Source organism: Chenopodium album, chromosome 10, assembly GCF_948465745.1.
Source record: "Chenopodium album chromosome 10, dcCheAlbu1.1, whole genome shotgun sequence".
In the NCBI taxonomy this organism is placed as follows: Eukaryota; Viridiplantae; Streptophyta; class Magnoliopsida; order Caryophyllales; family Amaranthaceae; genus Chenopodium; species Chenopodium album.
In genome coordinates this window covers 9023392-9084339 of record NC_137843.1, presented here as the reverse complement: position 1 = coordinate 9084339, position 60948 = coordinate 9023392, and the positions used below count along the sequence as shown (strand labels likewise).

At 32.9% G+C, this 60948-nt stretch overlaps 2 protein-coding genes across 2 annotated transcripts; one reads left to right on the top strand and one right to left on the bottom strand.

Annotated features, from left to right (window-relative positions):
- Positions 1-15049: 15049 nt before the first annotated feature.
- LOC145564738 (protein FAR1-RELATED SEQUENCE 5-like) lies at positions 15050-15490 on the bottom strand. The gene has a single exon (XM_081624954.1). It carries the CDS (start codon positions 15488-15490, stop codon positions 15050-15052), a length of 441 nt encoding a protein of 146 aa, XP_081481080.1.
- A 2597-nt stretch (positions 15491-18087) lies between these two features.
- On the top strand, positions 18088-33146 carry LOC145562165 (uncharacterized). The gene is made up of 14 exons (XM_081622356.1): positions 18088-18472; positions 19705-19781; positions 19926-20084; positions 20200-20413; positions 27328-27414; positions 27503-27642; positions 27941-28021; positions 29052-29116; positions 29386-29558; positions 30157-30287; positions 30420-30507; positions 31475-31688; positions 32026-32132; positions 32313-33146. Exons 1-14 carry the CDS (start codon positions 18305-18307, stop codon positions 32823-32825), a joined length of 2217 nt encoding a protein of 738 aa, XP_081478482.1. The 5' UTR covers positions 18088-18304; the 3' UTR covers positions 32826-33146.
- The last annotated feature ends 27802 nt before the right edge of the window (positions 33147-60948 follow it).

Here is a 60948-nt window from a genome sequence, read left to right as displayed (position 1 = left end):
TTATATTTGAAAAAAAAACAAGTAATATTACAACTCCATATTAGTATATTTTCATTTATACAATCACAACAAAAACCCAATTCTAAGAATCAAAAGATTGTAATTCAACATAATTAGTACTCTGTATCAAATCAATAATAAAATATGCTTTACCCTAACAAAATAAAAATTAATTTACTAATTGAATTGTAAAACACAAAACCCACATTAAACTGGGTAAACATATTGCATCCCTAACATAACAAATATACTCCATTCATGTAGCAACCTTGTAACTTTCTTTCAGATCTAAGCATGAATAATGCAAGCAAAGTGGGCTCAAGAAGTCAAAATCGAAGCAAGTGAGCCACCGCACCGCGCCTAGGTTGCGAGTAAGCCGACACAAGATGGAGATGAATTCGAACACCAATGATGGAAGCACATGTAAACAAAGGGGAAAGATGGGAAATTAGGGAGGAGGAGAGATTGAAGGGAGAGGGACTATGCAAATTGTAGAGAGCAAAAATAGGGGATGACGGCTGAATGAAGAGAGAGAATGGAAGTTTTAAAACATAAACCATGTTACCCTTATAACCTAATAAAAGTACTGAAAGCTTTTTATTTATTTTATAAAAAAAATAATAAAAAAAAAACTTATACACGGGTCAGCGGGTACCCGCCGTTTATAAAATTCGGCCCATGATCCGACTCGATGACCCGATTTTTTATCGAGTCGGGTACCCGACCCGCTAATTTTTAAAAATTTTAAAAAATACCAGGCAAAATTAAGTAGGGTCAGCGGGTTATCGGGTCGGGTATTTTTGAACACCCCTAGTATTGGTACCTCAACAGAAACTTGAAACAGAGGTTTCAGGAGCATCCAGACCACCCAAGTAGCTATCAAATGAGTCCCATCATCATATGGAAATCAAACAAGTAGATGCATTTATGGAATAAGGGACTGAATGCATCTAATATAGAACATACATATTCATAAGTAGGGACTCAAATGGAAAGGTAATTCAATTCCACATCAACTACAACATGCCATGATGCTAATATAGGGAACTTTTAAGGTTTTCACCAACAACAAATAAGTGACATCATAGACATCACAGTCCAAGAGACAAGCATTCCAACCAACAACATCCAACAAAAAAAGAATTCGAACACCACACAACCAACAAAATCCACCAAGTTAGAATTCAACCAACAAAAGCCAACAACAACAGAATTCCATCACCAAAAAACCAACAACATCCAACAAAAACAGAATTCAACCAACAAAATCCAAAAATAATAGAATTCCAACACCACAGAACCAACAGAATCCAACAACATAAGAATTCAAACACTATACAATCAACTAAAACCACCAAATCAGAATTCAACCAACTAAATCCAACAATAACAGAATTCCAACACCACAGAACCAACAAAATCCAACAAAACAAGAAGTCAACATACAAAATCCAACAACAACATATTTCCAACAACACATAACCAACATAATCCAACAAACCAAAATTTAACCTAGATTTTAAAAGAAAATACGTGTTTCAGAGATAATAAAAAAAAGTTAGGGTTTTAGAATTTACGCTGCACTTTCAGTTAGGAGGAGGGTTGAACTGAGGGTAGTAGATCTGCAGATAAGCCTCAATCACCTCACGGCGAGACATCCCGTTCGGGAGGCCAGATCTAAAGTGTATAACGCCAGGGGAAGGATGTCTTCGCGTTCAGGGACTCAGAAAGCTGACCCACTTCAGCAACGTCCAGATCTATTGGGTTAGACTCCCCAGTCTCAGATCCAGCAACAGAAACCTCAACCACAATATCTGGAGCAGCAGGAGCATCACCAGGACCAGCCACAGCCACAGCCAAAGGTTCAGGACTCACCTCAGCAGAAACCACCAACGCTTGTTCAGTGGGTGGTTCATCATCGGCCTTAGCCTCAGGGACAATCTCCTGAGGCTTATCTTCCTTATCGCTGTTGTAATCAGCAAGCTTAGCACCAAGAATCCTCCTCTTAGCAATGATAGAAGCACGACGAACGGGTTTCATGTTACCCGTTCCTCGCTGCGGCTTGTAGGTGGTTCTTTCAGATCTCCTCTTAGATCCGCTTGAACCAAGTGATTCATGGCAATAAAGGTCGGTTTTTTTTTTTTGTCATTTGGGGTTGTCATTGTGGGACTCCAAGTAAGAAAACACAGAATTAAAGAAGGGAGAAAGGTGAGAAACCAGAAACAGAGGAGAGAGAGAGAGAGGGGAGGAGGAGGAGGAGGAGGAGGAGGAGAATCGGCAAAAAGGGAGGAGTGAGAGAAGATGAACTAGGGTTTGGAGGGGGGGATTTGTTTTGGAGAATTCTCCAGAATTAATGAACTCAACCATATTCATCAGATGAATTGAATGGGAGCATTCAATTTTGTTGGTTGGGGTGATGGGGAATTTAAAGAGTTAGGGGTTTTTTTGGTGGGAATGGTTAAATTAATTAATCAATAGGTTAGTTTAATTAGATAAGGTTAGTAGTTTAAGTAAGTAGTGTTTAAAAAAAATAAGGGTAAAATGGTAATTTCAATCCTAAAATTTTACTAAAAAAGGAAAGAAAATGAAAAGTTGCGATTAATGTGAACCAACCCAAAATGGCAAAAGTTGCAAGTAATTCGAACCGGAGGTAGTACATAGAATTACATACACATCCAAATTATTGAACCCCAAACTCTTATAATCATTCAACAATACTCAATTTTTTTTTTACTTAATTACCAATAATCAAACATTATCGACTAAATATAAAATAAAAGATATATATATAACTAAGACAAGATAACAAATCAAACAATTGATTTAGTTTTATATCACAGTCATAGACTACGACAAGATACGTCATATGGAAGTAGAAATAATTTTAACATGATCCAACGTACATGACATTTGTAGAAAAAAAAATAATTCTACCAAGAATTAGAATTAATTTCCGAACATGATACAACGTACATGACATTTGTAGGAAAAAAATAGAATTACAATCTATGTACGTCATGTGGAAGGATATAATTGGGATTAATGCTCTCCAGTTCAGCCTCGAGGATTAGCAACCGAAGACGTTTACGAGCCAATTTAATCAAGTATAATTGCAACCCAAAGCACGTATAATATACTATTTTAATGAGGTTTTCTAAACTCATTTCTATGAAATCTAAGATGCTGAATAAATAAGGACGAAAAGGGATATGCATGATCATATAATGACTTTATAATAAGTTGATTTATTGGTCTAAGTTATTTTTTTTTTTTTTTAATGATGTGTTTATATATATTGTGATCGAGTTTTAGGAAATAACTAACACCTTCATGCAAATGGGATGTAACGTAAATGCTGCTGAATTTCTATATTGATTTTAGTTTTTATTACTATTTATTTATTGGTTAGGGTTTGTGTATTATACAAGTTCTATGTGACTTGTTATAGCGATATTACGTATTTTTTTTTGTGAAGTTTTTAAAAATTAGACTGCATCTGTGCTAACGCATGGGATGTAAGTAGTATGTATATTTAGAAAGAAAAAAATAGTAAAGTGAAATTTATAAAAATATATTTTTTGGAGATTATTGGCACAAAAAAAAAAAAAAAAAAAAAGTACTCTTCTTGGAATTGAGTTTTGAAGGAATTTGGTGAGAAGTTAGAAAACAATTTTTAAATTATATAAAAGATATCTTGGTATTGGCTCTATTACTATGGGTTTTTTCAGGCCGGTAATGTATGCTAAAAAAATGCGTTCACATTAATAATTCCTTATAATCATAAAAAAACTCCATAACCCCCCCCCCCCCTAATTGAGGCCCTCGGTCGAAGTTCAACCTTAGTCACCCTTTAGGGGATGTTTGGTTTATCAAATTGGAATGAATTGTTAAATTATATAAAAGATATCTTGGTATTGGCTCTATTACTATGGGTTTTTTCAGGCCGGTAATGTATGCTAAAAAAATGCGTTCAAATTAATAATTCCTTATAATCATAAAAAAACTCCATAACCCCCCCCCCCCCCTAATTGAGGCCCTCGGTCGAAGTTCAACCTTAGCCATCCTTTAGGGGGTGTTTGGTTCATCAAATTGGAATGAATTGTTATGAAATCTCATATTAGAGAGGTATGAATTTTAAAATCCATACTAGTCCAAAGTTTTTTGGTTTAATAGTTGGAATGGATTCTATACTTCATCATCATAGAACGTATTGTGAATTTTAAGGAACAGTAAACTACATGCTCCAGCCCACACGCGGCCCAATAAACACAGCCCAAACAAAAAACACGCCCAACCCAGAAAAAAAAACGGAGTTCCGTTTTTCAGTTTTTTTTTTTTTTAAATAACCGCCAATTTATTTTTTTAATCATTTTAAATCATTCTCTCTCTTCTCATAAATTATAAAGCTTCATCTAATAAATTCATTTGCAATTCTCTCTCCTCATTTCATTTTTCTCACTCAACTCTAAATTTCTCTCTCTAAAAACTACTGCAATTCCATGGCGAACGAAGAAGATTCACCGAAAACACCTTCAAAAAGGTGAACATCTCTCCAATAACTTTGATTTTTACTCGATTTTGATCAATTTGTTAAGTTTTTATTGTTTAATTTTTTGAAATGTTAAATAATAGATATAATTTTGTTTTTTTTTTTTTTTGTAGAAAATCGCAACAAAGTTCGTCTGATGATGAAGACGATAATATGTAAGTAATATTTTGTTCTAATTACTAACAAAACGAGCAATTTAAACCCTAATTTTTGAAATTGAAAAATAATTTGGTACAAAATTTTGTTGAACAGGACATTAATTAAGATGTTCAAAACGAAAACACCAAAAACGAAGAAATTGGAAGATATAAAAGCAAGTCCAATTGTTGATCACAAAATTTTGCAAGAATTAAACAAAGTAATTTCAGAAAGTCCATCAAACAGGTATATTTTGAACTTTTAATTCATATGATTCCTGTTCAATGTGAATATATGTTATTTTTTTGAAGAAGAATTATAAATACTCAACTGAAAAACCCAGAATTTTGCATTTATGTTTGTATATATGCATGCATGTTTATCAATTTTAATTATGTATTGATATATTTTTGAACAACCCACAAAAATCTTTTGAACAACAATAAATAGCCACTGAACATATTTCATTTCACTTTGTAATGGAATTATAGATAATAATTAATTATTAAGTTTTCAGATGAATACCCTTAAAAAAATTTTGAACAATAAAAAACAAACACTGAACAACCCAGAATTTTGCATTTATGTTTGTATATATGCATGCAGGTTTATCAATTTTAATTATGTATTGATATATTTTTGAACAACAATGAATAGCCACTGAACATATTTCATTTAACTTTGTAATGGAATTATAGATAATAATTAATTATTAAGTTTTCAGATGAAAACCCTTTAAAAAATTTTGAACAATAAAAAAAAAGCACTGAACAAACCACAATATTATAACTATATTTGATTGTATATTGATGAATTATGATAATTTTGGATATTTTTTTGAACAACCCATGAAATACATTTGAATGACAAAAAATAATAACTGAACACCTACAAATTTAGTTTGATTTACTTAAAAATAATAACTGAACACCTACAAATTTAGTTTATAGCAAAATATTAATCAGAAATAATATGTAAATTTGGTTTATATTCATATAAAATTTAGTTTATATTCATATAATATGTTGATTTTGTTGTAATTTTACTTTATTAACAGTCCAAATGCTGGAGAACCCACTGAACAGCATCCTGAAGCATCTGAACAACATCCTAAAGCATCTGAACTACCATACCAACCCACTGAACACCAAGAACCAAAAAAATCTTCTGATTTACCTCCACAAATGACTGAAATCCCATCAGAAAATCAACCAGAAACTTCTGTACCCTCATCAACAATTTCTGAACTACAAAAAGGAACTTCTGAACTCCAACCTGAAATTTCTGAAAAACCTCAACCAAATTCTGAAAATCCTGTTCAACCTCAAACAGGTGCTGTGGTCCCAAATGAAGAGCAAGGAAATCCTGTTCAACCTCAAACAAGTGTTGTGGTCCCAAATGAAGAACAAGGAAATCCTGTTCAACCTCAAACAAGTTCTATGGTCCCAACTGAAGAACCAGGAATTCCTGAAGAACCTACAGGACATATTGAACAACCTATAGGAAATCCTGAACCAGAAGAAAGCAATGGTGACAATAATGGTCAGCCCAATAGTGACCAACCTACAGGAAATTCTGAACCAGATGGAAGCAATGGTGACAATAATAGTCAGCCAAAGCCTAGGTAAATTATTAATATGTTTTTGATCATTTTATTATATTGTAATGTTCATTTAAATACATAAATGTAAATATTTTTTTAACTTATATAAATTATTTAAATAGGAGAAGGAAGCACGTAGCTACAAAAAAAAGGAAGAACACAACACCTACAACACCTACAACAACAAGAGTGTTGCGCAGCCAAAGTACCCCAGAAGGGCCAAAAAGTCCTGTTGAAGCAGAGGTTATTCCAGAATCAGAGTTTAATAGAGTTCAAAACATTAGAAAGGGGGTTCAAAAAACACAGAAGGGGGTTCAGATCAGAGAAAAAACTGGTGGAAAGGAAGGAGGACAACCTTCAGGAAAGGTTGTTAAAAAGGGAGTTCAGAAGAAGGGAAAAGAAGTTCAGAAAAAGGCTAAAGAAGTTCAAAAAAAGGACAAAGGAAAACAAGTTGAGAAGATTGAGAAAAAGAGAAAGAGAAAAGTTGATGAAGATGAGCTGATTGATGATAATGTAGTGAACTTGAGTGATGATGAGGAGGTTGAAGATGATAAGCTAACTGTTAGAGTGGGTCATGTTAAGTTTATGAAGTTTGTAAGTAACTTAACCCCACTACAAAAACAAGCAGTTGAGGATATGGGATTTGGGGCATTTCTTTCTGTGAATTTGCCTCAAAATGATGCAGTATTTTGTGCTTGGCTGTTAAAACATTTTGAAGAAAACAGCAGCACTCTTTACTTGCCACTTAACAAAACAGTGGAGATCACTGAACAAGATGTTCAGATTGTATATGGAGTACCTAGAGGTAACAAAGTTGTTACAGAAAAAGAGCCAAAGAAGATAGAAGAAGAAGATGAAGATTTGGAGTCAGTGACACCATTGATGAGGTGGAGGGAAATGTGGGGGTGCAAAACCGGAAGCCCTAGAACACAGTGGATATTTGAGAAGTATGAAAGTGAGGAAGAAAAGAAGAACAAGAGGGATCAGCAAGCTTTGCACAGGAGGAAATATGTCGCGACAGACATAGAGTCAAAAGAGAAGAACACAGGGGAAGCAACTGAAATGTTCAAAATAGATTTCCTTGTGCTTGCTGTGAACTCAATGATGAAAACAAGCCAAAACCTTCACTGCCACTACAAATTCCTACACTCAATTCAAGATTGTGATGAAATAAAGGAATTGAATTGGTGCAAATATGTTCTACAAAGTCTGATTTCCACAGTGCCTGAGTGGAAACAAAACACCAAGGGTTTTTTCAAGGGACCACTGCCTTTCCTGTTGGTATGCTTCTGACTTTTGTTATTTAAAATTTTTGTTCATATTGTATTGCATAATGTTCAAAAGTTATACCTATTAGTTCAAAATTAAAAAACGCATATGATCAAAATGTGTTTGCCTTATTAAAGAATTTAAATTATAACTTTTATTCTTATGTTCAAAAGTTTTTGTATGACTGTTCAAAATTTAATTTCTTATTTTCCTGTGTTTGTTTAAAGGTTTTTTCTTATGAGTGTTCAAAATTTTAATGCAATATATTAATATGTTAAAAATTCAAGGTTTTTAATTATGTTTGTTTAAGATGTTAATGCATATCTTGGTTTCATTTTTTTAAAAATTCGTAATGGAAATAATGTTTTGGTATGCTTTTGTCATGGCACAGTTGTTGTATTGTGATCGAGTGCAAAAAAGAGGTATTGAGCAACCAAGGACATACCCAATAATTTCAACTTGGAATAGAGATATGATTCAAGAGAGAATGAAATTAGAGGGAAAGTCTACATTTGGATTGGGAAGTGTGCTAGAAAGAATACAAATACCTGGACAGCAACAACCAAAAGTTCAACAACAAGAAAGTGCTGAATCATATGAGAATTTGCCAACCAAGGTTCATTTTATTTTCTGTTCAAAATTCTTTTCCAGTAGTTCAGATTGTTATGAAACATGTTCAAATGCTTTCGTCAACTTATAATGAATTATAAAATCAGTCATAACATCATTAAAGAATACTTTAAATTAAGTCCATTTACTTTTCTATTCAAATTTTATTTATAATTGTTCAGATTGTTATGATAAATGTTCAAATGATTTAGTATAAAGTTCAAATAATAAAGGACACTTTAATACTTGATAATCAGATCAGTTACATATTCATTCTTTATATTTCTGATGTTCATCAACTTATAATGCATGTTCAAAATACTGTAAACTTAAGTGAATGATTTTATATTGAAAACAGGAGGAATTTATGGATGATTTGATGGAGATTGTCAAGACTTTGGGAACTTGTGTTTCAAAAATGTCTGAGAAGCTGAAGCTAGGGAAAAATCTGTTCCCTAACAACATGATAATCAAAAGTGTTGAAGGTCTTATTGGGAAAAGAATGAGTGATGCTTCCAATTTGAGTGAAGATGAGGCTTTCTTTGGAACTGAGGCTTTCTTGAAGGCTATTGATCAGATTGAAAGAGAGTATTTGGAGAAGAAGGAAGCTGAGAAAAAAGAAACAGAAAGAAGAGAAGCTGAGAAAAAAAACAGAAAAGGAGAAAAGAAGAGAAAGAGCAAAAGAGAAGATGAGGGAGGATTATAACATGGAAAGTGCTTTTAATTTGGAACTTCAAACTCCTCCAACACCAACTGCTCCTTTTTCTATGGAAAGTGCAGATCAAGGGGAAGAGAGTACTGTTGTTGGGAAAAGTACTCTTGACCTAACACTTACCATAGGCAGAGGAGAGAAAGGTCATGAGAAAAAAGTGCCTGATATTGGTGGAAAGGGAAAGGCAAAGGAGGTGCCTTTTGAAATGGCAGCAGCTGATGCACCTAGAAAGTCAACAGATGTGCCTTTTGAAGACATATTTGATGATCCCACTGACTTTACCAATATATTTGAAACCAATGATGCAACACTTGATGATATTTGGAGGAACCCACTTTCAAAGGACTTTCACTATTAAGGGTAATGTAATTCTATCTGAACATCTAAGTGTAATTTTTTGGGCAGTAGGGTAGTAAAGAAAAAGAAAAACATATGTAAATATTTTGGAAGTAATGTAACGAATCTGTAATTTTTTGGACAACTAGGATAGAAGCTGAAAAAGTCAGCATAAATATTTTGGATGAAATCAGAACAAGTACAAATACATATGTATTTATGAATTATTGAATGATATATTTACTATATTATTTTTCTGTGTTCAAATAATTGTATTAGATGCTCATATGTCTTTGTTTTATGTTCAAATCTACAGATCTAAAGAAGAAGCAGGAAAAGAAAAACAAGTTTCTGAAAAATCAAAGGGGTAACTGTATAAGAGCATATATATTCAATAGAAGTTCATTAGCAATTCACATACAGTTCAGTTATATAAACGTATAGTTCAAAAAAACTAACAATACTTTTATATTGTTACAATAGACCAAAAACAAAACAGGTTGTGGATGCAAACAAAAGACCACGAAGAGAAGTTACAAAATTGCCAGCTTGCCTAAAATCCCCATTCATGATTAAATATGTGGATTTGTTCAAAAATGTTAGTGCAATGTAAGCAACTTTATCTGATTATGCATTCAGTGAAGGTCCTAAAGAGTAAGTTTTCTAAAATAATTTCGTTGTTCAAAAATTAATTTACTTTGTTCAAATATTTATTTATATAATTCAAATAATAAATTGAAGCTTAACTTAATTTGTTTTTTTTTCTTGTATTGGCAGTGAAGTACTGTACCATGATGGAGAAAATAGTGTCAATAGGGAAGAAATGAGGACACTTGGAACAGATGAAGAGGTGGACACTGCAGTTATCGATGCTTGGGCTCATATTCTGAACACCAAAGACAAAAAACATAGCATTTACTTCTCCACAATGCCATACGTAAGAAAAAATATATTCAATATTCTTAAATGAACCTTATTTAATATTTTTCTACAAACTGTTCAGTATATTTTGACAAGTTTTCATTATATTTATAATAACTGTTCATTATTTTAATGGTTAATTGCAGATGATTGTCTGCACAAACAAGGGTGAAAGTGTGAACACCACAAAAGAAGTAAGACATGAGAAGTTTGTTGAAAGACTGAATTATGAAATGGCAAACAGTGGTATCTCCAACACAAAAAAATATAGGGAATTCTTCTTTCCCGTGGCTGCATTTGGTCACTTCTACTTGCTATGTATCAACATGTACAATAGCACAGTTGATTTGATTGATAACAGGAAGCTTCCAATGAATATCAAAGCATCTACCAAATATGAAGATAATCCTCAAAAAATGGTAAAGTACTAAATTATTTTTTGTTCAATTTCTTCTTAGACTGTGTTCAGTATATTCAGTTGAGATGTTCAAAAAGTATATTTTTATGTTTTACAGCTAGAAGCTTTTGCATATTTTATGCGAACAAAGGATTATACAGGAAGCGATGTTGCTAGAGTCTTAAGTTTCAAGACTGATTTAATCAAGATGAAATGGAGAAGCAATTTGGATTCTAAAAATTGTGGTGTTTACTTGATGAAACATATGGAAACATACACAACAGAGCCTTTGGTAGAATGGAATTGTGATTTGAAAGCAAATAATGTGAGTATCAAAAATACTGTTCAAATGTTTTCTTGTTATGTTCAAAGAATTTCATATATTGTTCAAAACTATATAATTTCGGGTTTAATGTTCAGGTTGATCAAATAAGGAAGCTTAGAGTTCAATATTGTTCAGAAATAATATTAAGCCCCACCAACAAAGAAGGATACAGAGTGAAAATGGCAGCAAGAAGAAGAATGGAGGAGAATTAAAATTTAGATTTATTGACATTTCAAAAGACATTGATTTTATGTAATTTGTTTGAATTTGATGTTTGATGAAGACAAATGTTGTTTGAATTTTTAATTTGGATTGAAATTGACATAAATATGTAAAATTTGTAGTAAATGTTGACATTAACATTGTGTTCAAAAATTAATCCTTAGTAGTTCATTTTATAAAACATGTTTGTCAATATAAAATTTGATTAAAAAATAATAACAAAAACTTTATCATGCAAAAATTTTCAAATATATTGAAAATATATAAGAATTTGAATATTATTACATATATTGAAAAATTATGAATTACTTGTCTTGTCAAAAATTGATAACATTGCATCATAACTTGAAACATTTGAAGATCCAGAAGCATGAGACCCTTCATTCCTTGCATTGCGACCGGCATCAAAATACTAAAAACACAAAAATTAAAAGAACAATAATAAAAAAAAAAAAAAAATTATACAAAAAAACAATAATACAAAATAAAAATGTTCACACTTACTTGAGCCCATTTACTAGTTTCATATCGAAAACTTTTGTTATGATTCACTTCAGATACCTTCCTTTTTTTAGCCTGAGAACCACTTGAAACCTAAAAAAAAATATATAGTTCAGATTATAATGCCTTAAGTTCAAATTAAATGAAAGAAAGTTCAGAACAAAAAAGTTACATTTCTTGCAGAAGACTGAGAACCAGTTGCAGGAAAATTAGTTGAAACATGATGACCATGAACCTAAAGAAAAATAAGGTTAGTTCAGAACTTAAAGTTAATAGTTCAAAAAAAACATTTGTCAGTTCAAAATATAGTTCAGAATCTAAAAACAAAAGTTCAAAAATAATCTCGAAAAGTTCAACAAAAAAAATTACATTTGATAAAGGTGGCTTAGTTATTGGAAAAGAATTTGAAGCTTTAGATGAGGATGGCTGAGTAGAATTAGTTGAAGCTTGATGACCAAAAACCTACAGGAAATTAAAAATAGTTCAGAATCTGAAAACAAAAGTTCAAAAATAATGTGAAAAAGTTCAGCAAAAAATATTACATTTGATAAAGGTGGCTTAGTTGTTGGGAAAGAATTTGAAGCTTTTGATGAGGATGGCTGAGAAGAATTAGTTGAACCTTGTTGACCAAAAACCTACAAGAAATTAAAAATAGTTCAGAAACTGAAAACAAAAGTTCAAAAATAATGTCAAAAAGTTCAGAAAAAAAACATTACATTTGTTAAAGGTGGCTTAGTTGTTGGGAAAGAATTTGAAGCTTTTGATGAGGATGGCTGAAAAGAATTAGTTGAACCTTGTTGACCAAAAACCTACAAAAAATTCAAGTTAATTTAGAATAATAAAACAAAAATTCAAGAAAAAATTAAAAAAATTCAACAAAAAAAATTACATTTGAAAAAGATGGATGAGTAGCTCTTGAAATATTTCCAGAGGAAGGCTGAACATTAGTTGTATTTGAAGCTTTTGATGAGGATGGCTGAAAAGAATTAGGTCTTGCAAAATTGTTGGATGATTCACCTTCAAACAACTACAAAATTAAAAGGTTCAAAATATAACATAGAAAGTTCAAAACAATGACAGTTTAAGTTCAAAACAGAATAAAAATTACATTAGCTGAAGATTGCTGAGTAGATTTAGTTGAAGGATTACTATTTTTGAATCCTTTTCCATTTGAAGCTTGAGAACCAGTTCTGAACCCATCACCAAAAACCTAAAAGAAAGAAAAATGAAATTAAACATATATAATACAAAACAGTTCAAAAAAGACAATTAAAATATTTTTTAAAAAAATACTTACATTTGTTAATGAAGAATGAGAAGCATTGTTAGTAGCTTTACTATTTGTACTCTGAACATTCTTTTTCTTAGAAAGTACAGAGAGATTTGGTCCTTGTGTTGTTGGATGTGAATAAACCAAAGGATCTCCATCATCATCTAAAACCTACAAAATTTTAAAAAATTATAAGCTGTTCAATAAGAAAAAACAAAAGTTCAAATACAAAGAACAGAGGTTCAAAATTACCTCAACAACTAATTTTTGGACAGTAGCTCTGGCTTCGTCTTTGTATTTATCTACTTTCTTTTTCCAACCCTTAGCTTTATTACATGCTTTCTCAACAGTACTCTTTGGCCTGTAGTTCCTCTCACCCTTCTTCCTAGCTATTTTTGGATTGTTTATGAACCCTTCTTCATCACCATCTTCTTTAGCTTCTTCACCAACTTCAACCTCATCAATATGAATTGGACCCATCACACTTTCCACCTTTTCACGTAGCATTTGAAAAGTATACTCAACTTCGTTTCTTGATAAAAGATCATCATGACATGATGTCACTAACTGAACATACTTCCTAACCATTTGAACTCTCCAAACAACAGAAGGGACAACTTTAACATCTTCACATGGCTCTTCATCAGAAACATGACTACACATAGCCTTCTTAGTCCACCTCTTCACTATATACTGTTCTGGTATTTTTTGAACACAGTGAATATTATATATACGAAGAGAGTGTCCACATAACAACCCCATCTCACTCCAATACTTACAAGTGCAATTGATGTTAAAGGTGAATTTCTCATAAGTAACTTCATGCCTTATAATGTCCTTATTTGGCCTCCAAACATAATAACAAATAGTCTCATCATCTTCATGCTTTCGCTCTTGACAACATGAAATACCTTTTGCAAATTGATCCTCAAATACCACATACACAGAAATAGTATAAATCTCCCTAGCGTGTATGAGCAAACTAACATTAGCTACTGCAAGATGACGGTTACCCCTCAGAAAACGGAAATCTTGCTTACTTTCTTTACGCCTCCATTCTGATATAACATCAAGAAAAGTACTATAAAAGTCACTCAAACCATCTGTTTTATTCAATCTATTAGAAACAGAATGATTTGTTGTTTCACTCCTTTGGGATGACAATACTCCACCCGAAAAATAATCCTTTGAATAAGCAGGGCACCATTTCTCTTTGATATCATACAAGTGATTTAACCAATCATTTTCTGAACACTTGTATTTTGTCATCATTCTATTAAAAACAAAAAACAAGATACCAATAAACAAAATAATAATATACAAGTTCAAAAAAAAAACAGCAAAGTTCAAAATATATTACATACAGTTCATATATACTTGTTAAACAAAAAGAGTAAACAGATTGAAATTAAATAATTATTAATTCATATATAAACAAAGGTTCAAATCCTAAATAAATAAATTCAAATAATTAACAGTAATGTTCAAAACGAAATAAGTCATGTTAAATTCAATAAAATTAAGTCCACAAATACGTAAATATCTGAGTTCAAATTAAGACATAAGAAGTTCAAAATATAAAATAAATAGTTCAAAGAAAATTAAAGAAAGCTTACCTTGGCCAGTAATGTTCAAATTCAGCAGGACTTTCACAGTACTTGAGCAAATAATCAAATACTTCTGGAAACCCTTTCAATATTCTGAGCCCTCCTATATTGGTCTTTGAATTCTCACCGAGGTGCCAAGTGCACAAACGGTGCCGAGTACTTGAAAAAATTTCTCGTATTGCTGCAGCAATTGAAGGGGCTTGATCAGTCATTAAGGTTATGGGGTGTCGACATTCTCCCATAGATCTCATAAAAGCCTCAAACAACCATACAAAACTGCTGGTCTTTTCATCAAGAACAAAACCCATTCCAAACATCACATTATTACAATGATGATTCATACCAACAAAAGGGGCACAAATCATGCCATATTTGTTGGTTCTATAGGTAGTATCGAAAACCATCAAATCACCAAAAGCTTCATAATCCCTTCGCATTCTTCCATCCCTCCAAAATACACTACAAAGCGCATGATTTCCATCAACCTCAAACTCATAATAAAAGTCACTCTCTTTGGCTTGTCTTGCAGCAAATGACTTGATCAAAGCATTACAATCACCACCTTCTAATCTGCCAGCTTTTTCAGTAGCTCAAGCATTGTAAACATCAGTAACAGTGTAGCATAGATTAGGAGATCCACCAACTTCTTTCCTCAAAGCACGAAGAGAATCCGTAACCCTAACACCACTAGCCTTCATAGTACTTATGAACTTCAAATGCTCACCTTGCATTTTCCTTTGAGACCTAAGGAGATGTCTTTTCTCAACAGGTATCATAGCATGATTGTGATCCATATTGTGTTTAACAGCAGTCCAAACACCTTTCTCATCAATAACAAAATCAATATAAGCTTCACAACAAGTACGATAATCCAACTTAGAATACTTCTTAGGCACCTTAGAAGAAGTATCCTTCAAACCAGCATTTGAACACACATAATTTCTGCCTCTCCAAACACTTGAAGTACCAACATATCGAACTTTCCCTTTCCTAATACTAAATCCATGCCGAAATGCATAATCATTGTACATTTCATATGCCTCCGCATCACTTTTGACTTGTTTCCACTGCAATTCAGACTTTTCACTTTCCTTATAAACAACTTCATACTTATAAACTGCAATAAACAAACAAAATGCATAACCAACATTATTATAGTTCAAATATAAAAGAACATAGTTCAAATAACAGAATTAGATTGTTCAAATAAAAGAATAGCATGTTCATAATTACTTGTACAATTCTATATTAAAAAATATAGAGAATCAAAGGTTCAATAAAATGAAATAAAGGTTCAAAAATAACATGACAGTGTTCATAATATAGTTAAACTACGAAAAAAACGACTAATACAAATTATAAACAAATAATATTCATAAAATTCATCAAAATATGATAAAATTAATCACAAATTAATAAATTCCAGAAGATAATTTAATTAGTCGATCAATAATGCAATGTACAAAAGCACATTAAAATTCATAAATCAGCAATCAAATTCAAAACACTTTGAACAACACATACGTATATCTAACAAATTCTGGACATAAATTGTTCAGCAAGAAATTAAAAGAGGCGAAAGTTCAAAATCAAGAATTAATGAATAAATTAATCAACAAATGATCAAAATCATCACAAATTACTAAAATACTATTGCAGAATCATATTAATCACAATCTAATCAAAAATTACAGAAGATTAAAAATAATCTCATCTCCATTATAAGTAACTTTAAAAAACCTAATTATACAATGAATTGTTCAAAAATCAAATTGAAAAAACCTAATTAACAAAAATAATCGAATTCAGAAATCTTACCTCCACTCTCAAGAATTTCAGGAACAGAAATCAAATCCATGGCAAAAACAAGATTGAAGAACAGAGCAATCAACAATGGTGAGAAAAGCACTGAATAAATCGAATCGAGAAAGTAATTTGAGAGAAAAAATTGATGAGAGAAAACTAGAGGAGAGAGAAAATCAACGAAAGAATATTTTCGAATGATATTTGAAAAGGAAAAATGGAGAAATAAGGAAGGAATTGAAAATGGAAAGAACGCTCGAAAGACGTTGCAAAATAAGGAAAAAACAACTAGGTAAGCAGAAGCTACGTGGCAGAAGCTAATTGGTGGTGCACGTAGTTCTGTGTGCACAAGGGTGCATATTATAATTTGCGCACCATGGTGCATAGAATACCAATTGCTGTACAGACCTCATCATGGGCTTTGTAGCACAGTCCACAAACTAAAAACTTAAATTGCATCTTAGAATTCGAAGTATGAACACTTGATTTGTAGCACAATTTAATTTATTTTTTTTTTGGTTGAAGAAAAACATTTGTAGGAAAACCTCACTCTAAGGTCCTGTTTGGCAAAAGTAGTAGTAGCGAATAGCTTTTAGCGATCGAGTAACGGATAACTGTTAAGCTAGCGAGTAGCTGTCAATTAGTAATGGGTAGAGGTTAGCTGTCAAAGTAGCGGTTGATAGTATGAGTGTTTGGCAAAAGTAGCGGTTGTAATACTAAAACATATCTGAATTCATATAAATATTAATTACAAATTAATACAAATTTGTTAAACGCTACTATTTTTAACGTTTAAGAAAATATACCTAAATGCTACCTCAATCGCTAACCGTTACTAGAACTGCTACCTTGCCAAACACACTCAAATTTTTTCTAGTGTTTTGACTAGTTAAAACGCTAATCGCTACGTCAAACGCTGCCACCAAACAGGGCCTAAACTATTTCTATTTTGAACAATTTTTTTTTGATGTCCATTTTGCATATCTTTGTAACTCTCCTTAGCATTAGTAACCCCTTAGTAACTCCCTTGCCTTATTATTTTCCTTTGTAACTCTTGCACTATTTTGACTCTATTACCTTTGAAGAGTTACTACATTTTCATGTATATATAATAGGTATTGTCTAATGAAGAATAATAACTAAGATTACTTTCTGCATACATACAACTTCTTCTTTGCTCTTCTTTAACCTATGTTTTACAAGAATCCATAATTATTTTAGTACTGAATCCGACTTTGAGAACAATTTTTGTTTAGCCAAACTCGATTTTAAAAGTTGATTATGGATAGAATACATGATGTCATAACTCATGAGTTCGATTCCAGCCAATCATACGTGTATGGGATAAAAATACCGTACGTTACTATAAATTGTAGTCAAATACCAGTTTTTTTTTATTTTATTTTTTTAGGAGAAAAACCCTAACTGAATCTCAACGTTCATGACTTTTGGTCCAATATTTACAGGCCACACACTTTAAGAGTGAGGAAGAAGGATAAGAGATCCCCACCCTTAAAGTGCCCGCACAACGTAAATCCTCCATAGTCTATACCTAGTATTAAGACTTTGTTGAAGTCACTTTCCAATAAAAAAACTAAATTAAATTTGTTGGATGAAGTTAGATTTACAAGTTACTCCGAAGATCACGCTCCATTAATCTAGAATATAAATATGGTACTCGAATATAGGTTGAAGAAGACTAGGTCCACTAAACAAGCCCACATCATTGAAACGCACCAAACTACGTCGTGTAACATTAGTGGGTCCACTTTAAACTGCTGACTAGACCCAACAAATTCACCTCCTTTAAGCAAAACAAAATTAATTAAAAAAAAAAAAAGGACGCAAAGTCGTCTTGTTGCAGGAAAACAATTTTTTCAACATTTTCCTGCAAATTTTATCGATCAAATTGAGCAAAAAAAACCGCCATTGTTGTGTTCTTCAAGCTTCAACTTCTCAATCTCATCTCAAAACCCTAATTTATTGAATTACGAGAAAAGAGGGAAAATTTGGTAGTCGGAAGGTAGAAGAAGAAGAGGAAGATGTGGGTGTTTTACCTGATATCGTTGCCGATGACATTGGGGATGGTTGTAATAACCCTAAAATACTTTGCTGGACCTCATGTTCCTCGATATGTCTTCCTTACTGTTGGTTATGCTTGGTTTTGTTCTCTTTCTATAATCATTCTTGTCCCTGCCGACATTTGGACGGTATTTTCTCTCTCCTCTTTTGTTTTTGTTTTGATTTTTGGGTTGTATTTTGGTCGATTGATTGTTTAATTTGGTTGAATTTTTGGATTTTGATTACTTGATGTTTTAATTAGGGTTTAATTTTGGATTTTGTGATCGAAGCTCTTTTTATGATGTGGTGATCATAAATTGGGATCTGATTTAGGTTTGCATGGATTGCATTTGGTTTATTTGAGCTTTTACTCGTGTTTTGTGTTTTGGATATTGGTGTTTTAGTGATGTTTGATTTAAATTGCACTGGATATATCTTTTAGAGGAGTCGAGGAGAATACCAGCTTAGGGAGTTGGGCAGTTGGGATGTGAGGTTAATTTTATGTGTGTGTATCGACTCGGTTTTGATTTTACTGGTTATGAAGTTTGTGTTCAACTGCTCGTGCTTGGGAAGTGGTCGTGGTCATGGGAAAGAGATGCTTTTGTGAGGATTTTTGTAATGAACTTCAGGTTTAGGGTAGCTCGAGATGATATAAATGTGTAGTTGTCATCCATTGGTAAAGTGATGTGCACTGTGCACATTATTGACTGAAGTCATTAGACTTTCCGTTCATTTTCTGAACATGGTAATTTTGCAGGTTAAAGGATGTATGTGAACATCAAAGAGGAAGATAAGTAATGTTAATTTCATATTCCATAAGGATATCCAAATGCTAGCATTTACGGAGTAATTTTTTTGGTGTGTGTAATAGAAAAGGATAAGTTAATAGCTTGTTTAAATTTGAATTAGTGGAGAAGGGTGCTATGCTCTTTCTACAAAGTCAGTTGTAAATGTTAATTATCTGCCTCTGAGTTACTTGTTTATTTTGCTATGCGGATCATGTATCCTTTTAACAGGCTTAAGAAGTGTGCTGAAATGATATATTTTTTGAGTTATCTTTTGACAATGTGGATATGTTAGGGACTTAGGGTTAGCAGAAAGGTCCATGATTTTTTCATGTGCTGTACAGAATGGCAGGATATGAAGCTCTAGGTTCTTAACAGCTCTTTAACATCTGTGTTCTCGTCCTCGGTATCATGCGGCTATTTTTTTTTCAGTTTCTTTTTTTTTTTTTTTGGCAAGAATTATTTGAAAATATGCTATTTCTGTTCCCTTCAGTCTTTGTTTCAAGTGTTGAATATGCTGCAAGGCTTTTTAAGAATGGAATAGGATAATAGCTTCATATAGGATTTTCTCTAAGTTGTTGATATTGTTCCTGCAGACAGTTAATGGTCACTACAACGGGGTCATTTCATTCTTGTGGAGCTGGTCATATTGGAGCACATTTTTGTTAACTTGGTATGATTCTAGACCAAATGTGTTACCGTCATTAATTTCTTATTGCTGATGCAGAAAATGATGCAACACATATGTTTATAAATTTTAAGAACTCAGTGATTCAGATAGCCTTATATATTTTGATTATGTGATTTTGCTAAGCAGGGCTGTGGTGCCCCTTATCCAGGGTTATGAAGATGCTGGAGACTTCACATTGACGGAAAGATTAAAAACAAGTGTACATGTGAACCTTGTCTTTTATCTTATCGTTGGATCTATTGGTCTTCTTGGACTGATACTCCTTTTCACTATGCGCAGAAAGCTGTCAGTTGCTACCTTTTTCTTTGATATATACTTCCGTTCTTAAAAGGTTGTCAAAGACCTATATGGAAATATTGTATCTTTTGCTTGACACCCTTTGTATGTGGGGTTGAACCAGGAAAGGAGGTGTTCTTGGTTTTGCAATGGCTTGTTCAAACACGTTCGGACTTGTTACTGGAGCCTTTTTACTCGGTTTTGGTTTAAGTGAAATTCCCCGAAGCCTCTGGAAGAATGCAGACTGGACATTTCGGCAGAAACTATTGTCCCATAAGATTGCAAAAATGGCTTCAAAACTGGATGAGGCTCATCAGAACTTCTCAAATGCAATTGTGGTAAGCTTCTTTTGTGTCATGTAGAATTGGTACCTTAAATATGTTTTAGGTTGTTACCTTAAATATGTTTTACGTTGTTCAAGTGTCAAACTTTACCCTTTTCTTAATAATTTATTGGTATATTTTATTATTCAAATGAGAAATATTAATATTTTTGCCGAGTTATCGTAGTATTCAAACTCCTAATTATCAAGCACTTGACATGGCTATAATTTCTAAATATCCCTACACACACACACACACACACACACACACTCAAGTGTTAACTAGCTATAATTTCTGGTTTGGTGATTCAAGTGCCCCTTTAAGCCTTGTAATGTTGTTTTTGACACATTTTCCATGCTAGCATTATTGGCGAAGCAGGCTTGGGCATAGGGATGTTCTAGGTCCCGTATTAATGAATATTGGTTTGTGCTCAATTGGATTTCCTAGATAGTTGGCAATCTAGAGTTCTTCTCCGAACTTGCAATTTCTCTAGGTGAAAGTCTTGCAATGTATTTATTTTCCAAAATTGAAGTCTCTTATCCTTACTTTGGATTTTTCTTGATACTACCAATGGTGAAATTATAATGCATCGTCTTTTGTTTTCATATCCTCCTCATCTAGACATCGCAGGGATATTGCTGAAAGAAAAGGTGTTACTTAAAAGGGGACAAAAGGGATTAGAATTTTATGAAGCAGGCTTGACTTTTCCTTGCAAATTTTTGATATAGATAACTTACCATATGATCTATGTCATCTTTATGGCCTTGAGGAAGGCTAGGCTCCCTTATTGTGATTTACAATCCTTGCTTTGAAAGTTTGGTGGATTTTATATTTTTAGTGTAGGCATTGCTTAAGATGAGCTCCTTAGAATTTGGTGCTGTAGGAATTGCTGTTTGATAAAATATTATATGTAGTAATCACTTAGATTGTATCTTAAAACTCCTAGGAAGGGCAAAAAAATAAGTAAACTTGTTTTATGTCATGTTATGAGCAACTTATCCCGAGTAAGGTGAAGGGAGACGTTTTGGTGATTTGATCTCAGCAAGGTTACAAGATGGTTTTTGGGGTCCTTAAATAAAAGCCTTCTGCTCGGGCACGATGTTTGTTGGAGAGACATTGTATTGGGTAATTATTGATTAAAGTTCAATTAAAAATAAAAATTAAACTGGGAACAATTTATTGTGTTTAGGGAAAGTGAAAAAATATAGCGGAGTTAGATGGGTTTTGTGGTCTGACTTTAACGTTTGATGCCCAACAAAACATAAGGTTCGAAATCTCTTGCTCCCCCTTTCACTTTGTGTTTTTCGAAAAATTCGCCGACCTGAGTGACGCCACGGCGCAACACCTTTGACATTAATGGGCATAAACTAGGAATAACACTACAAGATATGTTATTTCTTGTTAAATTGCCTATTAACGGCAAACTGGTCCTCATCTAACAATACAGTAATAAGAATACTTTATTCGAAGATGAGGAGATCACTCTTGTTTCAACGGCCAAATTATATAAGATAATATTCAATAAGGAACTCATCTGGAAGAGGCGGAAGATGGCACTGTTGATGCTCATATTGTACAACGCTTCATAATGCCTTCCACTAATGGGCTAAGTATGTTGCCCCCTTTTTTAAGTGCTGAGTGATTCCACTTATGCATGGGGAACAGCCACGCTAGCTTTTCTTCCGCATCACATGGAAAAATGGGGTAAATGTGAGAAGGAGGACAAAGTAGGTGGCAATGCATGACTATTGGTGGTAAGTAAATTTTTTTGTCAATCTTCATTTTATCAATTTTATTTTTTTTAAATGTGAGTGTAATTATGACTTTAATATTGTGTCCATTAGAACCCACGATTATCCACCAATCGTATTTTATGATCATAATATTCATAAACTTTAAGTTTGTTACCTTTTGGCTAAATTGTTTTGTAACAGTATGTGGTTTATGATGAACCACATAATTGTTGCGAAAAACAAGGCCAAGACGAGTCACAAACTGTTATCTTGTTTAAGCTCGTCTGGAAGCACCCATGTGTCCAGCAAAAAACAAGAAGCACTTGGTGCGGATCGTACAGTTAGAAGAAGCAAGTGCTTCCTGTTTGTTGTTTTGTTGATAGGATATTTGTTGGACACTTTATGTCTCATGGGTGCTCCCAGACGAGCTTAAACAAGATAAGTTGTTTGTAACTTGTCTTGGCTCTACTTTTTGTAACAATTATGTGGTTCATCATAAACCACATACTGACATAATGTTACAAAACAATTAAGCCAAGTTGACGTAACCTTTTAAGGTAAGAAACTTACAGTTTATGAATATTATCATAAAATTCGATTTGTGGATAATCGTGGGTCTTATGACCACAATTTGGACATAATATTACCGTCATAATCACACTCATATTTAAAAAAAATAAAAATAATAAAATGAAGATTGATAAAAAAATTTACTTACCAACAATAGCCATGCTTTGCCACCTACTTTGTCCTCCTTCTCACATTTATCCCATTTTTCCATTTGATGTGGAAGAAAAGCTAGCATGGCTGTTCCCCATGCATAAGTGGCAGATGTAGTATCTAGATATCACTCCACACTTAAAAAAAGGGGGTAACATACTTGGTCCATTAGTGGATGACATTATAAAGCACCATACAATGAGCATCAACAATTAGGGCTGAGCAAAACTATCTGAAAATCCGATGATCCGATCCGAAAATATCGGATATTGGATATCCAAATTTCGGATTTCAGATATCCGATATTCGAAGAAATTACTCATTATATTGTATCATTTTTACCGTACATGTTATAACACATACCAAACCCTAAAGCTTGAGACCCCCAATATAAATTCCTGTGGCCCGCCCCGCCCCCACGTGCCTCTCTTAACCTCTAACTTTCTCTCTCCTCTTCTCTATCAACCTATAAATTTCTCTCTCTTGTAAATTTTAGTCTCTCATTTTCTCAGATCTCCTCCATTGACACTAATCATCGCTTCTTTGTCCTTACAACTAGCACTTCATTAGTTTTTCTCACTCAACCCGCAACTCAACGGCATGTCGTTCTCAACTTCACAAGTTTGCGGCTCCGCCTCACTGAAATTTGGTCAGATCGAAAAAAAAATGGAACACTAATACTTCATTTTGGTATTGCTGTACAAATTGCCATGAGTATATACAAGTATATGGTGATTGCATGATTTGGGGTTTAATTCTCTTGAATAAAAGTATAGCTTTATAACTTTATTCTGCTCAAATTAGCTTGTAAAAATAATATATATCATGTATGATAAATTGATGATATAATTTTTCTAAGTTGATTGTTTATTAATTTTGATGTCTCGAGGCAATACAAATTCCGTTCAATTTTTATTTTTTGAAGATGTTTTTCTTTCAAATAGTAAAATAATGTCAATTAGTTAAAAAAAAAAAGAAAAATTCAATTTCGGTTAGTGGATATCCGAACTATCCGATTTGAATATTTCGGATCGGATATCGGATATCAAATTTAAAATTTTCGGATTCGGATATATGATCCGAAATTGGATTTCCGGTCCGTGCTCACCCCCATCAACAATGCCATCTTCCGCCTCTTCTAGCCGAGAGCTCCTTGGTGAAGATTATCTTATCTAACGGTTGGTAAATCAAGAGTGATCTCTAATATTCGAATAAAGTATGCTTATTACTGCATTGCTGGATGAGGACCGGTTTGTTGTCGATGGGCAATTTAACTAGGAATAACACATTTTGAAGTGTAATTTCTAGTTTATGCCCATTAATGTCAAAGGTGTTGGAAGTGTGGTTGTAATAGCCCATCACCTTTGACTCAAAAAACGACAAAATTGAAGGTTTTGCCAAGGTCAAAAATCGAATAAGACATTTAGCAGCCTACAACTTGACAATCCTCATATAATTGTTCCCTAACTTGATCAATGTTGTCTGAGGCAGCCTACAACTTTCAATACTCTGTGAACCTCCATTTGCAATATCAACCTAACACATTAAGCAATACCTTATAGTCCGCAATTGTTTAGCACTTATCCAAACAAAATTGAATTTCTGTTTTTTAGTAGCAAAATCAGATATCAATGTCATATTGTTCACATCGACATTAAACAAACTCTCAACTCCTTAACATAAGGATTTTGAACGGACCAATAATGGAACCAACAACCAGTCATAAGCCTCCATTAATTCACAAAGTCAACAACTCAAACCAATAGAAAGATCATTGTCATCATCAAAGCAAAATTGAATTTATGTTTTTTAGTAGCAAAAATAAATAGCAATCGCATGGACATTTAACAAACTCTCACCCCTTAAATTTGCATTGTCATCACCAGTAAATTAGCTCATTTAACAAGTATCACCATCAATGTTTGACAACTTAAACCGATCCTTAGTTATCCAAATTTAAATTGACTAAATTCTAAAAACCTAATCAAACATATACGAAGTATAAAATAAATGAGCAACAAAAATTAGGATTACTTGCTGTAAAAGAAGGGGTAAGGAAAGGAGCAGGCAATGTCTTGGAGAATAGAAAGGTGCTCTGTGGCGCAGGTCGGCAGGGGTAAAGAAAGGAGCAGGTGAGGTCCTTAGGACGACAGGATGTGGGTGAATTTTTCGGAAACACGAATTGGATGGGGGAGCGAGAGATTTTGAACCTTATTATTTGTTGGGCTTTAAACGTCAAAGTTAAAAAATATTATTTTGGGCTTATTTTGGTCTCAACAAGAGTTACAAGTTGGTTTTTGGGGTCCTTAAATAAAAGCCTTATTTCGCTGGGGCACGATGTTTGTTGGAGAGACATTGTATTGGGAAATTTTTGATTAAAGTTCATTTAAAAATATTAGTGGGAAACCGGAAACAATTTATTGTGTTTAGGGAAAGTGAGAAAATATAGTGGAGTTAGATGGGTTTTGATGATTTAAAGTGAATATAGAAATAAGTTAGTGGATGATGAACCCACCCATAAGCAAAATTGGGCTTTATTCAGGGACATGGATTTTGGAAGAAATAGGGCTTTTATTTTGTGATGGAGGGAGTAGTAGGAAATAAATTGACACCTACTGTCCCAACTGTGCCCCTTTTCCTTTTTGTCCCATGTATTGATTAATTGGGAGTAGTCCCATGAGTCTTGACATGGGTTGTTTCTTCATAAATCAGCTGTCACCTTAAGTAACATGTTTACTGTTCAGTAGGTGAAAGTTGCTTGGGATATTGACAATTGTTCTTTGATTTTTATAATCAGTTGAATTCTACCCTTTTCTCCATTCAACCCTCCTGCACCACCCGATACAGCCCTGCCACCCCTCTTATTTTTCTGTCACCATCTCCAGCCATGAAACCTAATACCTACCCCTTCCTTTATTTAGTTAAGGCCAGCCCTCTGCCGAAAGTCCATCAAGAGGTCCATAACTGAACTCTAGTGCCACCATCAGTCCTCCACCCTTTTCCCTACTTATCCAGATGATCAGATGAATTCAGTTGATGGGGGAAAATGAACAATACCTAGATGACTATTTAAATAAAGTTTTATGGAGCTGAACATTGAATTGGGAAATTCCAGATGCTATTATGACACGCTTTGAAGAGAAATTACAAAAATAAGTGAACTTACTTTTTGAGAAATTAACAGTTTCTTGGAAACAATCTCTTATGCACCTTTCAGTAAAACCAAGAACCTGACAAAAAATCCACCACCTAAGATTATTATCACAAAGGTAATAAAATGACCTTTATAGTCTTGATATGCTTTATAGGGTGAAAGAAAAGATTACAAAAGGAGTAAGAATAATTTCACGACGGAAGCATCAATTTTGACTAAGTTTATCTTAATTGAGTAAGTTGATGATTGAGCAATTAGAGAGATGATTAATAGTTTGTGGGAGAAATTGGCAACTGATTTTTGTGTTTAGTGTTTTAATATCAAAGGGGTCTGCTGGTTTGGTGGGTGAAGGTTCGGATCTTGGAGTATTTTTGTTAGTGGTGGAGGGAGTAATAGTGATCTGATGATTGCTTTGGATGTGGGATCAAGACAGCAGGGGACTTGTGATGGTACTTGGATCTGTTGGGAAAGAGCTTGTGGGGTGGTCATGATGTGCTGACAAGAGGGGGGGTGGTGATGGAGAGGGGAGAGAAAGGAAAGAGAAAATATAAGTTCCTCGAAATGAGTAAAAACAATATGTTTACCTAAACAATTTTTTTAAAAAGACAAGTAAATTAAAGATGTGTATTATGACTAATGAGATAGACATGCGGGAACAAGTTAAGGGATAGAATCAGGGATGGAAATGTTTGGATGAAAGTTTGGGTTGCAAATATTAAAGATTAGAGATTCTCAGTTTTGATGGACATGAGAGACATTGACCAAAAGATTCACCCTAAGGAAGGTTGAAGGTTGGGGTGATGGCATGTGAAGGGAGGGACATGAAGAAAATGGGCTTACAAGGTGATGTAGCATTAGATAGAAGCTAATGGAGTAGGATTGTTGTGGATGAGCACATGGACTCCTGGTTCATGCAACCTTTGGGGATAAGGCTGTGGCTTTGATGTGGCTGTTGCCTTTTGTTGTCATAGGGGATCAATTTGGGAAGACCCCTACAAAGTTGGGATTTTTCAAAAAAAATTAGTAGTTTAATTAATTGAAGAAGAGGAATGTAGTGTCAGCTTTATGGCTTTTACCGTAATCTTATCTTGGATTCTGGGTCATACATAGTCTTCAAGTGCAAATTTTTGGAGTTGGTTTTTCCTTTTGTTGTTGTTGTTGTTGTTGTTTTGAAATGGATGTTTTATCCGCTTTCACTGATGCAATGTGTATCTATTGCTTTGGATATACTGTAATTCCTGATAATTTATGAATGCTGATAAATTCTTTAATTGTTTTCTTTTCATCTTTGCTGTTACCTTAACTATTCTATTTTCTGTTAGGTTGCTCAAGCGACCTCTAATCAAATGTCAAAGCGTGATCCTTTACGGCCTTACATGGATGTAATTGATAAGATGTTGACTGAAATGGTATAACAATTCTTCTTTCTTGATTGTACACTAGAAACTGAATTCTTTCTTAGTTTAGCTCTTAATTTCTAATTATTACTTATGTCAGTTCAAAGAAGATCCATCCTTCAAGCCTCAAGGAGGGAGATTGGGTGAAAATGACATGGATTATGATGCAGATGATAAATCAATGGCTCAGCTTAGGCGTCAACTTAGAGTAGCACAAGAGGAGTATTATCGGTACAAAAGGTAAATTGGTCTGAGAAAAAAAGGAGGTTATGTATGCCAAATGTAAAATATGTAGATTTAATTTGTTCATTTTACTGGTGTAATTAGATGCTATTGCTTTGTGACATGTTTTTACAAATGCTGTGATTTGCACCGTGTCACTTCTTTGTTATGTTACTCTTGACTTAGGAACTTATTTATGATACGATTACATGTCCTATTGCTGGCAGTCTCGATAACGGCTGTAAATGATGGTTGTAAATTCTTTCATTTGGAAGGTTATTTTTTTCCTTGGGTTAATTATTTATTTTCTTTTTAGTGAATATATGACATATGTCTTGGAGGCCCTTGAGTTGGAAGACACCATCAAAAACTATGAACGACGCCATGCTACTGGATGGTATGTCATCACTTCTCTTTCCACTTATAGAATTTAATTTGATATTTTGACATGCTTTTGCTGCTAATAATTTGATTGGAAAGTGAGTCGAATTTTTAGGAACGGAGGGTGTATTAATGGTTGAATCTATTCTTTATTTCCCTTATCTTTACTTCGCCAAACACTCTCTTTGTATAACTGACTTGTTATGAGGTGGTGACATGTTATTCTCCAAGATGCTTCCTCCTAAACTACATTGGTAATTGCCTAAAATTTAAATTTCCCAGGTGGGATAGAGGAGTTTTTCTTTATATCTGGAGTTATTTCTTTTAATTTTGAAGTCATAAAGAGGAAATCAGCGTGGGCATTGATGTGGACTTTTTAAGGGAAGGATATGAGGAACTTTTCGCAGAGTTGCTCATTGCCAGAATATCATCTGTATGACTGTGTTAGTTTTGTTGGGAGGTGATGGAAAAGATACCACTTGTTGGACCTCAAAGTTGAGAGTTGTGGCTTATATATAAGCTGATGATGTGGTTAAGGAAAAAGCTAGTGGGGAGGTGAGAGACCAATTTGTTCTTGTGAGTTGGTCTAAGACTAGGCTGGGTTGCATGTATGTTTACTGCCAAATGTGTAGCTCACATCTGTTGGATATATATCTCTTCGTTTCATGGCTCTTTTCTTTCTTTTCCATTTATTTTCTGGGACTGAATGTTGGAACTGTACCTAATGTAAAGCTCAAAAAAAAATGCTACTCTCCTCTCCAAAGTGGTACGTAGTATTTGTTAATTGCTTATATTGGTTTGCCAAGCTACATAGTCACATGTATCAATTTGTTATTGATATTCTTGAAATTCATTTTATTTGTCAAAGTTTTCACATGCATTTGTTTTATATTTTTGGTAAAGGTAGTTTTTTTATAGTCATTCAATCAATCAATCAAAGCCTTAATCCCATATTCGGGGGTCAGCTACAGGAATCAAAAGTGATTATTCTGTATAGTCATCCACACAAATCTTCTTCCTCATTGTAACTTGAATTGTACTTGTAGGAAATTTATTTCAAGCCTGAGAGGCAGTCGTCCTGGCAGAATTGGCCCCTTCTTAGATACTATTGGTAATGCTAGAACTTCCAAAGCTTTTTACATTTGAATTGCTGTATATTGCAAAAAGTGAACTGAAATTTCTTGTGAGAAGCTTGGTTGATAGTCAAATGTTTTTCTATTGCTTCAGATGTAAGTATATTTTTGTAAACAATTGTGTTTCCTTAAGATCTCATTTATGATGTTCGTTTGTAGTGGAGCAACAGAGATATTATATTTTTCTTCTCCTAGCGGGTTGTGGTAAATGCAATATCAGGCTAACAGAGATGGTTGTTCTTTCCAGAGCTATTATGGCGCTGTATCTTGAGGAAGCAATTACAGAAACTTTTGGCTATCGTACTTGGTTGCATGTCAGTGGCAATTCTCTTGGCTGAAGCAACGCTACTTCCCAATGTTGATCTGTCTCTTTTCTCAATCCTCATCAAATCTGTGGGAAGACGGGAGTTATTTGTGCAGGTACTCACTATGATTGTACTGCAGAATAATTTCAATACGTGTTATTCTTTCTTTCTTCATCATTATATTTGTTGTGTCACGTGTTATTTTATGCCTAAAAAATTCTGATTGACGAGTGTAATTGCAAAGGAGATTTGTTGGTTTAGGAAAACTTTCTTTGAGATGCTTCTAGCATCAATCATTCAGCTACTTAGTTGCACCCTTTTGGTGGCAAAAACTAATGGTCCAAAATTCTCTTGTAGGGGGCCATATGTAGGTTGGCGGGCGTTTATAGTACTGAAGTAGGAATGCTATTCTATATAACCAGTCAATGTTTTACTTTCTTGATTATCTTGCTGTTTAACTAATGCCGTATGCTTATTTTGACTTGCATTTTCTTCATTATGTGCTAACCTGTGGAGAAAAGGGGCGGAGATACAAGTTATAGGATGTTTCTATTAAAAATTTTGTTATTGTTTGATTTTTTAGTTCTATTTATGACTCATTATCATTAACAATTGATGAAATAAATGTTAATGTGAACTATGGTGGGGTGGGGGATTTAATGTGAGATTATCTATTATGTGCATTTGATTGTACCCCTTTTGCTTGCTGGCAGGTTTTTGCATTTATTCCTCTGATGTACATGTGCATATGTACATATTATTCATTGCTCAAAATTGGAATGCTGATGTTTTACTCACTAACGCCAAGACAAACAAGCTCTGTCAACCTGCTTATGATTTGCTCGTAAGTCATTTGATTTCTCTAGTATGAGAATAGGCAGATGTGGTTGTAATAGTTTGAAATATCTACATAAAAATAAAATAAAAAAGTGCACCTTCAAGTAAAAGCTAGTAATTCTGTATTTTCTTTTCACAGGATGGTTGCTCGTTATGCCCCACCAGTCTCTTACAATTTTCTAAATCTTATCCGCCTTGATGGGAATGCTAAAACTATCTTTGAAAAGGTAACTCTCAGTTAATATAAAAAGCATAAGGTTCTGAGTCTTCTGACATTTATTATCAGTGAGTTAAATGTGGCTGCATGGAAAAGTTTATATAGTGGACAACTGGACATACATTGGGGGTGAAGTCCCATCTACCTTTTGGACTATTGCGATAGGATTCTGGAAAATTTGGGCTGGCTACAATTGGTCCAATGTGTGAATGCACATTTTTCAACATTAGTAGGTTTATTGCCTTGTTGGGGTGAGTGGGGGGATGGTGGAGTCCAATTTACCTTTTGGAGCATTGCAATAGGATTCTGGAAACCTTTGGGCCAGCTATGATCAAATGTGGGAATGCACATGTACATTTGGCGCACCTTTAAGTTGGCAGACTAAGAAAATAGGGTTTGTCTTTTTCCTGTGATGTTATGATATGATTTTTTTTTTTTTTTTTTTTTTTTTTTTTTTTTTTTTTTTTTTTGCCTCTCTCTTTGTATAGGATCTCTTTTTCCCCAACAAAAAAAAGGTTTAGGTGTGTAAAGAGTTGACAAACAACTGTGATGAAATTTATGTTATAATTAGTTACGAAAGTATGAAGCATGGGTACTTCAATTGGCAGCCATAACCCCGCACAAGTACGTTATGGGGTATCGTCGTATTGGGTACTTCACTGCATCTTTATTGATTTTTACTTCTATTTTCTGATGGTTTTTAAAGATGGTGGCTTCTCATCTCCAATCTTGCATTCATAGTTATGCAAGTATTATTTCCTCATGAAATAGTAGAATGGGTCAATGGTTAATCAATAATCATGCTAAATATTTTTGCACTTGAAGCCATTTTCTGACCTGTCATTTGTGTATTGATTGTCAAGCCTGAGTTGTTAGCCAATGTACAACCCTTGTACGGTGTGCTTTGCTCTTCATTGTTGCTTTTTGGCAGTATCCAATTGACTAACCGTTCTACTCCTTTCAAAATTTTATAACAGCGAATGGGCAACATTGATGATGCTGTCCCCTTTTTTGGGAGGAGATTCAACAAAATTTACCCTCTCATTATGGTTGTCTATACAATTCTGGTTGCTAGTAACTTTTTTGATAGGGTGATGAATTTTTTTGGAAGTTGGAAAAGACTCAGGTTTCAAAGTGAAGCTGAAGACTTGGATGGTTTTGATCCATCAGGAATGATCATCTTGCAGAAAGGTAAATGTAGCCCAGCTCCATGCCTTAGATCTTGTTTGTCCTCTAGCGGCTACTCATATCCAATGGTGCAAGAGCTAATTTTTCAGAGTCTACTAGCCAACTAGATTGGTGATACTTTCATTATTTTAGGATAATAGTGTATTTGGATGAGGGAATTTGGAAGGAGGAGGGAGGGGGTGGGGGTTCTTCCATTTTCCTTCTTTTAGTTAATTAGATCCAACTATTGAAATGTTTAGGAAGAGAATGAAAGTACACTCCTCTCCTCTCTTCTTCTTCCTTCTTAATTCCTGCCCTTCTGTTCATCCATCAATGCTATAACTTTGGTGTTGATGTGCAGAACGTTCTTGGCTTGAACAAGGACACAAAGTTGGTGAGCAGGTTATACCATTGGCAAGAAACTTCAATGGTGTCAGCGTGGATGTTGAGACTGGCATAAAGTCGAAGGTATTCTTATTATTATTTTTTTTTTCTTTTCTTTTTTTTTTACTTTTAAAATAAAGTTTGAAGGAATACTTGTTATGTATTTATTTTGAAGGGATCATACCATGAAGTAATCTTTTGGTTATTATCTTTCTATGCGTTTGGGAATATGATTATGTTTAACTTAATGCAAACTTATTTTAGGGCGATCCTGCTGTTGAGATGAAAGGATCTTCATCCATGAATGATATTAAAGGCAGTCTGGTAAAAACATCAAAATCTGAAGCTCGGCAATCTATTGGAAACAGGGAGGTAATTGGCCACAAGTATGCTGTAATGAGAGAGCAGAACAAGCAAACATCCAGCTCAAAACCTGCAGAGAATACTATAGCTGCCGCCAAGGTCTCGTTGTTGAATTCCGAGACTTCCAGTTCAGTAAATGACGTAAGACGCACATCTTCTGGCATGTCTTCCACATGGCAGTCAATGAAAATGGGTTTTAACAATTTCAAGACAAACCTTGAGGCAAAGAAATTTCTTCCTCTAAAACTATCCCAGGAACCAAAACTTCTCTCCCATAATTCTTCTTCTGAGTCTCTGGATGAAATATTCCAGAGATTGAAACGTCCTACTGTAGATAGCACAACATATGTTGATGATGATGATTACAATGATGACAGTGATACTGAGATTAGGAATTCGGGTTCAAAAAGATGATATTCTGTGTAATTAAGAGCTACTCCCTATATGTATAGGAACTATGTCGCAGGCAGAGTGCTTGAGATCATTGTATAGGTCTAGTTAAAAGGTCAAATGCCCGCGCATGAGCTCGCAAATTTTTGCAGCACCCTGTGATTCTGCTGTTGTGGGATTATTTGCTGTTGCCATATTGCAGCTAATTAACCAGAACTGACTCATAGGGTAACAATGTATACATTGTGAAAGATGATTCATACCCTGAAGAAACCCAATACACGAGAAAATATTTTTGTACACTTATATATGAAAGCATATTAGGTTTTGGTATTTTCCCTATAATAGTCAATTTTGTATCTGTATCTGGAATTCGATATATACTAGTGAAATTTGTTTTCAACCAACAATTAGATTATTATCTGTAACACTGTTAAATTTATTAGTATCTTTATCGACTAATTAACAGTGACTTCATTGCTTAATATGCATTTATCTTCTATATTGAGGCCACGATCGATGATCACACCTCTTGTATACTAGGATTAATGACATAATTTGATGTAGATTAGCAGCACTGTTGTCTCATGATTCGATATTAAAGTATCGATTTGTGAAATAAGACACAAAAATATATGTGCTGTACAGTGCACACTGCTTGCCTCTGCTGCTATCTAAATGAATGGAGTAGAAAGAAAGTGAACATATAATTGGACAATCACATCGATTCTGGAGCGATATATGTTGAAATACCCGGTCCTGTGCCCTGTCACATTCATATTCAATTTTTCCAAAGATTTTGTCCCTTTGATTCATTTGATACAAATATACAATTGGAAATAGTGACCAATGTTTGGAACATGGTACCATAATTCATTCTTGAAGTTCTTTTTGGTGAAATTGTAAGTAAAAAAAAATAAAATTCAAGAGCATTATGCAAATAATCTCTGTTCTATTAAACGTGGTCAAATTCCTCTCGATTCACCTTATAAAGTAGGTCATGAGAAGACGTTCTATTTTTCAGTAGGTGTACTATTACTCTATTAGGTTAGTCAAATCCTTTCTTCTTCTTCTTCAAAGAAAAAAAAAAAGTCAAATCCTTATTCAACATATAAGAAATTATGGAAATATCAAATATGGTACCTTGATCTATTTGTCGACCGTCTCATCCTCTATCCATAAACCAATCAAATAATATTAATATAAAGGAAAATGGGATAAACAACTACACAAGTAAGTCGACATGTACTTAAAATACATGGAAACTAAGCTAATAAATTTGCCGACTATTACTAGCGCAAACAACTTGATGTGATGGTCATTGGTCAAGGAAAGCACTTGGACGGTTGTCTACGACAACCCATTAGAGTGTGGACTGTGGATGGCCTCACCAAGTTTACGAGTTACTCCCTCCGTATTTTTTTTTTTCCCTTACAAATCTATATAAAACGTTTTTTTGAGGCAAAAAAAATTCCATAGGAAGGATGTAAAAAGACGGGAGTCAGAGAAAGTATAACCTTGCTAGAGTAATTTTGCCTTATTCAAACTTTTTTGCTCTTTGCATTGGGGTTATCACCTAAGTTAAATTAAAAGCCGTCTGATCACATCTATAAATACGCACATATATTAAATATTCATCCGTCCCCAGAACTTCAATCCTTTTGACCTAATTTTAGTCCCAAGATGATCGACCCATTTGCATTAAAATACCTACCAATTTACAACAATATTTGTGCAAAATTAGGTTCCCATATAAAATTTTGTTTTTTCATGTATTTTTAATACTTTATCTCTCTATTGTTTTACAAACCTCATATAAATTTATCTTTCCAATATGTTTTTATTTCTTTTTATTTAAGTTTTTTACTTAACCGCAAAATCAACCCAAAAGGGTCGAAGTTTTGAAGACGGAGGAAGTACTATGCATAGAAAAGGGGAAGATCTCATCAAAAGTTAGGGAGATCTATGGAAACCTAAAGGGAATATCTATTGCGGAGTATGGAGTATTGTTTATATTCCAATTAACGAGGCAAAGTGCAAAGCCTAAAGACTCTTAATTTGAAAGCAACATTTATTGCAAAAAAAGATCTTATATATTGATATATACAATGACAATTTATTTATGGGTAATGTTATATGTAGCCCTAAGGGCTATATATAAGCATTAAATATACTTTTGGAAATTGTATAAAATTAGAAATTCAGGACAAAAACACGCATAAATCAGTGTAATTAGTGTTTATATCTTTATGATTTCTTGACTTTTTACAATTTTCAAGTGTAAATTTAATGCTTATATGTAACCCTAAGGGTTATGTATAACATTTTCCTTTATTATTTATTATGGAGTATTTCTTTTAGCCGCACATTTGAAGTCTTTAACATAATTTGCCTTATATGTTTAATTATATTTTCACTCGTGTCAATACTAATAAGAGAATCACTCGTGTCATGCAATATTCGTGTAAAAGTTAAATCCCCTTCATTCTTTTAGCTTGTGCCTTGTGTTATTCAATATCAAGGGTTTTTCTACTCCTTGGTCAACAATACTCATATTTAAGGTTCAACTAATGAAAGTTTTTTTGTTACCATCGTGTAAAATCACGTGAGATTTTATTAAATTTGTTTCAATGTATTTTTTGTCTTCTATGATTTCCATGAAAAGAAAGAAATGCCAAAATCAATGATAGCTCACCGCTCGCAATGCCCCTATTGGTTAGTTTGTAATCTTCACATAACTCTTTTATGTGGAATGGTAAGAATAATAATCCTTCAAGTTTGCTTTGGCATTCCATCTTATTGAGTCTTGGCGTCTTCTTTCCAAGTTTTGTTAATTAAACTCAAATTTGATGATCAAATAAGTGCATTGAGATTACGCTATACAATATATTCCTTAGCTAATTTAAAATCAAATATGTTTCCTCGATTAATATTCATTGAGACATGTATATAAGATAAAACATATTTACGTGAAATTTTACATTATAATCCATCTATCAATGGAGTGAGTATTATTTACTATTCAGAATAAAAATTCAATTAAAACACTTATCTAAAATCAATATTTTAACACCTTGCCGACTTAATTCAGCAAGGCAAAGTAAGAGAAACTAACCGCAATAGGAAGAAAAGAAAAAGTAGAACACTCTTTTCCAAGAGAAAAAGTCCAAATTCTTTGTCATGGTACATCGATATATATGGTAAAAATAATCTATACAAATTCAAGAACACCAAACATATATTCATCTTCCCCTAAATTAAAGGTTGAAGCATATAGAATATATATATTTTTATGTACCAAACAAGAAAAAAAAAAAGGGTTATCCTTAAAATTATTACCCCTTCTTGGATATACATACATAAAACATCAAAAATAAACAAATTACATAAAAAGAAAAGAAAAAGTTGGTTTGAAACAATAAAAATAAACCTAATTCTTATAATTCTTTGTAATTGCATTAACAATAGAAGAATTATGAGACCTTTCTTTCATAGTTTTTGAGTGTGTCAAAACCCCTTTTGTCTTCTTACTTGTAGAATTAATCAATTTCTTCAAAAACCCATTTTTCTTCTTCAAATTCATATTCCCTTCTTCTAAAATACCATCTACTACAAAATTATTATTATTTTTATTTTTCCCACCAACAATATTATTTTTCTCACTATTAACACAATCAATCTTGTGTTTAGACATAGGAGCACAACTAACTGATCTGCTCTTCTTTAACCCATTATTCAATACCATCCCAACCGATACGTACGCTTCGGACCCGTTTCTCCGGTGCCGGCTCCCCGGAGATTTTCTTGTGGCAGTGGTGGCAGATGAAGAAGATGCGGTTGAATATGGCGGCGACGAGGTGGCTGAGGATGTATATGAGATAAAAGTTGTGCTTTTACGGTTGAATGAAGGGGATGAGCTAACTTTTAATAGTTTTTCTCTTAAACATGATGCACAAACTCCTGGATTTTGCTTTGGATTTGGATGTCTTCTACACTTGGATGAATCTGATTCTGAAAAACCCATGATTTAACTAATATAAATATGTAACAAATTTTTATGTTTTTCTTGGTTTATGATGTTTGAATATGAATGGAGAATTTTGATCGATGAGAAAATTGTGATTGAATATACCAAAGAAAGGATTTTTAATGGATTGGATTTATATAGTATATAAGGGTTAGATGAAATAACGTGTTTCCACGAAGTTTCTTTAACGAGTCTATGACTCTGACTCATAAGTTGAGTACCCCCACGAACTCTTAACTAGTAAAACAATAAAAATGTTTTTGTTTGGAAGTTTGCTTGGAATAATAAGCCAAAATAATTAAGATTATTGAATTAGAATATATATAGGAGTTAGATGTAAAAGATAATCTTTTGATGGCGGAGAGAATGCCATAAAACTATGTCTTGTAAATAGAGACTTTGACTGATATAAATAGAATTATGATGTTTGCATCAGCGAATTTGTTGGATATGTACAACTGGTTAAGTCACCTTAAATTACATATAAGTCAATATTTAAAGTCGTGACTTTAAATTATTTTCGGTTATTATTTGCTGCATAATTTATGCTACGTCATTATAGTAAGATTTAAGATATACGGTAAATTTTACCAAGATTATAAAATTATGAATGTTAAACTCTCACGGCACACAACATTAGAAGATTGGGAGAGTTCGCCTAACAATAATTATTGGGAAATTATTGCGACCAATTCAAGGCTATGATACATTGAGTCAAACTACAAAGTTAAATTCCATCATTATTACCTATCTTAACACCTAATTAGCCACAATTGGAGGGCGAAAAAGATAGAGATTGGAATACTTATAATTGGATTGATTTTGCTTTTTGCATGAGAAATAATGCAAAGTTACGTCTTTCATTTGGAATGTGATAAATACGATCAAACTAAAAGTAAAGTAAAAAGGTGGATACATAGATATAAACATTATATTATTGGTACGATTATATAGTGTGCGAGTTGTTAAGCTAATTGAACGGTCCAACTTAGTTGACGGGAACTAATTAATGTTGTGGCTCATGTTTATAAAGATGGGCCCAACATTTGATGTTGCCTAAGGACGGATTTTGGAAGAAGTTTAAACACGGTTAAAAGGAAGGGTCGGCGCACGTGTAGCAACAGAAGTTCCTGAAATTCTTCAAAAGTGCCAATTAAAATGGGCGTGTAACATAAAATTCCGTAATTCACTGTTTAATGTTTATTGAGAGGTGAGCTTCTATGAACATACTACGGAGTACTCGTAGGAGTTTTCTTATTTGAGCAAAACTGCTTCTATGATCATAAGGAGTAGATGTACAGGTAATATACGGAGTATTAATTTATATTTTTTGTAAACCTATTGAATTAGACAATTGTATTGATATTTTTGAGAGATTTTTGAAAGGATTTTAATGATACTTTGCCCTTTTATGTATTGTCAGAGCCATGGAGTAATAATTTGGGTACATAAATTAAGTGTTCGGTTTAGATTATATCAGATCTTAGAATTATATTTAATTTGGGCATGTTGGATCAATTTAGTCTCCGAATTAGGTTTGTATTCGACTTAAGCTCGATTTGTTTTGTATCGAAACATTTATCCTTTAGAGTTCAGATTGGTTTTTTAATTAAATCAAATATATAATTTAATTTTAGTTTCAAATAGTGTTAGGTTGGGTTTTGAGTAGGAATTTGATGGATAAATTCTGATTAGATTCTTAAAAGTTAAAACATTGTAGTTGTAAGTTTGCAACACACCATTTATGATATATGGTTTAAGAAAGTCATTAAATTGAGTAAATGGATATATAAATTTAAATAGTTTTAACATCAATATTAAGAAAAGGTATTAAGTTTCTTTCAAAAAAAAAAGAAAAGGTATTAAGTTGTTATGCTTAAAAATTTTGAATTAACTCGTTTGTTTACAATATCTAATCACATTCTAATATAACATGGCAAGAAAATGTGTTGTAAGTCTTGTAAGTTATAACTACACAATATTAAAAGAGTGAAGGGTAGTTCAAGTGGTTAGAACTTCCCTCCCAATTCTGAAGATTCTGGAATCGATTCTCATTTCGTCCTCGTGATTCACTAAGGACCAAAAAAAAAAAACTACACTATTAAACAATGGATTGTGCAAGTATGTAACAATATAATATTTTAAATTTGGTGAGTAATGATAGCTAGTTATCTATTATCATCGTGCATTTTACGGATCATAATAAACTAGTGTCAACAAAATGAATGAATAATGTTTATAGAGAGATGAGCTTCTATACATTTCGGTGCACCGCAAAAGCTTATCGCACGTGTGAATGTCTGGCCAACTAACGACCGTGAGTTTTTGACACTGTTGACTGATCAATTCATAAATCAATCGTGACTAATTATCAAAAAGCGAACAATGTGCGGTTTTATTTGGACCTTTCAATCTTTAAAAATTTAAGGCAGTTGGAAATTATTCTGAAAAAGAAGTAATACACTTTTGCATTAGCCGCTTAAAACATGCCTATCAAATCAAATCTACAAGCAGGGGCGGATCTAGGGGGGTTCAAGGGGGTTCATTGAACCCACAGATTTTTCGGAAAAAAATTATAAGTTTTAATTTTTTTTTTTTTTAAAAAAAAAAGGAAAAAAAGGGTTAAAACTAATTTATGTGAGATAAATAATCAAATGTTAAAGCCTGGCACATTGGTAAGGGAGTGATTGTTAGAGCATTGAATCTCCTCCTTAGGTCTTGGGTTCGATTCCTGTTGCCCTCATTTTATGTTTTTATTTTTTTCCGAGTTCTTCTGTTCTTTATGAGTTTGTGAGACCTCTTATTCCTCTACTCCTCTTAATTCTTAAATCTTTATTTAATGGTTAATCTCATTTTATGTTTTTATCTTTCTTTTTTGTAATTTTTTTCCGAGTTCTTCCGTTCTTCGTGAGCTTGTGAGACCTCTTATTCCTCTACTCCTCTTAATTCTTAAATCTTTATTTAATGGTTGATTTTATTAAAATTAGTGATAATTAGTTAATTACATACTAATTTTTTTAATTGGTTTTAATATATTGTTGAATACTTGAATTGTTGACAAATTGAATTGTAGAAACTTAGAATTTAAAATTTTTACTTGGTCTTTTAATTGATAATTAGAAGAAGTTTACATTGTTAAATTTGTGTTTATTGGGGGCTTGAGATTTTTTATTTTTATTTTTATGTGTAATATTGATTTTTTGCAATAGAAATATAGATTTATAGAAGTAGTAATGTATTAGCACGCTTTAATTTCAAACTATGAAAACTCGAAAAATGCTTTTGTAGGTTTTTTTTTTTTTTTTTTTTTTTTTTTTTTTTTTTTTTTTGTAAAATCCATCCATTTGTAATTTTAAAAAAAAATGAACTTATGTATTGAATATTTAGTTAATATATGATCATCATTTTTTTAAAAATTCCGAACCCACAGTTCGGAATTCCTGGATACGCCACTGTCTACAAGATATAAAAGATAGAGAGTGTTATTGGTCGGTTAGTTTGCCTTAGTGTTGCATGTGAATTGAATCATCAATAGTTATTATTGTTGTATTAATGTTTTGATGGAGGGTTACAAAGAAGGAAATGGTGGGAATACTCTTCATTCGTATATCATTTTGGCTAGTTATGATTCTTATAAATCAATCATCTATTATTATTATGGTAGTCTTTACTGAGTTATTGGTCCAAATGATGTCATAAATTGTATTAGGAATATTTAGAGTGTGTTCATTATCTAATAATCACTTATATGAACATATTTCAATTGTAAATTAAACTTGGCTAACTTTTATTTTTAATAAGGCAATAATATTGATCAATTATACATATGATATGACACCACATCATTGTCAAGTAGTGCTAACCCGTGGTAGGATAATATATTAATATGTATTGTCATTGACTTTTGATGATAATGTATAGATAGATACGCAAATAGATGTGCACTTTTGAACACTCAGTAGTAGTTAGTGATAAAATAATAGCTAGATATGAATGCATGTTTATGGTTTAAAATTGAATAATAATGGTATATGTATAAAATGTGAATCATTAATATGCCTATCTTTAATATAAAATAGTAGGTAACAATTTGAATTATGTTACTTGCCAACGTCGTAATTGAAGTTGTTGAGAACTTAATTTGGCTTAGAAGGAAAATTAGCAGAAGACAATTGCTTGAATTTAAATATGGAGGTTGGAACCACCCTAATAGTACACTTATCTAAAAATAAAAACCTAATTTAGTTTTTTTGAGAGGATGGTTTCAATATTAATCAAAAACCATGATAGCTCCTTGTTAACTTGTGGGCGGTCAAAGACTTATCATGGACTTTTTTTTTTTTTTTTTTTTTTTTTGGTGAACTTTAATCATGGATTATGGAGTATACTATAATTAGACAAACATTATTGCATTAAAATGGAGAATACAATATTATCCACAAACAAGATATGGTGCTAGCTCTTGCTCAAAATCATCCTTTCAAAAATTACTATAACGAGAAAAGAAAACAAAGCAGACTATCTAAATCATCCTTTCAAATGAAATTTATCGACGCTACAAAACAATTTTAATAACGAAGCGGACACTAAAATTACACTCTAGCCTTAAACTACCCCGACCCTAGCTACAAGTTTTTTTTTTTTTTTTTTTTTTTTTGGAAAGGATAGCTCCAAGTAAACTTGGTGAATAAATTAGAACAACATACAATAGACAAATAAACTTAATCGGTAAAGTACTTTGCATTGTTTTTTTGCCTAGAATTACAAAAATTACTACTTTGTTTATTAATTTTCCAATGCTTGAAATTGTGATTCATATAGCTCGGTTTGCTAAAGACCTAGCTCGACACCATCTCCAACATAAAATAGTTATCATAACCTCTAAAAACATAGTACAAAGACCAATAGGTCCCAACTTTGCAAATGAAATATTTGGAAAAGAAATTGATGGTTCAATTTCTACTTCTTGAGGTTGATTTTCCTTCATCAAACTGGCAAATATAAGAGAAAGATTAAACAATTTTGTTTATTCTTTGAGAATTTTCGCGTTAATCGGATAAAAACGTTCATCTGGTATATCTAGCATTCTCTTACATGCATGTAATAAGGTAACTCATGTACGAGTACATAACTACATACATGTAATAAGTGCCTTTGTAAAATACCAATAAATAAATAAATAATGTCTATAATATACTGTAGTATCTCATAATTCTTGTTTAGAATTATAACGTTTCATTGTTTAGACAGGCATTGGGAAGAAGATGAATGTGGAGGAGCAAACAAAAATGAAGAAAGTAACGCACATTTCAATTTAATGCCATTGTTGTATAATAGTACAAAATGGTTTTGATGGTAGGTATGAGGGATGTTACACATTCTAGCTTAGGCTTTGTCAAATAATTCGATATATACCTGGTAGGTTAATATTACATAGGTTTTGGGGGGCAATTTAGATAGACGATTTGTGACATGCGTTAGGTTATTTAAATGATTGTGGTAGTCTGATGTGTGTTTTTATTAAAATTGATGTAGTTTGGATCATACAATAACGTATATCGAAGTAATTAAATAATCTAACTAAAGCATGTTCAAAATTACAAAATGTTCACCTTTTGTTACAGGATGAACACACACTTAAATATCAAACAAGGAATATTCCCAAAATATTTCTACATATATTGTTATGTCTAAATTCTAAAATTTTCATTGCTTTGGATCATTTGGATGCCGACTTGTAAGAATTATAATTTAGAATTAAGTTTCGACCTATCCCAATCATAATAATATGGACTTATTCACTTATAGTTAAAGATACTTATAATTAATAGCTGTCAAAAAAAAGATAGAAACTTAACTATAATAATTAAGTGTATGGCACATCACAAAATTTGTAATTGATCAACTTAATTGACATGCTTGGCATTGCTGATACTGGTGTCACGATTTTTGACCTACACAATATTTTCATTTTATTTTAAAGATTGCCTTCAGTCTTGACTTAAAGACTGATAAGGTTGCAAAATAATATGGAGTTGTTTCTATTTATTAATTTTTTCCTTAGAAAAGATCAAATGCACTAATTTAAAAATCATTTCAATTCTTGCCTTTTATTGACTAGAATTCTAGGCTCTCTATGAAGGTCAAACAAAAAAAAAATGTAGGTCAAGCACCAGAAATTATTGACTGGAGGTTATGGAAAATTAAGAAACATATAGAGTTTCCCATTTGAAAAAAAAAAAAAAAATCAAAATCTCAGTAAGACAGTAACCTATAAGCTACTCCATATAAGACTCGATAAACTATTAAAATAAAATTTAAAATTTATGATAAAATCATATTTTGATCGGTGTACTATATATTACCCAAATCATCATAAAAAATTTATAACCTTAACTCCTTAAGATTATGGATAAATATTTTGTACAAAAGAAAATATTATTGATACCAAAGGAAAATAAATTAAGGCCCTCCAAAGTAGACAATGACATAAGTCTCAATCTCAACTTTACTGAGCTGGAAGCAGCTGTGATTCTCTACTTTTATGAGATTGATTGAAAAAATAGATAGTCCAATGTTGAATGGAAATTAAGAAATTTAATTCGATCAATTGACCTTCTTAAAAAAAACACTATAAATCAATTTCGGTAATTGTCCCTTTCTAATTTCTATATCGACTTAGCATAAAGTAATTCCTACAACAAGATTTATGGGTCATTCAGATTACTTTGCGTTTCTAATTTAAACTTTTAAAAGTCAAATTAAGAATTAACCCATTGTCCTTAATCCATTTAGCTGGCTGCTTACAAACATTACAAAGAAAAAATACTTCCTCCGATCCTATTTGTTCTTATCTTTTGAAAAAAATTTGTAAGGTAGAGAGTTAAAGTGTAAGAACAAAAAGAATCCGAGAGAGTAATTTAAGTGGGAAAATAGTTTTCCGTTTGTTGGATTTATAAAATTAGGGTCCACAATTCATACTATAAATCTATTTCACTCAAACTCTTTATTTCATTTCAAGTTGAACTCTGAAATACATAATTGTGTTGAACATGAGTACCCGAGTGTTATTCTCAAACCTACATTGTATGATTGTAAATTTGTAATATTTGGAGAGCAACCAGCAAAAAAGATATTTATTCTCAATATACATGCAATAATACCATCCTCATTTTATAATGGTCCGACATATATCATATAGCCCATATATAGGCCCTAAAAGCTAAAGTCCACAATATCCAAACAACTAAAGGCTAAACAAACTAAAGCCCAAACAATTAATTAACTGTTATCAGTTTATTCCCAAAGGTGATGTATAATTAATCAATTATGTTAGGCTAGCTCTTTGAATGTTGAACAAAAAAATCTTTCAATAAAAAAATAATAAATTATTAAGACAATCTAGCATGAATATGATATCTTAATATGATGGTTCTACCTCAAAGCGTAGCTTTCATATGTAATAATCTAATCAGACCAGTTGTAATCAATGACCTTATATTGTTATTAGTATAGTATTTGAAATAAAATCCATGCTATTTTAAGATTTTATGATATTATTTTGTAGAAACCTTTTCTTAGCAAATAACAAAATAAGATAGAGGACTACCTGTAATGTAACTCTCAAGTGTGCTTCCATGTTCGAGCATGGCAGCACTGTTTTGAACTATTTTACCCTTTCTTGCCTCAATTAAGTCCATTTAATTTGGTGTTTTTATATTAGTTGGAAATTGGAATATTTATATTAAGGAGAGAAAAACATACTCCATAATATAATTATGTATAAGAATATTTATATTAAGGAGAGAAAAACTTTAACTGTAATACTATGTATACTTTGTACTTCGTATAATCACATTTGCAGTATTTGTTCTTTAATTATTCCCTCCGTCCCTTTTGATAGTCCCTTATGGGCATTTTTCACGAGAATTAATAAACACAAATAAGAATAGTAAAAATACATTGAAAAAGTAAATTGACATTGGGTATGCAAAAAAGTAGAGAGAGAGTAATAAAAGTACATGAAAAAACAAAATTTACATGAGAAAGTTAAATTTGCACAAATATTGTTGCAAATTGGAGGGAACTTTGGTAAAAAATTAACATTAATGGTTGTTGAAAAAAGCAAATATGGTGAATATTTTGGGACTAAAATTTGTCCATAAGAGACTATCATTTGGGGACGGAGTATCATTCCATCGATTCACATATTTCTCCAATATTTCCTTGTTTTTCTAATTCTATAACAGAGTGTCATTCCATCGGTTCACATATTTCTCCAATATTGTCAATCATAATGAATTTGACAATATTGTCAATCATAATTTTGGCCCAAAACCCGTTGCGAAATTTTCAAGCAAAAAAGTTGTACCATAGTAAACAAGAATCGAAATTTGTCACATGGTTCTAATGTTTGGAGAGTTTTAGTGATTGAAAACTTTCTTATTGTTGCATGTGTGGGTGTCTAGATTCCTTAAGAAGGCATATACATAGCATTTACCTAGAAATTCCTATTTCATGAGTTCCTATTGTTGCATGAGTTTCTATTTAATCATAAAATTCATGATAGAAATGACCGATTTTTAAAGCCAAAAATATTAGGTTCTAAATTTCTAATGACAATTTTCCATACTCTCTCTTTTCTACATTTCATTAACATACACATTGCAATATTGCATACTTAATTAGACACAATTTACCACACTCTCCGATCCCTTTTCTACATTTCACTTACATATACATTGCAATTGATTACTAAGGGTCTGTTCACATTTACTGAACTGAACTGAACTGAATTGAACTGAACTGAACTGATTGGAGCTGAACTGAACTGAATAGATCTGAAATGAATATTTTATGAGAGAAGAAAATTAGGAGCTGAACTGAACTGAAATTAAGCTGAAGTGAACATGCCCTAAAGTACACGTCAAAAGCACAATTTTGCGAGCGGATCTTACGGTCTTACCACCTAGATCCAAGACCCTAATATTTCCAAAGATACACTTATTCCTTACTAAGAACAATAGAACAGGTAACCATCAAGTGAATTGGTCTTTAGCCTCAAAAGTTACAAGATAAAGGACATACAATTTAAAAAAAAAAAAATATGTTCTTACGTGCTATAATCACTTAATTAGTAGGGTTCCTTCAAAAAAATATCATGTATTGCTTGGGCTTTCTAATTTGACTTATTAGGCCTAAAAACTGACTAAAATTTTTGGGCTTATATAGATTAAATCTTTGGGCCTAGTCTTGTTCGTTATATATTGATTGGGGGCTTTTGTCGGGTTGATTGTGTACTATGGAAATTTATGCTTTATTCTGCTTAAAAAGTCAGCTCTTCCCCCATTCCCTTTTTCCCTTAATCCCTTGTGAGTGTAATGAAAAAATTCCAAGCCTTAACTTGTCGTTAACTCGTTACTCGTTAGGGTAAAAAAATGTACGACACTCTTATAGTAGGAAAAAATATATACCCGAGTAATCCCACATGGAAAAAAAAAAAAAAAAAGAGGAATGTGGAGTATATAAGTTTGTAGGACTATTTAGTTATTACTCCGATCCCTCCGTTTTTAAATACTTGTTCCATTTTTTCATGTGCGGAATTTTAGGAGAAATTAGAATGTAATAAAATATGGAGGTAATAAGATATGTAGAAGAATAAAAAATTGTAAAAAGCAAATGAATTAAATATTGTAATAGCTTTTCAAATAAAGAAATAAAACAAGTATTTAAAGACGGTCGGAAATATAAAGTGAATCAAGTATTTAAAAGCGGAAGAATCTATACTAATTACAGCATATTAGTAACCGGTCATATATTACGAAAATGATGATAAATTTGTATATTCTTTTGCAAGGAAATCATATCAATGAAACTGACCTACATTATGTCATTAAAACTATACACGCGATACATGCATGAAATTTAGTAGCATGTACTGTATGTGTCTAATATTTTTCCTCTTATTTTCCATTAAACAAAATATAATATTGCATATAGTTTCCCTTCCTAATCTTCCTTATTTACTGTGTTCAATTTTTCGAAGTATAAATTTAGAAGAAAATAAAAATATCAAAAATCGACTGACTCTCCAACCGACCTTAGCTTATATATATGATCATTGATCACGCTCAGTTTGACGTGGTCCATTTGAAGAACCAATAAAGACATAATATGGAACCATTGGAAAAATTTATTAATTCAGACTTTTGCTCGTTGTAAGTAGCAAAGACAATGAAGGCCATGTATGGACAATTGTATCATAAATTCCGTACATAAATTCTTTGTAATTCATTACCACTAGCCGTATTAATAATACCGTAAATTATTAATAATTTATCTCACTTAATTACGGTTTATGATATTCCTTGATCTTTATGTACACTTTGTAGACTAGTGAATGAATAAATGGTTAAATTAAAGTGATACAGTATAATGACAAGTGTATTAAGTTTGATAAATGACGTCAGATATACTAACCAGCAAAAATAATAACACACAAAAAACAATTTTACTTTTAAAGAATAAGATTTTATATCAATGATAAAGTTTTTACTTCATAGTTTTATGGTAATGTGATCGCACCGTGTCATCTAACCGTGGGCAAGTAGAGTGGAGTCAAAAGAAGTTGACCGCTTTTTTAAAGGCTTTTACAAAAGAAAGGAAAAGGGTAAGTGTAACATTCAGGTGAGGCTTGTCTTAAACGGCGACGTCGTATTCATCTTTTATTTTCGACTTGGTGCCGTAGACTTCAATAGTCATTTTCAAGTGTCAATGTGTCCAACCCAATTTTGCTTCTCCTTACACGCCGCACATACTGAACCACCCCCACCCCTCCCCCCTTTCCCCCAATTCTCCTTGAAAAACAATTTTTTTATTTTCAAGTACATATTACTCTTTATATTAATGAGGTTTTGACTTAATAGTTAATATTTAATGAGAGAGTTTGTAATATGTGTCTATGTATATCAGTATGCAGTAGATCACAAGTCTAAATCCTAGCCTGACATCCATTTTGTAGCTTCTATCGACAATACATCTTATTTACTATTATTTTTTCCGTTTCATTAATATTGCCCATACAATGTTTTCGTTGATTCTCCAAAGTTGCAGATAACAATTAACGGAGATAGTATTAAAAATAAATGTCTAGAGGAGTTTAGATCTACCCTGATGTCGGTTTTAGTATATTTCTCAACTAGATAACTCATGCATTACCACCAAAAGGTTAATAAAACAAAGAGCTTGTTCACTTTCAAATAAATCAAGTATTGAAAACAATTACAGTAAACAAAAAATGAAGAATGAATCAGTGGACGTCGAGGAGAGCCGTTGACGTGATGGCCCAAGGAATGAAGGAAGTAATATACTTGAACGATACGCCCCCAAAAAGAATACGGAATAAAACACTACAGCAATAAAAATGGAAAAATAAAAAATAAAAATAAAAATAAAAAGGAGTTAGCGACAACTCAACTACCAATGGGAACCCCACATTGTCCAATTCACTACATTTCTTGTTCACTTTCCTTGTTTCATATTTGGCCCACAACTAATAAGGCCTTTGGACTTGTAGTGCAACCAAATTTACTGTGGATTTGTCATCACGGCGACTTTTGTAAGGTTTCGTTCTCTTAACCTGAAATAAGATTTACTGAACGATCAAAATATGTGAATATGTGCATCACATAAATTACATAAAAGTTGTATTATACTCATGAAACAAAAGTATGGGGTAATTAAGCAAACTATATTACTCCTACTCCATATGTTAAACATCATCAAAGAAAGCTTGATCAAGCGCATTCTAGATTAGTAGATATAATTTGCGTATATCTTAGATGTTCCTCAATAAATTAGAGAGATTTGGGAGAAATTATCTCCGGTTAGTATCTTAATTTATTTATTTCGTTTTTTTTTACCCTTATATGTACAATAATAAATAGAGGTAGGATTAACATCTATTATTGAATGTTTAAAATATCAACCGAGAGCTAATGCTATTACATTACATAATGATTTATCACCCACTAATTTCATCTCTATAAGTCTATGACTTGATTATTGTGACAAGTTGTTAGTGAAATAACACTTTCCTTTTGTATAGTGTTAGAACTTTATGTTGTACTGTTTCTTTAACTAGTTTACTTAATATAGACCAATTGTAGCAACTCCAACCTTAACAGACAAAAGGATTGAGTCATTCCATGCATGTTGGTAGCTCTACGTTACGAAAATTTTGCTTAATTAGATTAGCACTAAGATTTAGGCAATTAATAAAAATTATTTCCATAATTCCACAATATAATGGTCCTAATTCCATATGGTCATATTATTGAGATATTATCGTATATTAGGAGATTTGATAGAATATTTCCTTATATTTATCTTTTATATTTTAGTTAATTCCTGATATCTTTGTAACTCTATATATTCCCAATTATTTTCAATGAGAAGGCAAGCAATTCTATTCCAATTATTTTCTATTCCTCTCTAATTTATCATGGTATCAAGAGCAGGTTAATTTATTTTTTTTCCCTTCAAAATCACAACCATGGCCGGTGGTGAGACACCACCTTCGTCCCCTTTACCTATAATTGTGGGTAATGCAAAAATTCATGAAAATCATCTATATCGTCAATTTGATGATACTTGTTGGATTATAGATACCGGAGCTACTCATAACCCATTGACTTCCTAGAGCCTTTTTACCCGGGGGAAGAGGCTCCAAAGTCCAAGTACCATTGTTCTCTAAAGCTCGAATTTCTTCATTCATTGACTTACGCCATCCTTCATATTGCATAGCTTCTTTGAAAGTTGTCGGATCTTTAGTTTGAACAACGGCTGAAATAAACTTCCGATAATTCACAATTCTATTCCAATTATTTTCTATTCCTCTCTAATTTATCATGGTATCAAGAGCAGGTTAATTTTTTTTTTTTCCCTTCAAAATCACAACCATGGCCGGTGGTGAGACACCACCTTCGTCCCCTTTACCTATAATTGTGGGTAATGCAAAAATTCATGAAAATCATCTATATCGTCAATTTGATGATACTTGTTGGATTATAGATACCGGAGCTACTCATCATGTTACCGGCAATAAATCTTGGTTATTTGACACTCGTTATATTGAATGTCCCGTTGGATTGCCGAATGGTGAAAGTGTTTTTGCTACTTTGGAAGGATCGGTCAAATTATCCGATCAAATAACTATCTCTGAAGTCCTTTTTGTGCCACATCTTAATTGCAATTTACTTTCCGTTACACAATTTCTGAGACAGGCTTGTTAGGAGCAAAGCCTAGTGGTTTTCCCATGGAGCAAAATCACAAATTGGGATTGGCCACCGGCGAATTTCTTTCTGATCCAGAGTCCTATAGACAGCTTGTTGGTCGATTGATTTATCTTACTGTCACACGCCCTGACTTGGCGTATTCAGTTCATATTTTGACTCAGTTTATGCAGCAACCTCGTAGTGAACACTGGGATGCCGCAATGAGGGTAGTTTGATACTTGAAAGGGACTCCTGGACAGGGTATTTTATTAAGCTCTGATTGTGATTTAACTCTGCAGGGTTGGTGTGATTCAGATTGGGCTGCTTGTCCTCTTACTCGACGTTCTTTATCTGGTTGGCTAGTTTTTCTTGGAAAATCTCCTATTTCATGGAAAACTAAGAAGCAACCAACAGTTTCTTTCTCCTCTTCGGAGGCCGAGTATAGGTCCATGTCTTCGTGCTCTAAAGAGCTAAAATGGGTAAAGGCTTTGTTATTGAGTCTTGGCGTGCAACATCCAAAGGCAATTAAGTTATTTTGTGATAATGAGGCAGCTCTGCACATTGCAAAGAATCCGGTTTTTCATGAACGTACAAAGCACATTGAGATCGATTGTCACTTTGTTCGTGATGCTATTACTGAGGGATGGCTATCTACTTCTCATGTTTCGACATCTTCACAGCTTGCTGACATTTTTACAAAGGCACTTGGGAAAGCACAATTTGATTATCTTCTCTCCAAGTTGGGCATTTTTGATCCCCATGCTCCAACTTGAGGGGGGGGGTATTGAGATATTATCGTATATTAGGAGATTTGATAGAATATTTCCTTATATTTATCTTTTATATTTTAGTTAATTCCTGATATCTTTGTAACTCTATATATTCCCAATTATTTTCAATGAGAAGGCAAGCAATTCTATTCCAATTATTTTCTATTCCTCTCTGATTTATCACATATGCATCAGTACGGACAAATAGACAATAGTAGTATAGTACATTACCTTACATGATACGGTGGGTGTTAAAATAATCATGTACAATTATATAAGGAATATCAAACTCTCCAAAACTCAAGTAGACGATATACTTAAACATTAAAGTGTGAAGGGTGAACATAAATATTGATCAAAATTAAATATTTTGTTTTACTTTTCATGTATACGAGTGTCACCTATATTCATTGAATTACAAACATATTTTTTCATATTTGAATTTTAAATAGCTAGAAAAGTATAACGTTACTACCAGATGATATGGGTTTCAAATTCACCCTAGATATGAATTTCACTTCAGTCTCTCTTTTGACAAGAGTTTGTATAATTTATGTGTTAATTTAATAGTTTTAGAACTTCCATTTTCTAAGACATGTAGAAAAAAATATTATTACATCTAGAAGGTCATCTAAACTTATTACATCCCATTGCACGATAAGATAACCTTTAATTATAAAGCTAAGCTATTTTAGAGCATATCTTAGAATGCTTAGTATGTATTAATAAATAAATATAATAAACCTACATACTAACCTAGTGACAACATCAACGCCTACAAATCTACAATAGTACAATAAGATAAGTTAATAAAATAAAAGTAAAACAACTAAACATATTCTATTAGGTTGTTGAGTGGCTATTACTTTGTGATTAGGAAATTAATTACTCCTATATCTTAAGAATAAGCTATATACGTATTATTATAAAAGAAATAAATGGTTCCTCAATCTTAAAAATATAGTACTGTATGTCCGGCCTCCAAAAAGTAGCAACATCATAACTAGGCATTATATGCTTATACTAGTTATATAGTATTGATACCACTTAATCAATAATTAATTACTAGCTATTGTTATATAATTTTGCTACTTAGGCTTGAGGTCTACTACATCTACGTGAGTGCATGAATTAGGGGTGTACCTTAACATACATATGTTATTTGGAAATATGCATGCACCTATACGCTTGCGTTCTTTTATAATTATTATGTAACAACGTTCTTGTGATGATTAGAGAAATAGAAAGAAATTAAGAGAATAAAGAGAAATCTATATCTATATCTATATCTATGTTTATACTTATTATTTAAAAACACAAACCATAAACCTATATTAAGGGCCGGTTATCTTCAACTTAATTTCAGTTCAGTTTAGTTCAGCTTCAATCAGTTCAGTTCAATTCCTAATTTCCTTCTCTCATAAATAATTCATTTCAGCTCTATTCAGTTCAGCTCCAATCAGTTCAGTTCAGCTCATTTCAGTAAATCAGAACAGGCCCTAAGCCACATGTCACCATAATGAAGTGTTTCATTTCCAATATATAATAAATTCTGAAACTTGAAATAAGTAAGAAAATAAAGTGTTTCATTTCCAGTATATAATAAATTAAAATTAAATTAATTAGTACACATTACATAAACAATAAATTATTCTTATCATCTCCTAAACTTAAAATATAAACTAAACCAATATATCATCATTTCATACCTCACAATAACTATGTACATATACCTAACTAAATTCTAAAACAACACCAACGCATATAACACAAGTATGCAAGACATTTTACTATTTAAAAATAACCTAAACTACAACCCGTGCATCAAAAGGGTCAAAAGGCTAGTTATATGTAAATGAGGAAACATTTTACTATTTAAAGAATGGGTTAAGTACCAAAAATATAGAGAAATAAATGGAGAATTCATTTAATAACAACATAAATGAGAGAAATCATGTTTCTTATTATTATTATTATTATTATTATTATAAAAAATATCAAAAAACCTACAAAGTTATTATTATTATTATTATTATTATTATTATTATTTGTTAAAAAGAAATTTTCCTCAAAAAAATTGTTAAGAACTACGGAGTAATCATCAATAACTATATACTACCTCCGTGTCTTATTATATGCAACAAAGGAATATTTTATATCCCACAATTAATGTACCCCTTTGTTGTGCATAATAAGAAACAAATCAATAACATAATACTAAAACAGACACCAAGAATGACATGTGTCATTTCTTGGTGCTGTCATTTTCCCTCCAAAACCATCCTCCATCTTCTCTTGCCAAAAATGCTTTAGAGAATATTTATACAATATGATTCATTATTATTGGTTTTCTTATATCTTCTATATAAACACATTTAACTAAAATGTTATTCTAAATATTATAATTCATATCTTTTCTTGACAAAATTTTTAAAAAGAATATTTGTATAATATGATCGATTTCCTATTTGGTCATTTTTTTTGGGTAATCATTTTTTTTATTTAATGAGATGCATTTTATATTGTGTTGGGAAAAATAAACTAATGTAACTATTTTCTTTTCTCCAAAAAATTGCAAGATCACTTTGGCTATCAGCTAAACTCCATTTCTTGTATTTAATCTCATTTTACCATATCATATCCCTATTTTGTTTGTTTTTCTTTTTCACTCCGTATGTACCATTGGATTAAGGACTAGAGTATCAAACATTATTATTATTATTGTAGTAAGTTACGTATTGATTTTAAAGCTATTTCAATGATATACAACTTTAATTTACGCAAAATTAATTTTTTTTTGGTTAAATCCGTGCATTCCACGGGCACTAATCTAGTGTAGTACTAAAAGACACACCAACAATGACAAATGTCATTTTCTGGTGTGTCCTTAGTATTTTATTTTACAAAATAGAATAATTTATTTAAGGAAGTTATTTTTAAAAAGTTCGTATTTGTCAACCATATAAATGATTAATAATATTTACCTTTAATTTTCTATGTTGATACAAATTAAACCAACAATAGAATAATAAGGAAATACGTAAGATTTTTTAAGAAGATGTAATTTTGATGGAATATTTTACAAAATTTTTTATTTATATATATTTTTTAGAAATCATGCTATATAAATTGAGAAATTTATCAAAAATATAAATCAGTTACATAAATGGACTACACTCTTATCATTCAATATTTTTTTTTATTTTTTATTTTTTTTTGTAAGTCCGATATAATATGTTTTTTTTTTCTTCATTTTAATAAACCGAATAGTAATGTAATGAATCAATCCATCTCGTATGTACTATTTATAGTGAGCAGAAATTAATTAAGAGTATGATTTTTTTTTTGTCCCTTTTCATAAAACATAGTTTAGAGGGATACTAAACCTTTTATCTATCTTATTGCACAAGACAAAATCATTATTTCCCTCTTTTAATAGAGCGTTTTCAACAACAGATACTAAGCAATTTTTATTTTTTATTCTATAAATTAATTTATCTAAAGAATATTTGGAGTAATTAAAATAACCGTGCATGTCACGGGACCTAACCTAATGTATAAATAAAAATAAGTTACGTTTTATCAAAACGGATAAATGAAATTAACAAGTGATGTATTGTATATTTGTATATATAAATAGGTAGTTGTAAAAAAAAAAAAAATGTGTATGAATAATACGTATTATTTCGTATTATTTTTAAATGTCACCCACATTAAATTTGAACTTTTTTTTTTCGGAAGAAGAAAAGTATACTCTAGCTATTTTATTACGTAGGAAAGCGTACAAAAGTACGTTAATGGAAATAATCAAATAACTATACTCCGTAGCAGTTAACTGACCAATTCTTATTCAGAGCAAATATTAATGGGTTAATCTGTGACCTAAGCCTTTTTTTAGTGTGGTACTACCTGACTGTGTACCTCACACTTTGTACTACATGACTTTTTATAATGTAGTACTACCATATTAGCTTAGCTTTTAGCCAATATTTTATTCTCTAATATCCCCAAATAAAGGAAAGAAATGATAGAATATAAAGGTTTCTCAAATATTCCTTCATCCGTTCATAGTAATCACGTTATCCTAATACTAATTGACAAATTTTTTTTTTTATTTTTTTTATTTTTAAAGAAAAAGGTAAACAAGAAGTAGAGATAGTTTCTCTCAATACTACACCTTAACTTATCAGAATAAATAAAAAAAGAAAATTTACTATCTATGAACACAGTGGCGGAATCAGAAAATTTTCATCAGGGGGGCCAATATAAAATACGGAGTACTACGTATGTTTATTCTAATTTCTCATTGGACAATAGACAATACATTAAGTTTTAACCCCCTTGAAATATATATGGAAAATTTATGCTAAATATGTGTGAAATTTATACATAAATTTCTGTAAAAAATGACTGGAAAATTGTAAAATGAAGCCTTTCTTTCCACTAACAAATTTTGTGAATGAAAGAATTAAAAAAAATGTCAGTAACAAGGAGTCCAACACTTGAAGTCTTGAACTACTACACTACAACCATGGATTCACACATATTCTATACTCAACCAACTGAGCTACCCACCACAAATGAAGTTATATGTGTGAAAATTAATATTTATTATTGGAAATCAAGGGGGTGGCCATAGCCTACCCCAGCACCCCTTGGTTCCGCCCCTGTATGAACGGATCGATATCTTGATAAGTTTACATGAAATAGTCCAAAGGAGGAATATAATTTGTTGCTCTATTACCCTCTCTATAAATATGGCGTGAATCAACATAGTTAAAGTGTCAAAGCAGCCCTTTAACGCCTTCCATAAGTAGCTGAACTTTTCACGAGCACTGAACCTCTCTCTACAAAATATTAATAATAAGTAAATTATCTCTCCCGATTCTCATTGTCATGTTATTATAGAGCATGCACATTATATATTGAAGTAGACCCATTTGTTACGAAGTTTTTGATATCTTGTGTAGTTGTGTATATATATCTTAGAACATATATATCCGTTATTACATTTTAAATACACTCTCATATGCGCTAGATTATAATTTCTTACAAGAAAAATGACTCAATCATCAAACCTATGACCTAAACCAATCTAGGCTATCTAGCTAAGGTTGTTAGGATGTGAAACATTTTGTGGTTATGTTAGAAAGACCGAGGAGGTGCCGAGGCAGGGAGCACAATCGTGCTCTATGAATTGAAGAATGAATCTCACTATTATTGTTAAAGAATATCAGAACTTAATCAAAATAGTTAACTACGATCCTAGCATTTACAAGAAGTGTTGCAACAACTAATTAGGACGTACGTATCCATTATATATAAGGTAACGCTAACTGAATAATTAAAATAGCATATCATAAATTTTATAATAACAATAGTACGTACGTAACAAGTTAGATAAATTACGAAGAACCATTCGATAATTAATTGACAACAATGACGAGAGGTGGAAAGTGAAATAAAAATTAAATAATTAAATAAATAAATAAAAGGTAGCGTGATGCACGGGAGCACCTGAAATGATCGAGAGAAAGCAAAAGCAGCAACTCAAGAGATTCTCTATTTAGGATTTTTTATAAGGAATTTTGTATTTTATAGGAGATTTTTTTAAAAAAAAAATTTATAGGGGTTTTTTTTTTTTTTTCAAAGCTTTTACTTTATAAATTAATTTTATAATTTGCGAATATACACTGCAGTGCGGTTCCACAATATGGCAACAAAGCTTGTTCCCTTAATTGAGGAGTTTCATTGGTTACCTAATTAACACTAATGGGTAGTAATTAATAAGAGTATTAGTGAACAACACCATCAAAAATAAAGAATACCTTCTTTTTGGAGAAGAAAGTGCTTTTTGTACTATATTATTACTCTATAAGTATTAATGAATAGAAGAAAATCAAGTAGGCAACACTTTATAAAAAAGTATAATATTTAGCATAAACCAAACATCAATTGTATTTTTTTTTTTTTTTTGACAAGAAGAGCTAACAACGAAAAGACAGAAAAACAAAACAAACTACAAACTAAAAGGACCAAAAAAGGAAATCACGACGACGAGCTTTCATCGCTAACCAGCGAGCCGGAGCAACCCACTGTCGCGGAACCTTCCGAAGTTCGCATGCAGAAAATTCCCGAATAATAGTCCGAATATCTTGGAGTAGCCATAAGCTAGAAATGTCTCGATCCGTTCCCTCTCGAAGGAAAGAAAATAAGGACGAACAATCAGTGTAAATCAACAGACGACGAAAACCACGTCGATTCGCTGCCCGAAGAGCCCAGAGGCATGCTTGAAACTCAGAATGGAGAGCTGAACTAGAAAGGAAGGCTCTAGACCCCCCGCCCATAACCTGCTCTGAATCTGGTCGTCGAAAAATCCAACCTGCGCCAGCCGTATAATCCTGAACCTTACACGCACCATCAAACACAAGGCAGGCATCATAAAGAGAAGGAAAGGAACCACGAAGATAACAAATAACCGGTCTCTCTCTTGTACTAGAGAAGGGGTGCCTAATAGAAGAGCGAACAAGAGTTCGAAACTCTTGAGCTGAAGAGCTCCTCGAAATCCACTCGTGCATTAGATGTATGACTAGAGCCGGAGATAAGACAGCCTGCCGAAAGACTTTATGGTTACGAGCCAGCCAAACAGCCCAGAAGAAAGACACTAGAGAAACCAAACCGTCCCAGTTTCGAGCCTGACGTAAGTCCAAAATCAAGTCAACAAAGGCTTCTAGAAAAGGCTTGTTATGTTGAACTGAAAAAATGGATCCATGAGATGTAGAAGCCCAAATATTAGTAATAACCGGACAGTCACGAAACAAATGAGCCGACGTCTCTGAAGCCCCATGACAAAAAACACATGTCGAATTCACCAAGATTCCTCTGGTCTGTAAAACTTCAAAAAGAGGCAGGGCATTATTGAGAACCTTCCAAATAAAACACTGCAATTTCGGGAGTAGGGGTATACCCCAAAAAATCTTCCACCAAGAGGCTGGGAAAGTAGTTGCTATAGCTGAACCAATAGACTGATGAAGCAACATAGCATATGCGGACTTCGTATTAAAGTTTCCATCTCTTGAGAATTTCTAATATACGAAGTCATCCATCAGCTTGCTAGGGCGCTCCTGAGCAAGAATGCGAAGAGCCGAAGAAGACTCGAATACCTGTGAATAGAAGTCGAATCCCACGCGTAAGAACGCGGATTAATGATAGAAGAAACATGAGACGGAAAGTCCGTCTCACCCGAATCCGGACGAATAGTCAGAGGTTCTCCAGGAACCCAAGTGTCCTCGAGAATTCGAACTTGAGTTCCAGAACCCACCTTCCAAGCAATACCACCAGATAAAACTGCCAAGCCTGACAGTAAACCACGACAACCCCATGACGAGCGTGGAATACTCGTCGTCTGAAAAAGCCGAAGGGAAGGGTATTTGGCTGTAAGTAATCTAGAAACCAAAAGCTGAGGGTGATGATGGATACGCCTACACTGGCGAGCTAAAAGGACCGAATTGAAGCTACTGAGCTTACGAATGCCTAGACCCCCCCATACCCTTAGGCATATGTAGGAGAGTCTTCGAGCGCAAAGCTAAACCCCGAGATTGGGAGTCTGATTTCCACCAAAACTGGGCTAAAAGACTATCTATCTTTGAACAAACTGAAAAAGGGATCTTAAACACAGAGAGAATATGATTGAAAGATGCAACCAAAACAGAGTTTATAATAACCAGTTTTGCCGCCGAGGAAAGACCTACCGAGGCAAAGGAAGAAAGACGCTGAACCACCTTGTCAACTAAAAAGCCAAAATCAGAGACTTTGCTACGACTTAATTCAACCGGTAAACCCAAGTATGTACCAAGAGAAGGTTTACACTGAAGCCTCAAACTTCGGGAAAGATAATCTCGATAATCTGTCGGGGTATTCGGGCTGAACTTTACAAAGGATTTCTGAAGATTAATAACCTGACCCGACAAGCTGCAAAATTCTGAAAGAAGAGCAGTAAGGTTGTCACAAACCTCGGGCGAAACTTGCAAGAACAATAAGGAGTCATTAGCAAAAAATAAGTGAGAAATCGCTGGAGCACCCCGGGAAATGCAAATTCCTGTAATAAGAGATTCTCTTTCAGCTCTCCGAAGCATCGCAGAAAGAATTTCCATACAAAGGACGAAAAGATAGGAAGAAAGCGGGTCACCCTGTCGAAGACCACAAGAAGGCTGGAAGGCCGACGATGGATTCCCATTCACCAAAATCTGATAAGAAACCGTAGAAACACACTGGCGGATGATATGAATCCAATATGGAGGAAACCCGTAGGCTCAAAGTAGCCTGAAAAGGAAATCCCAACTCACCCTATCATATACTTTGTTCATATCTAACTTGATGGCCGCAAAAAATCTTTTTTTAGCTTTTGACCTGTTCATGTAGGAGAGGACTTCATGAGCGATTAAAGCATTATTCGAAAGAAGGAGACCAGGGACAAAAGCATTCTGAAAATCAGCCATCAAACTAGGAAGAACCAAGCGAAGGCGCCATGTAAGACACTTTGCAACACACTTGTAAACCACATTGCAGAGGCCTATCGGACGAAACTGGGAGATGAACTCGGGGTCCTCTACCTTCGGTAACAAGGCTAGGAAAGTGCGATTCCAATCCTTCAGCATATAACCATGAGCAAAAAAGTGTTGAACCACTGATACCACCGAAGAACCAACAAAATCCCAGTGTGACTTAAAGAAGGCTGAAGGGAAACCGTCCGGACCAGGGGATTTGTTATCATCAATACTGAAAATTGCATCCCGAATCTCATCAACTGAAAAAGGAATCATAAGAGAAGCCTGTTGGTCCAGAGAGAGGGAAGGCAACTGTAAATTATCCCACCAATCTGAGTCCTTTGAAATGGCATCAACTTTGACAGAATAGAGATCCTTATAGAAGTCCAGAGACATTGAAGCAATATGATCATAATCTCGATGCCAAATTCCAGAAGAATCCCTTAGGCCTTAAATTTTATTCTTCCTCTTTCTAGATTGTACGGAGGAAAACAAAAGGCGAGAGTGTGAATCTCCTAGAGCATCCCAGTTTACCTTGGCTCTTTGTTGCCAAAATAAGAAAGCAGCTTGAGCTTCTGCTACCTTTTCATTCTTAGTAGTAACAAAAAGACACCGATGCACTGGGGAAGAGAGAGACTGCGAAGCTTGTTGGACCTCCTAAACAAGTTGTTTCCAATTAATACCCCAGGCTTTTTTGTGAGAAATACACCATGCAAGCAAACGCTCCCGAGTAACAGAAAGCTTACGACTCAAGACGAACATAGGGGACCCTGGAAAAAACAAGGAGAAAATAGAAGCAACAATATCTCTGATCGCCGAGGCAGATAAACACCAATTTTCAACCCTGTAGGGACGCTTAACATAATCTATATCAGCAGAATCTGATAAGATAATAGCAGCATGATCTGAGAATAAAATGGGTTGATTAATAACTTTGGTGTCCGGGTAGTCTATAAACCAAGAAGAAGTACCATAGGCTCTATCTAGGCGCTCAAAAATGGGGTCAGAATCAGTTCTGTTATTAGTCCAGGTATAACGAGGACCTGAGAATGGGACATCTATCAAATCCAAACCCATACGCCAATCAATAAAATCTGCCCGTCCTGGAATAAAGGAATTGCCTCCTAATTTATCCGAAAGGTATTCCACTTGATTAAAGTCTCCAATAATGACTACTTTTGGAAGAGTGTCCAGAATACTACTAATCAAATGCCAAATCTCCAAACGATTAGTAATATGAGGCGAGCCGTACACAAACAGTACATGTTTTACCTCATCTCCTTGCACTAATTTACAGAGGAAAACGTTTTGAGAACTATAAACAGGAACTAAGCCTAATGGGGCAAACCAACATATGAACATACCCCCACTAAGACCAACGGCATCTATGCCATTACAACCCAAGTAAGACAAAGGTGCTAACTTTTGCACAACTATATTAACAGGAAGCATAGTTTCCATAAGACACATTAAATCTATAATATGAGAGCGGACTAGAGAAGAAACATACGGAATTTTAGGGGAGTCCGC

Coding starts and splice junctions, on each gene's coding strand:
- LOC145562165 (XM_081622356.1), top strand. CDS start 18,305: ATGTGGGTGTTTTACCTGATATCGTTGCCGATGACATTGGGGATGGTT. Junction 20,085..20,199: donor TTCACTATGCGCAGAAAGCT/GTCAGTTGCTAC, acceptor GGGTTGAACCAG/GAAAGGAGGTGTTCTTGGTT. Junction 20,414..27,327: donor ACTTCTCAAATGCAATTGTG/GTAAGCTTCTTT, acceptor ATTTTCTGTTAG/GTTGCTCAAGCGACCTCTAA.
- LOC145564738 (XM_081624954.1), bottom strand. CDS start 15,490: ATGTACAATGATTATGCATTTCGGCATGGATTTAGTATTAGGAAAGGG.